This window comes from Panthera pardus, unplaced genomic scaffold (assembly GCF_024362965.1).
Source record: "Panthera pardus isolate Hobbes unplaced genomic scaffold, ASM2436296v1 HiC_scaffold_328, whole genome shotgun sequence".
NCBI lineage: Eukaryota > Metazoa > Chordata > Mammalia > Carnivora > Felidae > Panthera > Panthera pardus.
The window spans coordinates 424225-496313 of record NW_026526908.1 but is presented as its reverse complement, the minus strand read 5'-3'; the positions used below and the strand labels follow the sequence as shown (position 1 = coordinate 496313).

At 44.8% G+C, this 72089-nt stretch overlaps 2 long non-coding RNA genes across 4 annotated transcripts; one reads left to right on the top strand and one right to left on the bottom strand.

The window, feature by feature from the left end:
- Window positions 1-43699: 43699 nt before the first annotated feature.
- Window positions 43700-52583, bottom strand: LOC128774506 (uncharacterized). Of its 2 annotated transcripts, none has more exons than XR_008419039.1 (3): window positions 52515-52583; window positions 48950-49042; window positions 43700-43892 (listed from the first exon to the last, which is right to left on the bottom strand). It is a non-coding gene; the product is annotated as an uncharacterized LOC128774506 (long non-coding RNA). The 2 variants fall into 2 exon arrangements; XR_008419040.1 differs by lacking the exon at window positions 43700-43892 and adding an exon at window positions 47849-47901.
- On the top strand, window positions 44341-52529 carry LOC128774507 (uncharacterized). 2 transcript variants are annotated; one of them, XR_008419042.1, is made up of 6 exons: window positions 44341-44420; window positions 44510-44577; window positions 44701-44795; window positions 47455-47608; window positions 49838-49993; window positions 51430-52529. It is a non-coding gene; the product is annotated as an uncharacterized LOC128774507 (long non-coding RNA). The 2 variants fall into 2 exon arrangements; XR_008419041.1 differs by having other exon boundaries at window positions 44344-44577.
- Window positions 52584-72089: the final 19506 nt, after the last annotated feature.

Genomic DNA, 72089 nt, shown 5'->3' with positions numbered 1-72089 from the left:
GCTTTACTGGCAGTGCAGGGCTGCGGACCCAAGGTTCAATAGAGTGCAGTACGGCGGGCACTGTCTTCAATGGAGGCTGCAGAGCCGTGGGCACTGGGCTCATAGCAGGCTGCACTGCTGCGGGCACTGGGTTAACTGGAGGGTGCATTACCGCAGGCACTATGTTCACTGGAGGCTGAAGTGCCTTGGGCACTGGGAGCCTTGGAACCTGCAGTGCAGTCGGAAATGGGTTCACTGCAGTGTCCAGAGATGTGGGGGCTTGGTTCACTGCAGACTGAAGTGCACTGATCACTGGGATAACTGGAGGCTGGAGTGCTGTGTGCACGGGTTTCACTTGAGGCTGCAATGCCACGGGCACGCGCTTTACAGGCGGCTGCAGTGCCGCGGACCCAAGGTTCAATGGAGAGTGCAATACGGTGGGCACTTGCTTCAATGGAGGCTGCAGAGCCACGGGCACTGGGTTCATAGCAGGCTACAGTGCTGCGGGCAGTTTGTTCACTCAATGGTGTAGTGCCACGTAACTGGGTTCACTGGAGGGTGCAGTGCCAGGGACACTGGCTTCACTGGTGGGTAGACACCCTCAGGCCCTGGGTTCATTGCAGGCCCCAGTGCCGCATGTACTGGGTTCACTGGAGGGTGTATTGCAGCAGGCAATCTGTTCACTGGAGGCTGAATTGCCATGGGCACTGGGATCCATGGAACCTACAGTGCAGTCGGAACTGGGGTCACTGCAGGGTGCAGTGGTGTGGGCACTGGGTTCCCTGCACAGTGCAGTGCATGGATCACTGGGATAACTGAACGATGCAGTTTTGTGGTCCCTGGTTTCACTTCAGGCTGCAATGCCGCGGGCAGTGGCTTTACTGGCAGTGCAGTGCCTCGGACCCAAGGTTCAATGGAGAGTGCAGTACGGCGGTCACTGGCTTCAATGGAGGCTGCCGAGCCGCGGGCACTGGGTTCATAGTAGGCTGCAGTGCTGCGGGCACTGGGTTCACTGGAGGGTGCATTACCACAGGGACTTTGTTCACTGGAGGCTGAAGTGTCTTGGGCACTGGGATCCTTGAACCTGCAGTGCAGTTGGAAATGGGTTCACTGCAGGGTGCAGTGCTGTTGGGAGTTGGTTCACTGCAGACTGCAGTGCACAGATGACTGGGATCACTGGAGGCTGCAGTGCTGTGGGCACGGGTTTCCTTCAGGCTGCAATGCCGCGGGCACTGGCTCAAATGGCGGCTGCAGTTCCACAGACCCAAGTTTCAATGGAGAGTTCAGTTATGGTGGGCTCTGTCTTGAATGGAGGCTGCAGAGACACGGGCACTGGGTTCATAGCAGGCTGCAGTGCGGCAGGCACTTTGTTCACTGCATGATGTAGTACAGTGGGCACTGGGTTCACTGGAGTGTGCACTCCCAGTGACACTGGCTTCCCTGGAATATAGAGACCCTCAGGCCCTGGTTTCACTGCAGGCTGCAGTGCCGCGGTCACTGGGTTCACTGGAGAGTGCATTCCCCCGGGCACTTTGTTCACTGGAGGCTGCATTTCCATGGGCACTGGGATTCCTGGAACCTGCAGTGCAGTTGGAACTGGGTTCACTGCAGCGTGCAGTGCCATTGCCAGTGTGTTCACTGCAGACTGCAGTGCACGGATCACTGGGATAACTGGAGGCTGCAGTGCTGTGGGCACGGGTTTCACTTGTGGCTGCAATGCTGCGGGCACTTGCTTTACTGGCGGCCGCAGTGCCACAGACCCTAGGTTCACTGGAGAGTGCAGTACGGCGGGCACTGGCTTCAATGGAGGCTGCAGAGCCGCGGGCACTGGGTTCAATGGAGGCTGCAGTGCCATGGGCACTGTCTTCAATGGAAGCTGCAGTACTGTGGGCACCGGGTTCACTGGAGGCTGCATAGAAGCGGGACCTGGGTTCACTGCATGGTGCAGTGCTGCAGGCACTGGGCTCATTGCAGGCTGCACTGCCACGGGCACTTTGTTCACTGGATGGTTTAGTGCCGTGGGCACTGGGTTCACTGGAGGGTGCAGTGCCAGAGACACTGGCTTCTCTGGTGCGTAGGCACCGGCAGGCCCTGGGTTCACTGCAGGCTGCAGTGCCGCGGGCACTGCGTTCACTGGAGGGTGCATTGCCGCAGGCATTTTGTTCACTGGAGGATGAAGTTCCATTGGAACTGGGATCCTTCGAACCTGCAGTGCAGACGGAACTAGGTTCACTGCAGGGTCCAGTGCTGTGGGGACTTGGTTCACTGCAGACTGCAGTGCACGGATCACTGGGATAAGTGGAGGCTGCAGTGCTGTGGGCACGGGTTTCACTTGAGGCTGCAATGCCGCGGGCACTGGCTTAAATGGCGGCTGCAGTTCGAGGGACCCACGGTTCAATGGAGAGTTCAGTACGGCGGGCAGTGGCTTCAATGGAGGCTGCAGAGCCACGGGCACTGGGTACATAGCAGGCTGCAGTGCCGCAGTCACTTTGTTCACTGGATGGTGTAGTGTGGTGGGCACTGGGTTCACTGGAGAGTGCAGTGCCAGGGACACTGGCTTCACTGGAGGGTAGAGACCCGCAGGCCCTGGGTTCACTGCAGGCTGCAGTGCCGCAGGCGCTTTGTTCACTTGATGCTGTAGTGCCCTGGGCACTGGGTTCACTGAAGGGTGCATTGATGCAGGCACTTTGTTCACTGGAGGCTGAAGTGCCATGGGCACTGGGTTCACTGGAAGCTGCAGTACTGTGGGCACTGGGTTCACTGGAGGCTGCATAGAAGCGGGTCCTGGGTTCACTGCATGGTGCAGTGCTGCGGGACTGGGTTCACTGGAAGATGCATAGAAGCGGGCACTGGCTTCAATGGAGGCTGCAGAGCTGCGGGCACTGGGTTCATTGCAGGCTGCAGTGCCGTGGGCACTTTGTTCACTGGATGGTGTAGTGCCACGTAACTGGGTTCACTGGAGGGTGCAGTGCCAGGGACACTGGCTTCACTGGTGGGTAGACACCCACAGGCCCTGGGTTCACTGCAGGCTGCAGTGCCATGGGCACTGGGTTCACTGGAGGGTGCATTGCCACAGGCACTTTGTTCATTGGAGGCTGAAGTGCCATGGGCACTGGGATCCTTGGAACCTGTAGTGCAGTCGGAACTAGATTCACTGCAGGGTGCCGTGGTGTGGGCACTGGGTTCACTGCAGACTGCAGTGCACAGATCACTTGGAAAACTATAGGCTGCAGTACTGTGGGTACGGATTTCACTTGAGGCTGCAATGCCGCGGGCACTGGCTTTACTGGCGGCTGCAGTCGGCGGACCCAAGGTTCAATAGAGAGTGCAGTACTGCGGGTACTGGCTTCAATGGAGGCTGCAGAGCGGCGGGCACTGGGTTCATAGCAGGCTGCAGTGCTGTGGGCACTGGGTTCACTGGAGGGTGCAGTGCCACGGACACTTTGTTCACTGGAGGGGGCAGTGTCGCAGGCAGTGGGTCAATGGAGGTTGCAGTGCCGCGGGCAGAGGTTCACAGCAGGCTCCAGTACTATGGGTCCTGGGTTCACTGGATGGTGCATTGCCGCGGGAACTGGGTTCACTGCCGGCTTCAGTACCCTGGGCACTGGGTTCAATGCAAGATGCAGTGACGCGTGCGCTGGGTTCACTGGAGGCTGCAGTACCGTTGGCACCGGGTTCATTGGAGGCTGCATAGAAGCGGGACCTGGTTTCACAGCATGGTTCAGTGCTGCGGGCACTGGGTTCACTGGAAGCTGCATAGAAGCGTGAACTGGGTCACTGCATGGTGCAGTCCTGCGGGTACTGGTTTCAATGCAGAGTGCAGTGCACGGATCACAGGGATAACTGGAGGCTGCAGTGCAGTGGGCACGGGTTACATTGGAGGCTGCAATGGCGCGGGCACTGGCTTTACTGGAGGCTTCAGTGCCGCGGACCCTAGGTTCCCTGGAGAGTGCATTACAGCAGGCACTGTCTTCAATGTTGGTTGCAGAGCTGCGGGCACTGGGTTCATTGCAGGCTGCAGTGCCGCGGGCACTTTGTTCACTGGATGGTGTAGTGCCGTGGGCACTGGCTTCACTGGAGGGTGCAGTGCCATGGACACTGTGTTCACTAGAGGGGGCAGTGTCGCAGGCAGTGGGTCATTGGAGGCTGCAGTGCCGTGCGCATTGGGTTCACAGAAGGCTCCAGTGCCACGGGTACTGAGTTCACTGGATGGTGCAGTGTCGCAGGAACTGTGTTCACTTCAGGCTGCATTACCCTGGGCAGTGGGTTCAATGCAGGATGCAGTGACATGTGCACTGGGTTCAATGGAGGGTGCAGTGCCGCGGGCACTGGTTTCACTGGAGGCTGCAGTGCCGCAGTCAGTGGGTTCACAGCAGGCTCAAGTACCACGGTTCCTGGGTTCACTGGATGGTGCAGTGACGTGGTAACTGGGTTCACTGTAGGCTGCAGTACCCTAGGCACTGGGTTCAATGCAGGATGCAGTGACGCGTGCACTGGGTTCACTGGAGGCTGCAATTCCACGGGTACTAGGTTCACGGGAGGCTGCATAGAAGCGGGAACTGGGTTCAATGCATGGTGCAGTCCTGCGGGTACTGTGTTCAATGCAGGCTCACAGTGCACGGATCACAGTGATAACTGGAGGCTGCAGTGCAGTGGTCACGCGTTTCACTGGAGGCTGCCATGGAGCGGGCACTGGCTTTACTGGCAGCTGCAGTGCCGCGGACCCTAGGGTCCCTGGAGAGTGCATTACAGTGGGCACTGCCTTCAATGGTGGCTGCAGAGACGCGGGCACTGGGTTCATTGCAGGCTGCAGTGCCGTAGGCACTTCGTTCACTGGATGCTGCAGTGCAATGGGCACTGGGATCCCTGGAAACTGCAGTGCAGTCGGAACTGTGTTCACTGCAGGGTGCAGTGCTGTGGGCACTGGGTTCACTGCAGACTGTAGTGCACGGATCACTGGGATAACTGGAGGCTGCAGTGCAGTGGGCAAGTGTTTCACTGGAGGCTGAAATGCCATGGGCACTGGCTTTACTGGCGGCTGCAGTGCCGCAGACCCTAGTTTCACTGGATAGTGCAGTACGGCGGGCACTGGCTTCAATGTAAGCTGCAGAACCGCGGGCACTGGGTTCATTACTGGCTGCAGTTCTGCGGACAGTTTGTTCAGTGGATGGTGTCGTGCCGTGGGCACTGGTTTTACTGGAGGGTGCATTGCCGCTGGCACTGGCTTCACTGCAGGGTGCAGTGCCACGGACATTGTGTTCACTGGAGTGGGCAGTGTCGCAGGCAGTGGGTCACTGGAGGCTGCAGGGCCTCGGGCAGTGGGTTCACAGCAGGCTCCAGTGCCACGGGTACTGAGTTCACTGGATGGTGCAGTGCAGCGGGAACTGGGTTCAATGCAGGCTGCAGTACCCTGGGCAGTGGGTTCAATGCAGGATGCAGTGACACGTGCACTCGGTTCACTGGATGGTGCAGTGCCGCGTAACTGGGTTCACTGGAGCCTGCAGTGTCGCAGGCAGTTTGTCACTGGATGCTGCAGTGCCGCAGGCAGGTGGTTCTCTGGAGGAGGCAGTGCCGCCGGATCTGGGTTCACTGGAGGCTGCTGTGCTGCGGGCAGTGTGTTCACTGGAGGCTGCATACAAGTTGGAACTGGTTACACTGCATGCTGCAGTGCCGTGGGCAGTGGGGTCACAGGAGGCTACAGTGCGTTAGCCACTGCCTTCACTGGCGGGTGCAATGCTGCGTGAAGTGGGTTCACTGGAGGCTCCAGTGCTGCGGGATCTGTGTTCACTGGAGGCTGCAGTGCTGCGGGCACTGTGTTCACTGCAGGATGCCTAGAAGCGGGAACTGGGTTCACTGCATAGTGCAGTTCCACGAGCACTGGGTTCACTGGAGGGTGCAGTGCGGCAGTCACTGCCTTCAATGGAGGCTGCAGTGCCGCGGTCAGTGGGTTCACTGGAAGCTGCAGTGCTGCGGGCAGTTGGTTTACTTGAGGCTGCATAGAAGCGGGAACGGGGTTCACTGCATGGTGCAGTGCTGAGGGCGCTTTGTTTACTGGATGGTGTAGTGCCGTGGGCACTGGGTTCACTGGAGGGTGCAGTGCCAGGGACACTGGCTTCACTGGAGGGTAGAGACCCGCAGGCCCTGGGTTCACTGCAGGCTGCAGAGCCGCAGGTACTGGGCTCACTGCAGGGTACATTGCCGCAGGCACTTTGTTCAATGGAGGATGAAGTGCCATGGGCACTGGGATCCTTGGAACCTGCAGTGCAGTCGGAACTAGGTTCTACTGCAGGGTGCAGTGCTGTGGGCACTTGGTTCAGTGCAGACTGCAGTGCACAGATCACTGGGAAACCTGGAGCCTGCAGTGCTGTGGGCACGGGTTTCACTTGAGGCTGCAATGCCGAGGGCACTGGCTTTACTGGCAGCTGCAGTGCCGTGGACCCAAGGTTCAATGGAGAGTGTAGTACGGCAGGCACTGACTTCAGTGGAGGCTGCAGATCCGCGGGCACTGGGTTCATAGCAGGCTGCAGTGCCGCAGGCACTTTGTTCACTGGATGCTGTTGTGCCCTGGGCACTGGGTTCACTGGAGGGTGCATTGCCGCAGGCACTGGGTTCACTGGAGGGTGCAGTGCCACGGACACTGTATTACTGGAGGGGGCAGTGTCGCAGGCAGTGGGTCACTGGAGGCTGCAGTGCCGCAGGCAGTGGGTTCACTGTAGGGGGCAGTGCCACCGGATCTGGGTTCACTGGAGGCTGCAGTGCTGCGGGCAATATGTTCACTGGAGACTGCATACAAGCTGGAACTGGTTTCACTGCATGGTGCAGTGCCGCGGGCACTGGGTTCACAGGAAGCTACAGTGCGGCAGGCACTGCCTTCACTGGCGGGTGCAGTGCTGCAGGAAGTGGGTTCACTGGAAGCTCCACTGCTGCGGGATCTGGGTTCACTGGAGACTGCAGTGCTACGGGCACTGTGTTCACTACAGGCTGCATATAAGTGGGAACCTGGTTCACTGCATGGTGCAGTTCCGCGAGCACTGGTTTCACTGGAGGGTGCAGTGCGGCAGGCACTGCCTTCAATGTAGGGTGCAGTGCCTCGGTCAGTGGGTACACTGGAGGTTGTAGTGCTGTGGGCAATTGGTTTACTTGAGGCTGCATAGAAGCGGGAAGTGAATTCACTGCATGGGGCAGTGCTGAGGGCACTCTTTTCACTGGATGGTGTAGTGCCATGGGCACTGGGTTCACTGGAGGGTGCAATGCCAGGGACACTGGCTTCACGGGAGCATACAGACCCGCAGGCCCTGGGTTCACTGCCGGCTGCAGTGCCGCGGGCACTGGGTTCACTGGAGGTTGCATTGCTGCGGGCACTTTGTTCCCTGGAGGCTGAAGTGCCATGGGCACTGGGATCCTTAGAACCTGCAGTGCAGTCGGAACAGGGTTCACTGCAGGGTGCAGTGCTGTGGGGACTTGGTTCCCTGCAGACTGCAGTGCACGGATCACTGGAAAATCTGGAGGGTATAAACATTGGGGTACAAATGCCGCTATGCATCAGTACTCCTGAATCCCTTGGGTTAATTCCCAGCAGTGCTATTTCTGGGTCATAGGGTAGGTCTATTTTTAATATTTTGAGGAACCTCCACACTGTTTTCCAGAGTGGCTGCACCAATTTGTATTCCCACCAAGAGTGCAAGAGGGTTCCCGTTTCTCCACATCCTCACCAGCATCTATAGTCTCCTGATTTGTTCATTTTGGCCACTCTGACTGGCGTGAGGTCATATCTGAATGTGGTTTCGATTCGTATTTCCCTGATAAGGAGCGACGTTGAACATCTTTTCATGTTCCTGTTGGTCATCTGGATGTCTTCTTTAGAGACGTGTCTATTCATGTTTTCTGCCCATTTCTTCACTGGATTACTTGTTTTTTGGGTGTGGAGTTTGGTGAGCTCTTTATAGATTTTGGATACTAGCCCTTTGTCCAATATGTCATTTGCAAATATCTTTTCCCATTCCGTTGGTTGCCTTTTAGTTTTGTCGGTTGTTTCCTTTGCTGTGCAGAAGATTTTTATCTTCATGAGGTCCCAGTAGTTCATTTTTGCTTTTAATTCCCTTGCCTTTGGGGATGTGTCAAGTAAGAAATTGGTACGGCTGAGGTCAGAGAGGTCTTTTCCTGCTTTCTCCTCTAGGGTTTGGATGGTTTCCTGTCTCACATTCAGATCCTTTATCCATTTTGAGTTTATTTTTGTGAATGGTGTGAGAAAGTGGTCTAGTTTCAATCTTCTGCATGTTTCTGTCTGGTTCTCCCAGCACCATTTGTTAAAGAGACTGTCTTTTTTCCATTGGATAATCTTTCCTGCTTTGTCAAAGATTAGTTGGCCATACGTTTACAATAGCATCAAAAACAATAAAATTTATTGGAATAAATTGAGCCAAGAAGGTGAAAGATCTCTACAGAAAACTATAAAACCTGTGTGGAGAAATGGAAGAAATTCAATTTTCATGGAAGAAACAGAACACACAAGTCAGTGAAAAGCCACCCCATGTCCATCTGTAGGAGGAATTAATACAGATACAATGTCCATACTACTCAAAGCCCCCTAGAGATTCAGTGCTATCTCTGTCAAGACTCCGATGCAATTTTTATGCAATTAGAAACACATTTCCTCAAATGTATTTGGAACCACAAAAAGACCCTAAGTAGCCAATGCAAGAAAGGACAAAATAGGAGGCATCACACTTCTCGATTTCAAGCTACATTCTAACACAAAGAAGTCAGTTATGTCACTGGCATAAGCACACACATAAGACAATGGAACGGAAATTCAGAGCCCAATCTAAACCCAAGCATGCACAGTCAACTAGTATTTGACAAGGGAGTCAAAGATACACAGTGGAGAAGAATAGTCTCTTGCATAACTGGTGCTGCGAAAATTGGATATTCACATGTATAAGAATAAAGGTTAGCACCATATGTTACACCACTCCCTAAAGAGTGAAAGGAAGAAACATAGAGAGATGTGGTTAGAGAGAAACAGTGACAAAGAGGAAGTACAAAGAGGAAGGTAGACACCTGCTCGAGGTATGTGGATGGCGTTAGAGGCGTCAGGGGAGAGGGGATGTATGAGGTGGCTCTGAGTGCTGGGGCAGAAAGGGCTTGTATCATGGGAACCAGAGTTCCATGACCCCAAGACTCCAACATCCCTGGGTCCAAACTCTGCAGAAGCCATTGGAATTGAACAGATGGGTATCCCTCATTTCTTCTGGAACTGTGAGGCTCAGCCTCATGTTCTGTCATGGAGAGGGATGTCTTGAGGGAGATTGTGCTGCTCTTTGGCAGGTATACTCCAAGTCTGCCCTGTGGGGAGGTGTCCTGGGGCCATCTCTCTCACTGCCACCGGCCCTGTTGGATTTCCCCTCTCCCCCACCAGCTGGCCTTCCTCAAGTTCTGAACCCAGGCATCAGGCATCATGTTGTCCCCAGGTCCTGAAGTCTGTACCTGGCAGAGGTGGACTGCTGATACTGATTTAAAAAAAATTTGACAATAAGGTCCATATCCTCCCTCTGGGACTAGCGGTGTGCATCCCAATCGTGGGTTGCTATCCTCCTGTCCACAACTAATCTGAGCATTCCAGAAGGTAGGTGAACACTTTAAAACACTCTAGTCTCTTACATCAAATTCAAAGACATTTTCTTGTCCCAGCTTTCTTTTACTGCTGAAGAGATGGCAATTAGTAATTGAAGGCATAATGGTCCTATAGAATATTTACCTATATGACTGGTGGACATTATTTCATCCATCCGTGACCCTAAAGCACGTTTCATTGTAAATATTAGCCAAGGATACGTACTGTAAATTCACAACTGATTCATAGCTCCCTGTTAGTTTCATTCTGACCTTGTCACATACGTGTCATCAAAGATATTATTAGTGACTTTTCAGATAAGCTCTCCACATCAAGATGGTGATGTTAGAGAATCTGGTAGAAACGGAATTTCACAAATTCCAAATTAGGAATTATTTTTCATTTTTAATGTTTCTTTTTTTCTTTTTTTGAGAGAGCCCGAGCTGGGGAGGGGGGAGAGAGTGGGAGATACCGAATCTGAGGCAGGCTCGAGGCTCTGAGCTCTCAGGACAGAGCCTGACGCGGGGCTCAAACTCATGGACTGCAAGATCACGACTTGCGTCAAAGTCGGACGCTTAGCCGACTAAGCCACCCAAGCGCCCCAGGAATGATAGTTTATTGGCAAAGAAGGAGAAATTAAAAATAGTGTAAAGGATGTTTATTTTTAATTGAAATATTGTTCACACATTTGTTGTATGAGTTTTAGGCATACATTGTAGTCATTCCATATGTCTATAAATTATATTGTACTTAAGCACAAGTGTAGCTATCCTGTGAAAGCATGCAACAGTATTACAGGATTGACTCCATTACATTGGCTGTCCCTTGTATCCCTAGGACTCATTCATTCCATAGCTGACGCCAGTATCTCTCTCAAAGTTGTTCATTCTTTATCTAACCTAAGTATTTTGGTGGTAAACACAATTACCACTTGCTCAGCAAGTGTAAATTGGCGGTCTGTTTTTCTGTGAACATTGCTTAAAACATTACAAATGATGTCATTACGTTAATAACGTCGGTTTCATTCTTCACTCACAAGAAAGGAGAAGGAAAAGATTTCTTTGTGTCTCAGGCCCTGTCATTAAAACCTTTCCCAATGTGGAGAACAGGTTTAGTTGCCCAGGCAACTTCAGTGTCTCAGCTGAGCGACCAGGGCCTTCCACATTGCAAAAATGCCCATGATAGCCAACAGAGAGAGCTCGAGCACCACAGACCCGGAGAGGCGGGTTCCTCTGCCCAGGCAGTGATGGCCAGTAGAGGGCGCACCATGGACTTTTCTGACCCAGGGCACCTGAGAGCAGGAAGGGCTTTGATTGCTCCCAGAGGACTCAGGGCCTCTGCCGCTGCCTCAGTACAGAGAGCAGAGCTGCATTTCCAGCAGGTTGTGCCACCCGCCCCAGGGGAGATCTTGGGAGCTTTGTAGCAACTTGGCATCTCCTGAGTCGCCAGAGAGAATTTGTCTTATTGTACTGAGTGCTGAGGAGTGGGCGCTGGGTGGCTTCCCTGGGCAAACTGGTTGCTGAGCTGCACAGGCCCTTGCGTTTTCTGGGCTGTTCCCGTGTTTCATTCCTCCCCTTCCCGGACAGTATTTGAACAAGACATATTTTACTAAAGGTCTCGTGGATTGCGGAGGCCCACGACATCACCTCATTGATGCAGTCGATGGTTTGTTGTTCCAGATTCAGGCTTGTTTCCGGGAAGAAACCCTGACAGAAATTCAGAAGAACGGGAGCTGCATTCCGTTAGGACATGAATACATGAAATGCTCGTCTTGGGAACCCCTAGAAGATTGAGCTGGGACCCACTTTCCGAGTCCTGCTAGAACCAGTGACCGAGGTAAGGGCACAAACTGTCCCCCACATCATACATGCCTTTTAAAAAGTTTCATGGTTATTTTTCCAACCTAATTAAGTGATTGCAAACTACAGAAAACCTGGTAGGTACCTGTCATTAACGTACGTTATCTTGAATTTAAATTGCAGTGCATAAAGATACAGTGTAGTATTAGTTTCAGGTGTAAAATATAGAGCAACCCTTCCACACGTCATCCGGTGCTCATCCCAGGTGCACTTCTTAATCCCCAGCAGCTGTTTCACCCATTCCCCACCTTGCTCTGGAAGCCCTCAGTTTGTTTCCTAGTTAAAAGTCTGTTTGTCACTATCTCCTCCCCGCCCCCGCCCCCCCCCCCCCCGCTTTGTTTTATTTTATGTCCATGTGTTGATGAAATCATCTGGTATTTGTCTTTGTCTGAAAGGCTATTTCACCCAGGATAACATTCTCTCGCTGCATCCAGCTCATGGCAAATGACAAGATTTCATGTTTTTATGGCTAAATAATATTACATTCCATATACCACATCTCAATTTATTCATCAGTTGATGGAAGCTTGGGTAGTTTCTGTAATTTGGCTGTTGTAGAAAATGCTGCTGTAAACATCATGGTGTATGTATCCCTTTGAAGATTTTGTATTCTTTGTGGAAATATCTTGTAATGAAATTGCTGAATCGTAAGGTACTTCCATTTCCAGTTTTTTTTTTCTTTTTGAGAAATCTCCATAATGTTTTCCAGACTGGCTGCACCAGTTTGCATTCTTACCCACAGTGCAAGAGGGTTATTCTTTCCCCACATCCTTGGCAACACCTGCTGTTTCATCCTTCATTGATTTTCGTCATTGTGACAGATGTGATGTGTTAACTCATTGTACTTTTAAATTGTATTTCCCTGAAGATCAGTATTGTTGAGTATTTTTTCATGTGTCTCTTGGCCAGGTATATGTCTTCCTTCAGGAAATGTCCATTTTTGTCTTCTGCCCATTTTTAATCAGATTTTTCATTTTTTGGGTGCTGTATAACTGTATATATTTTGGGCACTAACCCTTTATCTGATGTCGTTTGCAAATATCATTCTGTAGGTGTTTTAGTTTTGTTGATTATTTCCTTGGTGATAGAAGGTTTTAATTTTTATGAAGCCTCATTATTTTTGCTTGTGTCTCCCTTACCTGTAGAGATATATCTGCAAAGACGTTTGTACAGGCAATGTCAAATAAGATACTACCCGTGTTATCCTCTGGGATTTTTATGGTTTCAGGTTTCACATATAGGTCTTTATCCATGTTGGATTTATTTTTGTGTATGTTGTAAGAAAGTGGTCCATTGTTGTTTTTGTTTTGTTTTGCAGGATGCTGTCCAGTTTTTCCAAAACCGTTTGTTGAGGAGCCTTTTTTAAGTTTATTTACTTATTTTTGAGAGAGAGAGCATGCAGAAGAGGGGCAGAGAGAAATGGAGACAGAGAATCCCACGCATGCTCTGCACTGCCCTAAGATCATAACCTGAGCTGAATTCACAATCACACGCTTTGTTGACTGAGCCACCCCTGTGTCCCAAGACTATCTTTTTTCCCATTGGATGTTCTTTCCTGCTTTGTTGAGCATTAATTGACCATATAGGTGTTAGTTCATTTCTGCGTTTCTATTCTATTGATCTATGCCTCTGTGTGTTGTTGTTGTTGTTGTTGTTGTTGTTGTTGTTGTTGTTTTGCCAGTACCATACTGTTCTGATCAGTACAACTTTGTAATATAACCTAAAGTCTGGAATTGTGATGTCTCCAACTTTGCTTTTCTTCTTCAAGTTTGTTTTGGCTGTTTGGGGACTTTTGTTATTCCATACAAATTTTGAGATTATTTGTTCTTGTTCTGTCACAAATGTTTTTGTTAGTGTGATAGGGATTTCATTATATGTGTAGATTGTTTTGAGGAGTGTAGACATTTTAACAGTATTTTGTGCTTCCCATCCATGAAAATGAAATGTATTCCATTTCTTTGTGTCCTCTTCCATTTCTTTCATCAGTGTTTCATTGACTTTAGGGTACACGTCTTTCAACTCTTTGGTGAGGTTTATTCCTGGTTTCTTGTGGTATTTGTGAGCCTGTCAGTGGGATTGATCCCTTACTTTCTTTCTGTGTTAATTCATGATTTGTGTTAGAAATGCAATACATCTATGTAGCTTGATTTCTGTATATTGTGACTTGTGGAATTCATATATCAATTCTAGCAATTTTTAAGGGAATCATTCATGTTTTTTTATAGAACACATCATGTCAGTTCCAAATAGCGAAAGTGCTACTTCTTCCTTGCCGATTTGGATGCCTCTTATTTCTTTTTGTTGTCTGAGTGCTGTGGTTAGGGTTTCCTGTACTATGTGGAATAACAGTGGTGAGAGGGGTCATCCCTGTTTTGTCCCTGACCTTGGAGGAAAAATTTTCAATTTTTCCCCATTGAGGATGAGCTGAGCTGTGGGTTTTTCCTAGATGACCTTTATTATGTGCAGGTAGGTTGACTCTCAATGTACTTTGCTGAGGGGTTTTATCATGAATGGATGTGACATTCTGTCAAATAGTTTTCCTGCATCTGTTGAAAGCATTGTATTGCTCTTATCCTTTCTTCTATTACTGTGGTGCATCATGTTGATTGATCTGTGAATGTGCAACCACCCTTGCAGCCCAGGAATATATCCCACTTGATTATGGTAAATGATTCTATTAATGTATTGTTGACTTTAATTTGAAGGTATTTTAATAAGAATTTCTGCATACACAGTCATCAGGCTATTGGGTTGCAGTTTTATTTAAAAAAATTTTTTAACATTTTTTAAATGTTTATTTCTTTCCTTTGAGTACATAAAAGTGAGGGAGGGGCTCAGAAATAGGGAGAGAGAGAATCCTGGCCATGCCCCACACTGTCATGGCAGGGTCCAACATGGGACTCGAACCCACGCACTGCAAGATAATGTCCTAATCTGAAATTAAGAGTTGGACAGTAAACAGCCCGAGCCACACAGGCGCCCCGCCAGTTTTCGGTTTTAGTGGAGGCTTTATCTGGTTTTGGTGTCAGGGTAATGATGGCCTCATAAGATGAATTTATAAGTTTTCCTTCTTTTTTATTCTTCGTAATAATTCGAGGAGAATACATATTACCTCTTTCTTAAATGGATGGTAGAATTCATCAGTTAAACCATCTGGCCCAGAACTTTTGTGTTGGGGGGAGATTTTTTTATTACTGATTTGATTTCTTTCTCTTTTCAGAATATATGTATCTTCCTGTTTCAGTTTTGGTAGTTTGTGTGTTTGTAGGAATTTGTCCATTTTTCTCAGAGTGTCCAATTTGTTGCATATAGTTGTTCATAATATTAACTTCTAACTGTGTTTTTGTGGTGTGGACTGTTATTTCTCCTTTCTTATTTGTGATTTTATTTATTTGAGTCCTTTCTCTCTTCTTACTGAAAAGTCTGCCTAGAAGGTTTTCATGTTGATTACTGTTTTCAAAGAACCAGCCCCTGGTTTCATTGATTGTTGTCTAGTGTCTTTTTGGTTTGAATATCCCTTATTTCTGTCTGAATCTCTATTACTTCCTTCCTTCTGCTGTTCTTCTTCTGATATGTGACCTAGAATATGATCAACTCTGGAGAATGTCCCATGTGCGCTTGAAAAGAATATGTACTCTCCCATTTTAGTATGGAGTGTTCTAAATATATCTGCTAAACCCATCTGGTCCAGTGTGTCATTCAAAGCCATTGTTTCCTTGTTGATTTTCTGTTTACAGCTACTGTCCATTGATGTGAGCGATGTGTTAAAGTCCTCTACTATCGTTATATTATAAAAAATGAGATCCTTTATGGTTGTTGTTAAATATTTTATATACTTGGTGATCACATGTTGGGTGCATCAAATTTTACAATCATTGGATCTTCTTGTTTCATTTTTCCCTTTAGTATGAGATAGCGTCCATCTTCATCTCTTGTTATAGCTTTATTTATTTATTTACTTATTTACTTACTTATTCATTTATTTATTTATTTTAATTTAAGTCATAGTTGACATATAGTGCATTCTCGGATTCGCGAGTAGAATTTGGTGATTCATCCCTTACATACAATACCCAGTGCTCATCCCAACAAGTGCTCTCTGTAATACTCATCCCACATCTAGCCCAGCGCTGACCCATTTCCCTTTAGCAACCTTCGGTTTTTTTCTCTAACATTAAGAGACTCATGTGGTTTGTTACCACTCTTCTCGTTTCCTGCCCCTTTCCCATGTTTTCATCTGTTTTGTTTCTTCAATTCCACATGAGTGAAATCATATATTTGTCTTTCTCTGATTGACATATCTCACTTAGCATAATACATTCTAGCTCCATCCACATCATTGCAAATGGCAAGATTTCATTCTTCTTGAAGTTGAGTTATATTTCTTTGTATATACATATGTTTGTATATATGAACGTACACATATGTATATATGCGTATACATACATACGCACACACACCACAACTTCTTTATACCTTCATCAGTTGATGGATACTTGGGCTTTCTCTATAGTTTGGCTACTCTTGATAATGCTGCTATAAATACTGGGTTCATGAAATGTCACTATTAGGTATTTACCCAAAGTGTATCAAAATAGAGTCTGGGTTTTAAAGGTTATTTTGCCTGATATAAGTATTGCTACTGGCTTTCTTTTGACATTATTGGCATAATAAATGTTTCTTCATTCCCTTACTTTAAATCTGAAGGTGACTTAAGTCCAAATAAAGCTTTGTAGGCAGCATCTAGATAGGTGTTGTTTTTGTTCGTTTGTTTGTTTGTTTTGTCCGTTCTGAAGCCCTATCCAATGTCTTATGATTGGAGCATTTAGTCCATGTACATTTAGAGTGATTATTAATAGGTGTATATTTAGTGCCATTCTACTAGTTGTTTTGCCATTGTTTCTTGATGTTTTCTCTGATCCTTTCTTGTCTGTAACACTTTTAGTCCTATATTTCCACTCAAAGAGCCCGATTTAAATATTCTTTTCTTTTGACTGGTAGTACATTTCTTTACTTCTTTTTAATATTTTTTTTAAATTTAAGCTCAAGTTAGTTACTTTATATTGGAATACAGTTTCAGCAGTAGAATTTAGTGATCCATCAAGTACAAAATATACCCAATACTCATCCTAAGTGCGCCCGTAATGCCCATCACCCATTTAGCCCATACCCCTATTCAGTAACCCTCCTGGAACCCTGAGTTTCTTCTCTGTATTTCAGAGTCTCTTATCGTTTGACTCCCTCTCTGTTTGTATCTTATTTTGCTTTCCTTTCACTACATTCATGAGGTGTATTAAATTCCACAGATGAGAGAAATCATATGATGTGTGTCTTTCTCTGACATATTTTGCTTAGTATAATCAAGTCTGGTTCCATCCATGTTGTTTCAAATAGCAAGATTTCATTATTTTTTACCACCAAGTAATATTCCATTGTATGAATATACCACATCTTCTTTATCCATTCATCTGTCAATGGTCATTTGGGCTCTTTGCATAATTTAGCTATTGTTGATAATGTTGCTATAAACATTGCAGTGCATGTGCCACTTCGACTCGGCGTTAGTGTATCCTTTGGATAAATACGTAGTAGTGCAATTGCAGGGGCCTAGTGTAGTTCTGTTTTTAGTTTTCCTGACAAATCTCCATACTATTTCCAGAGTGGCTACACCACTTTGCATGCCCACCAGCATTTCAAAAGCGTTCCCTTTCTATGCATCCTTGCCAACATCTGTCTTTTTCGGAGATGTTAATTTTAGCCATTCTGATAGGTGTGAGGGGATATCTCATTGTGGTTTCGATTTGTATTTCATTGATGACAAGTGAGATTGAGCATCTTTTCATGTGTGACCAATCTGGATGTCATCTTTGTTAAAGTGTCTCTTCATGTCTTCTGCCCATTTCTTCATTGGATTATTTGGTTTTTAGGTGTTGAGTGTGATAATTTTTTATAGATTTTGGATACTAACCCTTTATCTGATATGTCACCTGCAAATATCTTCTCCCATTTCATTCAGTGGCCTTTCAGTTTTGCTGATTGTGTCCTCTGCTGTGCAGAAGCTTTTTATCTTGCGGTCCCAATAGTTCGTTTTGGTTTTTATTGCCCTTGCTTTGGAGATATGACAAGCAAGAAGTTGTTGTGGCCAGGATCAAGGAGGTAGATTGCCTGTTTTCTCCTCTAGGATTTTGATGGTCCCTTTCTTACATTTATATCTTTCATCCATTTTGAGGTGTGTGTGTGTGTGTGTGTGTGTGTGTGTGTGTGTGTGTGTGGTTTAAGAACATAGTCCAGGTCCAATCTTCTCACTGTCCAGTTTTCCCGGTACCATTTGCTGAAGAGACTTTTGTTTTTCCACTGGATATTCTTTCCAGTGTTATCAAAGATTACTCGGCCATATGTTTGAGGATCCATTTATGGGTTCCCCATTCCATTCCATTGATGTCTGTGTCCGTTTTTGTGCCCGTACCACACTGTCTTGATGATTGCGGTTTTCTAATACACCATAACGTCCAGATTTTAATGTCTCCAGCTTTGTTTTCTTTTTCAACATGTCTTTGGCGATTTGGGGTCTTTTCTGGCTCCCTACAAATTTTAGGGTTGTTTGTTCTAGTTCTGTGAGGGATGCTGGTGTTATTTTGATAGGGATTGCATTGAATGTGTCGATTGCTTTGGGGAGTATTGACATTTTAATAATATTTGTTCTTCTCATCCATGAGCATGGAATGTTTTTCCGTTTCTTTGTGTTTCTTCCATTTCTTTCATAGATGTTGTATGGTTTGTTCCTTTATTTTTTTTTATCTTTGTTCATTTTTGAGAGAAAGAGAGAGCACATGAGCAGGGGAGGGGCAGAAAGAGAGAGTGCTTTTTTTTCCATCAAGAACGGATGCTGCATTGTGTCAAATGCTCTTTCGGCATCTATTGAGAGGATCATATGTTTTTATCCTTTCTTTTATCAATGTGCTGTATCACATCAGTTGATTTGCAGATATTGAATTCGTGGTGCATCCCAGGAATAAATCCAATTCATTGTGGTGAATAATTATTTGTATGTATTGTTGGATCCGGTTCGTTACTTTTTGTTGAGAATTTTTGCATCCAGTTTCATCAGGGAAATTGGTCTGTAGTTTTCCTTTCTGGTGGGGTCTTTGTCCAGTTTGGACTCAAGGCCAAGCTGGCCTCATAGAATGAGTTTGGAAGTGTTCCTTCCGTTTCTCTGGCCATGACCTTATCTTGTTCATTCATTTGGGATGCCTTCCTCTTGTCTTGGCATTTTGGCTGAGTTTTTGCCTTCTCTGTGTTACAAACACTCATTATGTTATCTTCCTGTGAGATGAATGTCTTTATAAAATGGAGGTCATCTAGTGTCCAGGGCCTGACACATCAGGGAGTGTCTGTGGTGTGTGTTGCGTACACTGTTTTGTGTTCTGGCTGCACTGTCCTTCAGGCCAGTTGTATGGACAATGTATGGTCCTTGGCCAGAATGTGCTGAGTTTTGTCTAGGCCAGCTCCGATCTGCTTCTTAAATGAGACTTGAAATGACTGCCACTCGAAGTGAAGCTCTGCAGGACTGTCTGGTCAAGAGAGGTGGTGTGGTCCTGGGCTTCCGCTGGTCTCCTGGGGAAGGGGACACCTCCATTGGGACTGAGGCAAGCCTGATTGACCTAGAAGGCCAGTCTCACCAGAGCACAGGCATGTGGGGTTGGTGTAAGCATCTTAGGCAGCCAGTGTGGGATGACATTTTTTCCAGCAGATGGCTCTGTGTTTATGCTTTGGAGAAGAGGAGGAAAATGGTCCCACACACATCCTCTGTCCTAGCTCCTTTGTCCCCTTGTTGTGAACACTGCCTCTCAGGGGTGCTCTCCATGATGAGTGTATAATCGCCCCACTGTGTGCACCAGGCGATGTACAGGTCACTGTTTCCATACCATCTGCCTGTAAGTAGTTTGCTGCCTTCTCTCAAGGATTAGGCCAGTGCCCTCAGGGCTGTATCCCAGTCAAGCCTGCTAACCTTTGAAACTCCACATTTTTGGGGTCTTGATCGCTTGGTTAAGTGTCCGAGTCTTGATCCTGGCTCATATCATGACCTCGTGGTCATGGGCTTCTCTCTCTCCCTCTATTCCTGCCCCTCCCTTGCATGTGCTCTTTCTCTCTCTCTCTCTCTCTCTCTCTCTCTCTCTCTCTCTCAAAATAAATAAACTTAAAACAAATTTAGTGACATGGAATACCTTATTTAGGTGAGATTTCCTCCCTGAAGAAATGGCAGGGGTCTATCAGTTAAATTTCCAGCAATGACCAGGAATTTCATTGCTGACTGGTTAAAGGTTACATTCCTACAGGAATGAATTTAGTGTTAGTGACATGAGGCCTTAACGTAAGTAACTCCATGATGGTCCTGTGAGTTTTCTTTACATTCCAAACCCATATTTTTGCACATCAATTTTTTTATTAAAATCATAGCCCTAAATAATATTTTAGTCATCTACTGCCGGCCCAATGATCATATCCTGTAAAACTGTGACCATCTCCTAATCATAGATGAAGATCAACTCTGTGGCTATAAGGTTTTTGTGACTCTAAATTACATTGATGTATGTTACTAAGATCTTTGTGAGTCTAGGTTACTGCTGGCCTCCTGAAATCTTTGACCCAGGGACACCCAGCCAGGTTTCTGAGCCATCACTTAGCCACAGAAGGACCCTTTCCAAGTCACCTCTTCCTAAAGCGTGTCTTTCACTCTGGTACTTCTGGGTCTTACCCTTTTGCAGATCACATGCTGTGATGGACATCCCCTCATGAAAACCTGTCAAAGTGGACGAGAGAAACCTGCTTGCCTGTGACTGCCACTTCATGGTCACATATTTTCCTCTGAAACCCCTTGAACACCATATCATTCTTCCAGCCTTTGAACATCTCTTCGATTTGGAAATATTTCATTCTCTTGTATTCCTGCTAAAAATATGCGTGAAAATATTAAAGCAAGGATTCTTTACAATAAGTGAGCTAGTCACAATGATCCATCTGGCCGTGTGTACGTATGTTTTCTTTTTTGGACACTCTTCAGGCATGATGTGAAGTACATCCTGTAAAATCTGAGTATCATTCATTATCTAGGATAACCGCCTCTATGGAAAGCCATTTAATGACATGTTCATTCAAGATCCGAAAAACGCTTAATTTACATACCACATAATACAGTGGTGTATACATACGTTATTATCTTAAAATATGTAAAGTGGATGTTTCTATGAAGTGTATATCATGCATTCAGTTTTCTGTACCATGAATGCTATTATTTAAATTACACAATAGTAAGAACAACAAGAATAGGTACATGGCCATCACTAGTAACTAACACTAGAACTAGTCATATAATATTAGGTGTTGAAAAAATAAAACCATGATTACTAATAATCTTTTCAATCGTGGTGGGTTTCTAGTTACTAGAAAAATTGGGAAGATATTATTGAGTCTCCACATACATCAGAGTGTTTTCTGACTATTGATGTCCTCTAAGTTGATACATGATCACAATCAATATCCCAAAGAGATATGGTAGTATTAATTACTTTATATTTGTATTCAGATTGCTTCGGTTTTAACCTCTTCTATCCCAGACTCATCCCAGCTGGCACATTACAGTCATCCCGTCTCCTTCAGCTTCAATTGGCCATGGCGATTTTTAGATTTTTCCATATTTTTCCTAATCTGCAAAGTTTTGAGGGTACGTTTGTAGAATGTATTTTGTAGAATGATCCTTGGTTGGGATATGTCTAACGTTTGTTCAAATGCTTAGGCTGACTACTGTGTTTTGGAGCAGAAGATCCAGAGGCATAGTTCCATCCATAATTATCACTTCACATAAAGGTTGTTTACTCTGAAGATTTGGGTCTTTTGTGGTTCTGTACAAATTTTAGGACCGTTCTAGTTCTATGAAAAATGTTGTTGCTATTTTGATGGCAATTGCATTAATTGTGTCTGTTGCTTTGGGAAGTATAGACATTTCCATGAAATTTGTACTTCCGATCCATGAGTATAGAATATCCTTCCATTTTTTGGTGTCATCTTGTATTTCTTTCATCATTGTTTTATAATTTTCAGAGTATAGGTCGCTCACCACCTTGGATAGATTTATTCATAGATACCTTATTATTTGGTGTACAACTGTAAATGGGACTGTTTTCTTAATTTCTCTCTCTACTGCTTCGTTATTGTCTAGAAATGCAACAGATTTCTGTACAATGATTTTTGTATCCGGTGACATTGCTGTATTCATTCATCACTTCTAGCAGTTATTGTGTGGACTCTTTAGGGTTTTCTATATATAGTGTCATGTAATCTGCAAAGTGTGAAAGATTCACTTCTTCCAGATTTGGATTAGTTTTTCTTGTTTCTTTTCTTTTCTTTTCTTTTCTTTTCTTTTCTTTTCTTTTCTTTTCTTTTCTTTTCTCTTTTCTTTTCTTCTTTTCTTTTCTTTTACTTTAACTTACTTTATGTTGTTTTGTTTCGTTTTGTTTTGTTTGATTTATCTGCTGGCTGTAGCTTGGACTTCCAGTGCTATGGTTATTAAAAGTGGTAAGAGTAAACATCCTTGTGTTTTCCCTGACCTTATAGGAAAAGCTCTCAGATTTTCTCCATTAAGGTTGATTATAGCTTCAGGGTTTTCATAGAAAACATTTATTGCATTGATGTATGTTCCCTGTAAACCTACTTTAGGGGGTTATAATCATGAATGGATGTTGTAGTATGTCAAATGTTTTTTCTTCATGTATTGAAATGATCGTATGATTCATTTCTTTTAACATTTATTAATTTTGAGAGACACAGAGTGTGAGCAAGGAAGGGGCAGAAAGAGAGTGGGAGACACAGAGTTCGATGGAGGCTCTTGGCTCTGAGCTTTCAGCACAGAGTCCGATGTGGGACTTGAACTCGCGAATCATGGGGTCATGACCTGAGCTGATGTCGGACTGCTAAAGGATCGGTGCCCCGATCATATGGTTCTTGTCCTTTCTCCTGTTGATATATTGTATCACATTGATTGATTTGCAAATACTGAACCACCCTTGCAGCTTGGGAATAGATCCCACTTAATTGTGGGATATATTTACATTTCTTATATCTCCTTTTGGACTGTACCCTTTACTGTTATATAACGTCCTCCTCTGTCTCTTGTTATGTACTTTGTTTTAAGTGTATTTTTTCTGATACAAGTATTGCTACTCTAGTTTTTTTTTTTTTTTCATCCGTTCTTACACCCTATGTCTCTAGATTGGAGCGTTCATTCCATTTACCTTCAAAGAAATGATTGCTATGTATGTATGTATGTATGTATGTATGTATGTATGTATCTATTGCCATTATATTACCTGTTTTCTTGTGGTTTCTAATGATTTTCTCCGATCCTTTCTTGTCTGTCTTTCATGTTTTGCTTATTTTCTTTAGTGAAGTATTTTAATTTATTTATCTTTATTCTTAGCATATTTGTGACTGGTTTCTGATATATGGTTACTGCTGGATTATTTATATAACCTCTTCTGCGTTTAGCAGTTTGTATTAAGGTGATGGTCATTTACCTTGGAACCCATTATTTTCTCCTCCCTAGGTTTTTGGTAAATGTTATTATATTTCAAATCCATATCTCTGAGTTCCTTAACTATTTTTTACAAAAATATTCATGTTTTACTTGATTTGTGTCTTTTACGTCTATAGTGTCACTTTTGGTCTCTCCTTTCCACTCAAAGAGTCCCTCTTCAGATTTCTTGCAGGACTGGTTTAGTGGTACAAACACCTTTAGTTTTTCTTTGGGAAAGTCTGTGTCTCCTTCCATTCTGAATGATAGACTTGCTGGATAGAGTATTCTTGGCTGCTGATTTTTCCATTCAGCACTTTGAATATGTGATGTCACTTGCTTCTCGCCTGCCAAGTATCTGTTCAGAAATCTGGTAGCTAGCCTTATGGGTCTTCCCTTCTAAGTGAAGGTCTCTTTGTGTTGCTGCATTTAAGAGTTTTTCTTTATTGTCACTGTAATTTGCAAGTTTGCTTACAATATGTCTGCATGTTGGCCTGATTTTGTTCATTTCGATGTGAATTCTCTAGCCTCCCGGATGTGGATGTTTGTTTCCTCCCCCAATTAGGACATTTTTCAGCTATTGTTTCCACAAATAAATTTTCTGCCCCATTTTCTCTTTCTTCTGAGACTCCTACAATATCAATATTGTTATCTTTGCTGTAGTCACTGAGTTCCCTTAGTCTCATCTCACATTGCAGAATTCTGTTCTCTCTCTTTGGTTCAGTGTGATTAATTTCCATCACTCAGTCTTCGAGGTCACTGGTTTGCTCCCCTGCTTCTTCTGTCCCTCTGTTAGTTCCAGCAAGCGTGTCTCTCCTTTATTGTGTCCTCAATGTCTACTGTACTATTTCTTATCTCTAGTCAGGGGTCTCACTCTTCTACTCATTTCACAACTCTAATGAGTATCCTTATGATCATTGCTTTCAAATCTGTATCAGGTATGTTACCTACATCTCTTTGGCTTATATCTCTGGCTGTGACTTTGACTAGGTCTTTCACTGTGGAAAAACATCTCTGTGTGTCCATTTTGTCTGTCTCTCTGTCTCTATTTGTCTGTGTTAAGAAAGTCAGCTGTACCTTCTGCTCTTGAAACTAATAACGTTATGAAGAAGAGGTCCTGGAGAACTCAGCAGTGCACATCTCTGTTTATAGGACCTGAACCTTCAGGAGGCTATCGTATGGGTACTGTTCACAGCCTGCTGTTGTGTCTGGGTTACTTTTCCTTTTAGTGCAGGTGTCTGCACTGATTGCGTGCTGTTGTGGGCTGTGCTTCGTCTCAGTGGTGTTAGTGGGACCCAGGCAGGCCAGCTGTGGGGTGGTACGCCCGCTGGATAACTTGGGCACAGGGCAGGAGTGTTAGCAAAATTTCACAGGGCTACAAGTCCTATGCCAGATTTCCCGATGTCCTTTGGTGGCTGGGGGGTGTGGCCCAGCGGTGGAAGCTAGGGGCTTGAGGATATGCACAGAGCATGTCTGTGCCTGGGGACATGTGGCTTAGTGAGACAGATGAGGGTGCCTGGATATCTACAGCTGGGTGAGGTGCAGATGTGCACAGCATGTTGTGGCAGCTATGCATGCAGCTTGTCAGACAGGGTGCCCTTGTGGTTTGAAAAATGTTTGGCCTGAGACCAGCAGGCTTGGTTTGGTGAGTCCCCTAGTGAACCCTTGGGACTGGCGCACTGCTAATGGGTTAGTTAGCAAGTGTCTGTGCAGCCTCACCCTCTTGTGAGTGCTTCTATGCTTATTCTGGGAGGCTGGGGGAGAGGAGTGGTGCCTGTGAGCTCCCTCATTGTTGGAGAAGTCCTCCAACACACTCCAGAATCAGCATGAATACATCTGTCTCCTGTTCCCTCGGCATTGTGCAAAATGCCATGTTTACATTGCCTCTCTACACACGCAGGGATCTGGCTATCACTCATCCTCCTGGATCTCCCAGTGCTGGGTCAGCTGACCTCCAAAGCTCCTGGATCTGAACACAAAGGCATTCAGCCCCTCTAAGTTTTAATGCCCATTGTTATGGAGATTAGTCTTCCCCCTATGACCTCCCTGGTGTGGGGCAGCGCACCTTTTCTGCCCCTTCTGCAGGCAGATGGCCTCCACCTTTCTGACATTCCTAACCTTTCTGATGCAGCTTCTCTCTACTTCGGTGTGGAGTTTGTTCTGCCAGTCTTTAGATCGCTCTTTGGTTCATGGACTTGGATGTGGAAGTTATGCAGTTGAAAACATGGGACAGGGTGAGCTCAAGGTCCTCTTACTTTGCTATTATTAATTTTTTTAATGTCTTATTATTTTGGATTTTTGAGACATGGGAAGACAGACTCATATCACACATGCACTTCAGGATTAGAAAGGAACTTTCCCACATTTGCTTCTATTATTTTATGTTTTGAAACTCTCTTTAATGAGGTACAATTACATATAACCTCAAGTTAAAGGGTATACTTTGATGAGATTGAGGGTACAGGACCATGGGTGCAGCACCATGAAATCATATGGTTTCTCCCTAAACCTTCCATCATGATCCCTTTTTGTCTAATGCCTATGCTGCTTTTGAAGTAAGGACTACTTTTTTCCCCCCATGTTTTCACATATTGCCCAGGTGTCTGAAAGCTGGCATTGGGGTATCTCTTTTTCCGATAGTCTATGTTCCCATAAGTTTTGCAGTCGGTTTACCTTTGGACTTTTGCTTCTATTGTATTTCTCTGTATGTTCACATACTCTCGTTGCAATACCTTAATGATGAGGTCTTCATCATCGCTTTAATTTTCACTAAATGGTATGAGCTGCAGTTCCACTTATGACAGAAGGCACAGGCTTCCTGTGATATGTATTCAAGAGCAAGGCAGATATCCTGAGCACTTGAGCTGAGAATGTCACCCTGTCTTTTTGCCAGCCCTCTTCCCTTCCCTGTGAGACAAGAATCTCCTTTTGTTCACACAGAAATGTGGGTGAAGTCAGTAGAAAACATTGCCTTCTCTCCTCTTCCCTTTATATCTCAAAATCCTTGCCACTATCTTCTGCCTTTCCCTTTCTCTGACTCAATCTCCCAGGCCCACTGTTCCACTCCAGCCATGATCAGGGTGTCCTCCAGCTGCTGGCCTCTGCCCTGTCCATCCCTCAGTGAGAAATCTGGAGTAGGATTATGCATTTCACAGGACTGATCAAGAAATATGTGATCCTCAGAGCCCTCCTGCACAAGGTTGCTGTCCGTGGAGACATGGCATCCTGAGGGAGGATCTGACTCCATGTGTGGCCTCCTCACTCATCTCCCACAGTCACCGCTGGTCACTGATCCTTACCCACCATTACAAACCAGCCATATGCTAGGGTCATGTACCTGTCTATCTGACCCCAAGACAGGAGTCAGCGAATATTTCTGAAATAAATGAACACAAGCACCCCATGCATCTAGATATAGGAAGTTACCATCAACCCAGAAAACTCTCTTGGGCTCCTCTGCAAAAAGGGCAATCTTGCTACTATCCTCCATCACTGCAATTTCTGCTAGTTTGTTACCTGTGTGTATAGGAACCGCACTGTGTGCATTCGATGGGGGGTGAGAGTAGGTCCTCCTAGAAGCAAACACTGAAACAGAGACAGAACAGTGAAAGTACTATTAAGGGATACTAAGAAAAACAAAGTGGAGAGCGCAGGGTGAGCAGAGAAAGCATGCGGGCAGATCTGACACATTTTTAAGATATATAATCACCATACTCTGTCACCTGACACAGTCCTAGTCAAATTTCAAAATCGTTGTCGTATAAGGCAGTGAGATTTACGAGATTTGGGGTTATTTCCCTATGGTCTTATGTTTTGCTACGTGCATTCCCTCTTCGGTACTTAATCTGTGGCCTCAGATGAACACTTTAGTGTGTGGATGCATCTGCGAGTCTATATGTAATGGAATATGATTGTCTTCAGATCTCAGATGTAGAACTCTGATATACACATTCTCGTAATTATCTTTTTCTTTCTTTGTCTGGTAGGGCCTGAATCTTAATAGAATAAGTGTGCCGTTGTCTTCTTTAAAGTGGCAATCCCCAATCCCTGGGCAGAGGCGTTAACCATCTGGTTTAATGAACTTCTGTGACCATATTTTTTTGATGATCATTTGTGTGGAGATATCTTAATTGAAACAGTGAGAAGGGTGAGTGGATATTTCCCAGACATTTTGCAGATGCATTCTGTATTCAATGTCTTCTTTTCATTATGTCCTTAGAAACAAATATTACCCCTCTTTCACAGATAACCCATCTCAGGCTCTGTGTAGGTCCCACTGAGAATTGGTGTTCTGGCTGAGATAGCAGGAACACAGGGAAACCCTCGGGATATTGTGATAGAAGTTTAAGGAGATAGATGCAATGCCGTTGTCAGGTTATGTCAGGGGTCCAGCAGGGGTGGCATCTGGGCATCCCTGAATTGTAGGTCTACCCAGGCTAAAGGCCAATGCAGGCACTCAGCTGATCTAGATCCTGTCTTCACTTTTAGTCTCACTGAAGGATATGAACTTAGGCAGACAAGCATTTCCTTAAGACCAAGTTAAATTTCCTATATATCCAGGGCATTTTTTTCACCCATAAATATCCAGAACCTTCAGACAACGCAGGGAGACAACAACCTTTTTAGATGATCACCTGGGTGCACTTTGACAAATATGACATTTTGGAGAGGAAGCTTGCATTGTGCACTGAGAGTGATCCCACATAGCAGCTCCGTGTGGAACTCATGCTCCCTGCTCAGGCTGTGGTCAGGAATGGCCTGCAACTGCATCTCACTGAACCCAGTACCCTCCCCTCTGCACTTCCTCAAACTCTGCTTACTGTCCTCAAATTTCTCAAATTTCTATTCCTGTGTGATTCAAGTTTCCCCCATTCCTTCACTGGTGCTTCCATTATGGTGACCACAAGGTCTGTGTCATATAATGCATGTGCCCCATTTCACACAGGACACCTAAGGCACCTACACTTAGGGGTGCATCTCATCCTTCACAGAACTCAAAACATTGTGTCTGTAAAATATGCACCAGTACGCCCGATACATCTGTCTTTGTGTAAAAATCCTCTTTCTTTTTGACAGGAGAAACCTAAAGCTGACCTCATTACGGGGAAATGATACAGTCCATTGAACATATGTCCTGAGAAACTTGAGATATGTTACAAAGTCCTCAGGCAGTTTTGCAGTTGAATTGCCAAGCCCTAACAACCATCTCTACATTTTTCCCACAAAGTGTTTCACGAAGTAGATGAATATGCTTTAGAAATCCCTAACCACTTCAGTTTATCTACCCAAATAGAGGAGGCGGGGGATGGGGGGGGGTGGTTCATAGCCCATGACTGGTGATGAAAGACTTTCCATGGGGTTAGGGTTAGGGGTTAGGGTTAGCGGTTCGGGGTTAGGGTTAGGTTTAGGGTTAGGGTTAGATTAGATGGTTAGATTTAAAGGGTTAGGATTACGGTGAAGGTTAGGTTTAGGGTTTATGGGCTAGGGTTGGGGTGATGGTTAGGGTAGGGCTTAGGTGTTAGTGTTAGTATCAGCATTAGCTTCAGGGTTAGGTTCACGGTCAGGGTAGTGTCAGGGTCAGGGGATAGGGGTTAGGATTTAGGTTTTATTGTTTAGAGTTTAGGTTTTAGGTTTTGGGGTAGGTTTTAGGTTTTCGTGGTTATGTGTTAGTGGTTAGGTTTTAGGGTTATGGTCAGGGTCAGTGTTTGGTTTAGGGTTAGTGTGTAGGATTTATGGTTTAGGGATTAGGGTTAGAGTTTAAAGTTCAGGTCTAGGGTTTAAGTTTATGGTTGTAGTTAGGATTTGGGGTCTAGGGTTCAGCGTTTGGGTGTAGAGTTTTGGGTTAGTATTATTGTTGCTGATGGTGTTAGGGTAGGTTAGTGCCATGGTTTCGGTTAGGGATAGGATTTAGGGCTAGGATTTAGGTTTGGGTTTGGGTTTGGGTTAGGTTTAGGGTTCGTAGTTAGGATTCGGCCCTTGGACATTGCAGGGGCTGAACCACAGCATTGCAATTGTGTCTCCAAATGCCTGAGGTGAGGTTCGTAGGTCGTTTGCCTTTCAGGATTAGTCTTTTGCTTTCAATACAGACAATGTATGGGAGAGTGGTTTGGTAGGCCTCAGGGAATAATCTTGGGCAGCTGCAACCAGGTTTTGGAAATGACATGGTGATGTTCCAGGTTCTAAGCTGAGTGATCCTGCACCACTTCTGGACCCCAGGGCGTGTTGTTGTCAGACTTTGTTAGTGGGTCCGCATGGATAGAAAGCCTTAACTAGGGTTATGGTTTGTTACAGGGATGTCACCAGGGCTTAAGCGACTCTAGTTTCGTGATCTCCCTCTAGGACTGAATTGAGGACCCATGGGACGGTGCTTTTCAACTGTAGCGTTAGGGTTGAGATAGTGTTAGGATTCGGTTCAGGGTTCTGTTTAGGTTTAGGCATAGGTTTAGTGTTATGTTCCAGGAGACACTAGGCGCTGAAACCAGAGCAGTGTAGTTGTTTCCCGGAAAGCCTAATTTGAAGGAACAATGGATGGTGCCGATTAGGATTAGTCTTTGAGTTCCAAGGCTAGACGACTGTATGGGCCACTAGTCGGGTAGGCCTCTGGAAATCTCTCTGGAGCTTCAACCGGTCCTTCAAAAGGACATAGTAGGTTACATGTCCTATGCGGAGTTATGCTGCACCGCTTTTGTTCTCCAGGCATGTGGTGTTGTCATACGTTGTTATTGGGTCTAATAGCGAGAGAGCCTTATCTAGGGTTAGGGTTCTGTCCAGTGACATTTCCAGCTCCAAGCGAAACCAGTCGCGTCATCTCCCTCGAGGTCTGTAGTGAGGGCCAATATGACGATGCAGAGCAATTGTAGGGTTTGGGTCTAGTTAGGTTCGGTTTCAGTTGAGGTTTCTGATGAGGGTTAGAAGTAATGTTCGGGGTTTGTTCCCAGGACGTTCAAGGCGCTAAACACATAGCAGTGCACTTGTCTCCCCGAAGGGCTGAGTTGAGGGCACAAGGGAGGGTGCCAGTCAGGGTTTGTCTTTGGGTTCCAAGGCCAGACAACTCTATGGGCCACTGGTCGGTTAGGCCTCAGGAATACTTTTGAGCACCTGAAGCCCAACCTTGGAAACAACATGGTGATGTCCCAGCTTCTATGTGGAGTGATCCTGCACCGCTTCTGGACCCCAGGCGCGTGGTGATGTCAGATTTTGGTATTCGGTTCCATGGGAAGAGAGCCTTAGCTAGGCTTAGGGTTTGGTCCAGGGACGTCACCAGAGCTGAAGCCACTCCCGTCTCGTGATCTTCCTCGAGGGCTGAAGTGAAGGCCTGGGTGATGGTAAGGGTCAAGTGTACAGTTAGGTTTCGAGACTGGGTTAGGTTTTAGTTGGCGGTTCTGGTTGGGGTTAGGGTTACGGTTAGGTCCCAAGAGGCTCCAGGCACTGAACCTACAGCAGTGTGGTTGTCTACCCAACGGGGTGAGTTGAGGGCTCAAGGGAGGGTGCTAGTCAGGATTAGTCTTTGGGTTCCTATGCCAGATATCTCTATGGGCCACTTGTTGTGTAGGCGTCAGGATTCCTCTCAGATTGCTGCAGCCGGGTTTTGGAAACGACATGGTGAGGATCCAGATTATATGTTGAGTGATCCTGCACCATTTCTGCACCCCAGGCGCTTGGTGTTGTCAGACTTTGGTATGGGGTCCCCATTCGGAAAGGATGTTAGCTTGTGATAGGTTTCGGTCAAGGGACGTCGCCAGGGCCAAAGCCACTCCAGTCTTTTGATCTCCCTCGAGGGCTGAAGTAAGGGCCCATGCAACGGTGCGGCTCAACTGTAGGGTTAGTTTTTGAGATAGGGTTAGGTTTTGGTTGAGAGTTCTGGCTAGCGTTAGGTCCCAACAGGCTCCAGGTGCTGAAGCCACAGCAGTGCAGTTGACTCCCCGAAGGGCTGAGTTGAGGGCACAAGGGAGGGTGCCCTCAGGATGAGTCTTTGGATTTCAAGGCCAGACAACGCTGTTGGCCAATGTTCGGGTAGGCCTCAGGAATACTCTTGGACAGCTGCCACCAGGCCTTGGAAATGACATGGTGATGTTCCAGATTCTATGCTGAGTGATCCTGCACCACTTCTGGACCATAGGCTCGTGGTGTTGTCAGTTTGGTATTGGGTCCTTATGGGGAGAGAGCCTTAACTAGGGATAAGTTTCGGTTCAGAGACAACCCCAGGGCCGAAGCGACTCCAGTCTCATGATCTTTCTTGAGGGCTGAATTGAGGGTCCATGCAACGGTGTGAGTCATGGGTTTCGGTTTGAGATACGGTTAGGTTTCTGTTGAGGGTTCTGGTTAGGGTTAGGGTTAGTGTTAAGTCCCAGGATTCTCCCTGCGCTGAACCCACAGCAGTGCAGTTGTCTCCCTGAAAGGCTGAGTTGAGGGCACAAGGGAGGGTGCCGCTCAGGGTTAGTCTTTGGGTCCCAGGCCATACAATTCTATGGATCACTCGTCAGTTAGGACTCAGGAATTCTCTTGTGCACCTGTACTCAGGCCTTGGAAATGAGTTGGTGATGTTCCAGTTTCTATGCTGAATGATCCTACATCAATTCTGGACCCCAAGCACGTGGTGTTGTGAGACTTTGGTGGGTCCCAATGGGGAGAGAGCCCTAGCTAGGGTTAGGGTTCGGTCCAGGGATGTCCCCAGATGCAAAGTGACTCAAGACTCGTGATCTCCCTCGAGGGCTGAAGTGAGGTCCTATGTGACGGTGCGGGTCAAGTGTAGCATTAGGTTTCAGTTGAGGTTTCTGGTTAGGGGTAGGGTTAGGTCCCAGGAAGCTCCTGGCACTGAGTCCACAGCAGTGCAGTTATCTCCCCGAAGGGCTGAGTTGAGGGCACATGGGAGGATGCCGGTCATTTTTAGTATTTCCGTTCCAATTCCAGACAACTGTATGGGCCATTGGTTGTGTAGGCCTCAGCAGTCATTTCAGAAAGCTGCAGCCGGGCCTGAGAAATGACATGCTGAGGCTCAAGGTTCTATCTGGAATGATCCTGCACTGCTTCTGGACCCCAGTCTTGTGGTGTTGTCAGACTTTGGTTTTGGGTGTCCATGGGTAAGAGCCTTAGCTAGAGTATGGTTCCATCTAGGGTTGTCGCCAGGCTGAAACAACACCACTGTTGTGAATTCAATGGAGGGCTGATGTGTGGCTGTGAGTCTGCTATAGAGTTAGTGTGCTAGGTACGGTTAGGCTTAGGGTGAGGGTTATGTTTCAGTTCACCGTTAGTGTTAGGTCCCAGGTGAGTGAAGGCAGTGACTCTACAGCAAAACAGTTGTCTTCCTGAAGGCCTGAGTGCAGTACAGAAGGGAGGGTTTTTGTTAGCATTAATCTTTGGGTCCAAAGCCAGACAAACATATGGCCCACCCTTCGGGTAGGCCTCAGGATTCTTCTCGTGCAGCTGCTGTCATGCCTTGCATGTGAAATGGTGATGTTCCACGTTTCATGCCTAGTATTTATGCACCGATTCTCGATCCCATGTATGTGCTGATGTCAGACTTTGTAAATGAGTCCCCATGGGGATAGACAATTAGCTAGGGTCAGGGTTCAGTATAGGGAAGTCGCCAAGTCCCAAGTGACAAGTGTTTTGGATTCCATGGAGCGCTGAAGTGAGGGCACATGCGCGGCTGTGAATCTGGTTTAGAGTTAGTGTGCTAGATAGGGTTAGGTGTAGGGTGAAGGTTATGGTTCGGGTTATGATTAGGGTCAGGGTCAGGTCTCAGGAGGCTCTAGGCACTGAACCCACAACAGTGGTGTTATCTCCACAAAGGGGTGAGTGGTGTCCCCAAGGGAGGGTGTCAGTCAGGACTAGTCTTTGGGTTCCAAGGCCAGACAAATGTAAGGGTCACCATTCGGGTAGGCCTCAGGATTCGTCTCATGCAGCTGCAGTGGCGCTTTTGAAATGAGATAGTGATGTTCCACAGTCCATGTCGAGTATTTCTGTACAGATTCTTGAAACCGTGTGCATGCTGTTGTCAGACTTGGAATTGGGTCCCGATGGGAAGAGAGCCTTACCTAGGGTTTGTGTTAGGTCCAGGGAAGTCAGCAGGAGCGAATCGACTCCAGTTTCGTGATCTCCCTCGAAGACTGAATTGAGGGCCCATGGGACAGTTCGGGTCAAGTGTAGGATTTGGGTTAATGTTAGGGTTAGGTGTAGGGTGAGGGTTATGTTTAGGGTTACGTCAGGGCTAGGCTTAGGTCCCAGGAGTCTCTAGGCACTGACCCCATGCAGAGCAGTTGTCTCCCCGATGGGATGAGTGGAGTACATAAAGGAAGGTGCCAGTTAGGATTAGTCTTTGGTTTCCAATACCAAACAAATATTGGGCAAGCTTCATATAGGCCTCAGGAATCCTCTCGTTCAGCTGCAGTTCCTCTTTGAAAATGACATAGTGATGTTCCACGTTCCATGTTGAGTATTTCTGTACCGATATTCGAACCCATGTGCGTGCTCTTGTCAGACTTTGGAATTGGGTCCCCATGGGGAAAGAGCCTCAGTTAGGGTTAGGTTTCGGTCCATGGGCATCACCATGGCAGAAGCCATAGCAGTGTTGTGAATTCCATGGGGGGCTGAAGTGAGGGTATGTGCGTGGCTATGGGTCTGGTGTAGCTTATCGAGGTTGATAGGGTTAGGTGTAGGGTAAGAATTATGTTTAGGATTAGGATTAGGTTTAGTTCCCAGAAGACTCCGGACACTGATCCCAGAGCAGAGCTGGTGTTAACCTGAGGGATTGAGTGGAGTACACAAGAGAGGGTGCCGGTCAGGATTAGCCTTTGACTTCCAAGGCCAGAGAAATGTATGTGTCACCCTTCCTGTAGGATTTAGGAAGCCTCTGGTGCAGCTGCAGTCGTGCTTTGGAAATGACATGGTAATGTTCCGCGTTCCATGCCAAGTATTTCTGTACTGATTCTCGAGCCCGCATGCGTACTGTTGTCAGACTTTGGAATTGGGTCCCTGAGCCTTAGCTAGTGTTAGGGTTTGGTCCAAGGAAGTCGCCAGGCCTGAAGCAACTCCTGTTTTGTGATCTCCCTCGAGGGCTGAATTGAGGGCACATGCGAGGGTGTGGTTCAATGTAGTGTATGGTTAGAGATAGGGGTAGGTGTAGGGTGAGGGTAATTGTTAGGGGTACGGTTAGGGTTATGGTTTGGAAATAACGTGGTGATGATATATATTCCATGCCAAGTATTTCTACACCTGTTTACGAACCCTTGTGTGTGCTATTGTCAGATTTTGGACTTGTTTCCCCATGGGAGAGACACTTAGATAGGTTTAGGGTTTGGTCCAGGAATGTCACCAGGACCAAAGCAACTCCAGTGTTGTGAATTCCATGGAGCTCTGAAGTCAGGGCACATGCGCAGCTGTGGGTCTGGTGTAGACTTAATGAGATAGATAGGGTTCAGTGTAGGGTGATATTTAGGGTTAGGATTACTGTTACGTTTAGGTTTAGGTCCCATGACCCTCCAGACACTGACCCCAAACAGAGCAGGTGTCAACCTGAAGAGCTGAGTGTAGTACACAAGGGAGGGTGCCCGTCAGTATTCGTATTTGGGTTCCAAGACCAAACAAATGTATGGGCCACCCTTTGGGTAGGCCTCAGGATTCCTCCCGTGCAGCTGCAGTCACGCTTTGGAAGTGACATGTTGATGTTCCAAGTTCCATGCCAACTATTTCTGGACCAGTTCTTGAACCAGTGTGAGAGCTGTTGTCAGACATTGGAATTGGGTCCCAATGCATACAGAGCCATAGCTAGGGTTAGAGTTCATTCCAGCGGTGTGGCTATGGCCGAAGAGACTCCAGTGTCGTGATCTTGCTGCAGGGCTGAATTGAGTGCCCATGCGAGTGTGCGGGTCAAGTGTAGTGTTTGGGTTAGAGATAGGGTTAGGTGTAGGTTGAAGTTTATGATTAGGGTTATGATTAGGGTTAAGGTTAGGTCCTAACCCAGCAAGCTCCAGGCACTGAATGCAGAGCAGAACAATTGTCTCCCCTAAGGGCTGAGTGTAGGATACAATGGAGGGTGACTGTCCGGATTAGTCTTTGGGTTCCAAGGACAGGCAAATGTATGGGCAACCCTTCGGGTTGGCCTCAGGAATCCTCTTGTGCAACTGCAGTTGTGCTTTTGAAATGACATGGTTATGTTCCACGTTCCATGCTGAGTATTATTGCACCGATATTCGAACCCTTGTGGGTGCTGTTGTCAGGTTTTAGAATTGGGTCCCCATGGAGAGAAAGCCTTAGCTAGGGTTAGGGTTCAGTCCAAGGAAGTCGACAGGGCTGAAGCGACTCCAGTCTCATGATCTCCCTGAGGGCTGTGTTGAGGGCCCTAGAGAAGGTGGGGGTCAAGTATAGGGTTCAATTAGAGATAGGGTTAGGTGTAAGTTGAAGGTTATGTTTAGGGTTTCGTTTAGGGTTAGTTTTAGGTCCCAGGAGGCTCCAGGCACTGAACCCACAACAGTGCAGTTGTCTCTCCGAAGGGATGAATGGAGTACATAAGGGAGCGTGCCAGTCAGTGTCAGTTCATAGGATCCAAAGCCAGAGAGATGTTTGGGCCACCCTTGGAATAGGCCTCAGGAATCCTGTCGTGCAGCTGCAATCACACTCTGCAAAAGACATGGTGATGATCCATGTTCCATGCCGAGTATTGTTGCACCGATTCTCGAACCCGTGTGCGTGCTGTTGTCAGACTTTTGAATTGGGTCCCCGTGGGGATAGACACTTAGCTAGGGTAAGAGTTCGGTACAGGGAATTGCTAAGCCCGAAGCGACACCAATGTTATTAATTCCATGGAGGGCTGAAGTGAGGGCACATGTGTGGCTGTGGATCTGGTTTACTTTTCATGTGCTAGTAGTGTAGGTTGAGGGTTATGGTTAGGGTTATGTTTATGGTTAGTGTTAGGTCCCAGGAGCCTCTCCATCCGTATAGTTTCAAATGGCAAGATTTTATTCTTTTTGATGGCTAAGTAATATTCCATGGTGTGTGTATGTATGTGTATACACACACACGCACACACACACATGTAGATACTATGTATGTATGTATGTATATATACCATGTCTTTATCCATTCCTCCATCGATGGACATTTGGGCTTTTTTCCATACTTTAGCTATTGTTGATAGTACTGCTATAAACTTTGGGGTTCACGTGTCCCTTCGAAGTAGCATATCTGTATCCCTTGCATAAATACCTACTAGTGCACCTGTTGGGTTGTAGAACAGTCTTCTTTTTCGTTTTTTGAGGAACCTACCTACTGTTTTCCAGAGTGGCTGCACCAGCAGTGCAAGCCAGTGCACCAGCAGTGCAAGAGTTCCTCTTTCTCCATTTCCTCGCCAACATCTGTTGTTGCCTGCGTTGTTAATGTTAGCCATTTTCACAGGGGTGAGGGGGTGTTTCATTGTGGTTTTAATTTGTATTTTCCTGATGAGTGATTTTGAGCATTTTTACATGTGTCGGTTGGCCATCTGGATGTCTTCCTTGGAGGAGTGTTTGCTCATGTCTTTGCCCATTTCTTCACTGGATTACTTGTTTTTTGGGTGTTGAGTTTGGTATGTTCTTTATAGATTTTGAATACTAATCCTTTATCTCATATGTCATTTGCAAATATCTTCTCCCATTCTGTTGGTTGCCTTTTAGTTTTGCTGATTGTTTCCTTCTCTGTGCAGGTTTTTATTTTGATGAGGTCCTAATACTTCAGTTTTGCTTTTGTTTCCCTTGCCTCTGGAGATGTATTGGGTAAGAAGATGTGGACGCCAACATTAAGAGGTTTTTGCCTGCTTTCCCCTTGAGGATTTTGATGGCTGCCTATCTTACATTTAGGTCTTACATCCGTTTAGAGTGTCTTTTTGTGTGAGAAAGTGGTCCAGGCTCGTTCTTCTGCATATCACTGTCCAGTTTTCCCAGCACACTTGCTGAGGAGACTGTCTTTATTCCATTGGATCTTCTTTCTTTTGGTCAAAGACTAGTTTGCCATACATCTGTGGGTCCAATTCTGTGTTTCTGTTCTGTTCCATTGATCTGAGTGTCTGTTCTTGTGCCAGTACCATACTGTCTTGATGATTACAGCTTTGTAATACAGCTGGAAGTCCAGGATTGTGATACCTCCTACTTAGGTTTTCTTTTTCAAGATTGCTTTGGCTATTCGGGGTCTTTTCTGGTTCCATACAAATTGAAGGATTGTTTGTGTAACTCTGTGGAGAATGCTGGTGTTATTTCGATAGGCATTGCATTGAATATGTAGATTGCTTTGGGTACTATTGACATTTTAACAATATTTGTTCTCCCTATCCAGGCTCATGGAATGTTTTTTGTTTTTCTGTGTTTGTCATCTTCAATTTCTTTCATAATCTTTCTATAGATTTAAGTGCATAGATTTTTCACCTCTTTGGTTAGATTTATTCCTAGGTATTTTATGGGTTTTGGTGCAATTGTAAACGGGATGGATTCTGTGATTTCTCTTTCTGTTGCTTTTTTGTTTGTGTATAAGAATGCAACTAATTTCTGTGCATTAATTTTATACCCTGCCACTTTGCTGAATTCATGGATCATTTAACAGTTTTTTGGTGGAATCCTTTTATCAAGAAAGGATGCTGTATTTTGTCAAATGGTTTCTCTGCATCTATTGAGTGCGTCATGTGGTTCTTGTCTTTATTTTATTGATGTGATGAATCACATTGATTATTTTGTGGATATCAATCCAGCCAGGTTAAATCCCACTTGGTCATGGTGAATAAAGTTTAAATGTATCATTGGATCTGGTTGGCTAATATCTTGTGGAAGATTTTTGCATCCATGTTCATCATGAAAATTGGTCTATACTTCTACTTTTTAGCGGGATCTTTGTCTAGTTTTGGAATCCAGGTAATGCCAACTCATAGGAAGAGTTTGGATGTTTCCTTCCATTTCTATTTTTGGGACAGCTTCAAGAGAATAGGTGTTAACTCTTCCTTAAATGTTTGGTAGAATTCCCCTGGAGAGCCATCTGGCCCTGGGCTCTTGTTTTTTTGGGAGATTTTTGATTACTAATTCAATTCTTTACTGGTTATGGGTCTGTTCAAAATTTCTATTTCTTCCTCTTTCAGTTTTCATAGTTTGCATATTTCTAGGAATTTGTCCATTTCTTCCAGATTGTCCATTTTATTGGTATATAATTGCTGATAATATTCTCTTATTCTTTTTTGTATTTCTGCTGTTTTGGTAGTGATCTCTCCTCTTTCATTCTTGATTTTATTTATTTGGGTCCTTTCCTTATTCTTTTTGATCCAACTGGTTGGTGGTTTATCAATTTTATTTATTTCAAAGAACTAGCTTCTGGTTACATTGATCTCTTCTACTGTTTGTGTGGGTGGGGGGGGGGTTGTTGTTTGTTTTTGTTTTCAGTTTTGAAAGCATTGATTTTTGCTGTAATCTTTATCATTTCTTGTCTTCTGCTGGATTTGGATTTTATTTGATGATCTTTTTTCCATTACTTTAAGGTATAAGCTTACGTCATGTATCTAAGACTTTTCTTCCCTCTTTAGGAAGGCCTGGATTGCTAAACTTCCTCTTATGACTATCTTTGCTGCATCCCAGAGGTTTTGGACTGTGGTGTTATCAGTTTTATTGGCTTCCATGTACTTTTTAATTTTCCCTTTAACTTCTTGGTTCACCCATTCATTCTTTTTTTTAATTTTAGTTTTTATTATTTACAATTTATATCCAAATTAGTTACCGTACAGTGCAACAGTTATTTCATGAGTAGATTCCTTAGTGCCCCTTACCCATTTAGTCCATCCGCCCCACAACCCCTCCAGTAACCCACTGTTTGTTCTCCATATTTATGTGTGCACTTCTTTTGTACACCTCCCTGTTTTTATTTTTGTTTCCCTTCCATTATATGTTCATCTGTTTTGTGTCTCAAAGACCTCCTATGAGTGAAGTCATATGATATTTGTCTTTCTCTGACTACTAATTTCACTTAGCATAATACCCTCTAGTTCCACCCATGTAGTTGCAAATGGCAAGATTTCATTCTTTTTGATTGCTGAGTAATACTCCATCACACACACACACACACACACACACACACACACACACACACCATATCTTCTTTGTCCATTCGTCCATCAATGGACATTTGGGCTTTTTCCATACTTTGGCTATTGTTGATCTGGTGCTATAATCCTGGGGGTGCACGTGTCCCTTCAAAACAGCACACCTGTATCCCTTAGATAAATGCCTAGTATTGCAATTGCTGTGTCGTAGGATAGTTCTCTTTTTAGCTTTTTGAGGAGCCTCCGTACTGTTTTCCAGAGTGACTGCAGCAGCTTGCATTCCACTATTCATTGTTCCGTAGGATGTTCTTCAGTCTACAAGTATTTGTTATCTTTCCAATTTTTTTCTTGTGGTTGATTTAGAGTTTCATAGCATTGGGGTCTGAAACTGTGCACGGTATGATCTCTATATTTTTGTACTTGTTGAGTACAAGTAAACATAAAATTATTTATGTTTATTTATTTTAGAGAGAGAGAGAGAGAGAGACAGGGGCAGAAAGAGAGGGAGACACAGAATCCAAAGCAGGCCTCAGGCTCTGAGCTGTCAGCACAGAGTCCGACACAGGGCTCAAACTCACAAACCATGAGATGACGACCTGAGCTGAAATCAGATGCTTAACTGAATGAGCCTCCCAGGCACCAACTTTAATGAAATTTTAAATGACACCATTCAAAGTACACTTGATACCTTGCAAACTCAGAGAGAGAGAAAGCAATGTGAAGAATCAGGAAGTGGTAAGAGTTGGCTGCTGAGTTTTACTGTATTTTGGCTTTGGAGGGTGTTTGTTCATTGGGTGAAGTGAGCACAGCATATTTGCCTGCCCTTTACCATAGTACACAGTGGACCTCTGGGAGCCAAAACTCTTTCTGACCAATGAGCTGGAATTTTACTAGGACCGCCAAGATGAGATTTGCTATTTCAAGGACCAGGAGTTATCTTTTATTTTCACAACTCGGTAATTATCAATCATTCAACTCTGCCCTCCAAGATATGTAGAAAATACCCAAATATGGTTGAGAGAGAAAGGGTGATAGCCAAAGTGTATAATCCTTTCCCTTTAAAAAATATGTTTAAATTATGGTTTATGATTTTTTTTTAATTTTAGTGAGGGGAAATGCAAGTGGGGGAGAGGGGCAGAGGGAAAGAGAGAGAATCTTAAGCAGGATTCACACTCAGTGTGGAGCCCAACACAGGTCTGGATCACATGATCCTACAATCATGACCTGACCCAAAATCAAGAATCTGATGCTCAACTGACTGGGCCACCCAGGTGCTCAATAGTCTCTTTCTCTCTGAATGCTGAATAGTAAATTTTCAACGTGAATGGGGGATAAACAGGCATACATACATACATATATACATACATACCTACATACATACATACATATGTATACCACTAAGAAAGCCATGAGTTGTTAGACATGAACTATTTTCCATCATCTTTGTCTTCTAGTTATATTCATGCCTCAAAGTGTTTGTTGATTGCAATGCAAGATCTTGCTGTGTGAGGTACAAATTGTTGTGTGATCAGTTTTCCGTGAAAGTCTTTCCTCATATCTGTCTTAACCACAGATGCAAATGTTGAATTCGAGGATGTAGAGCTAAGAGCCTTGAGGTCCAATAACTGTCAACTAGAAGTTATATTTTCTGTTGGGGAGAAATCCCCATATGATGGCAATGACTTTGCATTGGTAAGGGAAAGAATACTTTCATGCCTTCATGGTTCTTGCCTTTTTCTGTCTCACCAAAATCAAGACTAAGGTCATGTGCCCGTTTATCAAGAAAACACCTTTTTTTTTTTCCAGAAAATAAAAACGTCCTGGAAGACAAGCATAATGCATTGAGGTCTGTGAAAGCCACAAAGGAAGCAAAAGTCAAGCAGCTGAAAGAGAAAGCACATAACCTGGAAGAATTCTATGAACAAAGAAAAGTGCCTTCAAAAAAGTAAGATGGGGCGCTTGGGTGGCTCAGTCGGTTGAACGTCCAAATTCGGCTCAGGTCATGATCTCAGGGTCCATGAGTTCAAGCCCTATGTCAGGCTCTGTGTTGACAGTTCAGTGCCTGGAGCTTGCTTTGGATTCTATATCTTCCTCTAGCCCTACCCAACTCGCACTCTGTCTCTATCAAAAAATGAATAAACGTTAAAAAATATTTAGAAAAGTAAGATGTTCACGTGACAACTGTCACAAGGACCGGATTGTATGGGAGAACATGGCAGCCAGTAGAGATAATTGTATTTCTTTTGGAACTGGGTCCAGAGTATTTTTGCCCAATGCATTCAGTAGAATTGGACCTTCCCTTCCTACCTTGCTTTCTGTAACGTAACCGACATTTTCCTTTCTGTCCTAAGTGCTTGCCACACATTGTGTCATGTTTTGGGGGCGGAAGAGGGAAGGTACCATCATTAATAACTTTAATACCTGGATCCACTCTGGAATCACCTACACTGTCCTGTAGGTTTCAATCGCATCACACTGTTTTGTCGCCCAGCAATTAGGTCATTTTTGTTCAGGACCAGACATGGGTCAAAAATGTGTGGGGAAAAAAATGAATTATCTTGCTGCAGAAACAATGGAAGTTGCTTTCTGGAAAGTGGGTAGGGGTACCAGCAGTACTGGATCCCTGCATCCATTCTGCCAGTGAGATTGTTCACTGCAGGCCCAATCCGTAAGAAAGTCAAGTTGTTTCCTGTCCCCCGATTTTTCAAGTGTAACTCTTCTGAGTCTTGGCCAAAGCCTGCAGCTTCACTAGGGCTCATCTTTGCTGGCCGCCCCTGAACTACACTTGTTTACTTCTAACTCTGTGCCCATAAAGTTCTTCAGCTTCTTTGCCATTCAAGTGTATGCCCCCCACATCAATGATGAGTCCTAGGGAGTTTGGGTCCAACTGCCAGGCTGGCTTTGTCCTGGGCTTCCTTCTTCTCCATCTTGGTCTTGTGTGTCTTCGTGGGGTTGTCAGATACTTGGTGCATTCAGTCACATGTCTCCTCCTTTGTACAGTATTTCCTTTTGTTCTCAGGAGGAGATGGGGGACTTGAGACCCTCACTCGTGTTGGAAAGTGAAGTCTTCTCTTCCCTGGAGACTCACTTTATGTTCATCCTTCCCATAGCTGGGGTTAGGGCTTGCTCTGTCTCACTGGCATCTTGTTTTTGTTAACTCGTAAGCTCTTCCTGTGAGTGGGTACAACACCCTGATCACCTGTCTATCTTCAACCCCTTACAACAGAGCCACTACATTACAACCACTCCAGCAAGCATTTGCCGAAGGACTGCCTGAGAGGCCAGAAGGAAATGCATGTGCCTTTCTCTGTCTAGTGCTTTTGTGTCATTTTCTAAGAGATTTTCAATTTTTCATGTGATTCTTGAGTACATCAAGTGTTAAGTTGAAACCATCTCAGTCAACACCACAAAGAAAATAGTCTGAGGGCAACACAGCAACCCAGCCTTGCCAAGCATTGCCTTTGGCTGCCTTCACTATCAACGGAATGAGTCTTGTTAAAGTAGATTTGGCTCCATGAAGTTGAGAGTTTTCCACCTGAAATCTCTTTCCTGGAAGTAAACCCAGACTGTGTGACAGTTCATATCAGGTTGTACGTCAGGAGATGATGTTGTTCTAAGATTGGCCTTTTGAAGGTGGAGGCAGGGGTTGCAGTCCTGAACTCTAGCGATGTGTGGGAGTGAGCTGCAATGTTAGTGAAACCATAATCTGGAAGGTCGTCTTTCAGGTGATTGCCTGTGTCATGGTACAACTTTTGGACTGAGAATCAGGGCTCCCCACGGAGATGTAAGACTAGTGATGATCCCCTGCTTCATCCTAATGGGTACAGTTGGTCAGATATGGTTTTTCACTCACTGATGAAATGAGTCTTCGCCATCTCAAACAAAAGACCAACTCTGGGAAGGCACAAAATACAATGTTATTTGATGACTTTATGATAAAGGAGATGAAACAAGAGAACTAGAAAGACAGTTCCAATAGTAGAGACGTGGCAGCAGACAGAAGTTGAATTTTCTTGAACTTAAATGGGGTGTTCACTTCATTTCTCTGATTGGGTTGTCTGTGCATTTATGGGAGAAGTGGGGGAAGGGATATTTGCATAGGCCTTCAAGAGTGCTGGGAGGTAAAAAGGGAGAACTTCTGGACCTTGGTCCTGACTGTGTATGTATTTTTCCCATCTTAGGAAGCTGAAAATGACACTGTGAACTGGCGGCAAAGAAGAATCATCTGGCAGCTGCGGGTAAAATTTGAAAATAGCTACAGAAAGGGCGCCTGGGTGGCTCAGTCGTTTAAGTGTCCAACTTCAGCTCAGGTCATAATTTCACAGTCCGGGAGCTCGAGCCCCATGTCAGGCTCTGTGCTGACAGGTCAGAGCCTGGAGCCTGTTTCAGATTCTGTTACATCTCTCTCTGTCCCTCCCCCGCTCATGCATGTGCTCACTCTCTCTCTGTCTCAAAAATAAACATTAGGAAAAAAAAAGAAAATAGCTACAGAAGAAATAAACAAGTACAAGTGAGTTCAGCTAGTAATTACCAGAAGCTCATGAAACCGCTGTTCATTTTTTGGTTTTTAATCTTTTTGCAATGTTTAAAGTCAACATATACATAGAGTGTTAACAGATAAAAAAGGTAAATTTAGAAAGAATAAAACAATTAAGTTTATAAACATTTGCAGATCTCAAGTAGTGGCCAGACTGTGTGGAAACTTTGTCCATGCTAACATTCCTCGGGGGTGGTGTCAATTGTCATCATCTGTAGGAAAGCAGTGTGTCGTACAATGAATCATACCCATCAACGTGGTAGTGCCATTTCATGGCCCTCGTCTTTGCAACCCTGGGAAACATGGTGAGGATATAAGTTATAGAAGAATAGATCTTTATGATAAAAGACACTTGTCACATGATGAGTTAGAGAAAGATTGAAAATGGGAAGGAATTCTATGAACTCTGAACCCTACAGGCATGGAATAATGAGTAAGGAAAGGATGTAACAAGAGCTTTGATCCTACTGTACATTGATAATCATGGGCAAAGTGTTTCATGTGTAAGAATAAATTGTATCAGGGGACAGATATGAGGTTGTTGGGAACGTGGGCAGCTTATTTAAAATCATACCCAATATTGGGCCTTATCTGACAAGAGCAATTGTAACTCACAGGCAACAAATTGAACAAACATGGGAACAGCTGCAGCAGGCAGAGCTCCCCTTTAGATACGAGGTAACCTGAGTTCTGCCTGACATACTGAACCCTTAGCACCTCACGCGGGTGAGTGTAGTGGCCCTTGGAATCCCTGACCACAGGCTTTTCATTGTTGGCTTTTTCAGCTTGCAGTTCATGAGAAGAATGCTCAGGACAACTAGGTAAGTGTTTTCTTGTTTCCTCCTCTTTCTTTGGTGCACAGTGTGGCACCACCTTCCGACTGAAGGTGGATGTGTTTTTTCTCCCCCAGATCAAGACTCAGATCTGGGACAGGGAGATGGTGGAGCAGGGCAGGGAGGTCGCTTACTTGAAATACAGGTGTGGTCATTTGACTTGCGTTTTTATGGGTGTTTCCAGGGATGACGCCTGCACTGTTAGTTGTCTAGTAGACGACGTGGTATTACAACTCTTATAGAAGTCCATTATTTTTCTGTATCCAAGACTGGACGGGATGGAAGCAAAGAGGCTGCCTGAGGGATACACGAGGCAGAAACCAATGGCTGCAAGACCAGAGACGCAGAACCCTCCGAGGAGAGGTAAGAGGCACGTTGTGATGTGCCGCAATCTAACTTCTGCTGTGCAGCTTGTTCCTGTGGATGATCATTGTGTGGTCTGGAAAGAATCACAAGCACTAAGGACAGCAGGTGGTCTGAAGGGGTGACAGAAGGGTGTTCTCCTCTGCTGCCACAGTCAGTGAGGCACTTGTCCCTGAGACTGGTGGAGCTCATGCCCCTCCTCTACCGGTGACCCTCCCACCTCCTCTAGCATCCCCCTGTCTGAAGAGCCTGGAAAGGATGACAGGACATGGGCCTCATCCTTCTTCCCACCCGGACTCAATGTGAAGACTTTAGTTTATTTGAGGAGAAGGTCATTTATTCACTAGTTTTAACGGTCTTTCTTTTTGTTTGTTTTTGGGAACTGTACTCCTACATCCCTCAATTGAAGTTCCATAAAGCTTAGCTTAGTCCCCTGATGGTATCAGTGTAACTCTGCAGCTTCACTGCTAACTTCTCACAGTTTTCCATTTCTCAATAGTGTCAAATTAGTCTTTCCTTATATACTAACTGCTCTCATGTGGAAGGCAGCTTGTAGATAAGCTGAGAGATTGAACAATTTGCCTGAAGTCGGAAGAAATGCACGCTTCTTGAGGACTCATTGAGGATATATGCCACACCAGTAATCTGTTTTTTTTAAGTTTATTTATTTTGAGAGAGGCAGAGACAGAATGCCAAGCAGGTTCCACACTGTCAGTGAGGAACCCAATGCTGGGCTTGAATTCACAAGCTGTGAGATCGTGACCTGAGCCAAAATTAAGAGACGGATGATGAATCCAAGCATCCTCATATTAATTCTTTATCTGTAATGAAATCGTGATTTCCCATGATGTATACTGAGAAAACTGTTTTACTGATGAATTCTAAATTGCTAGTTGTGCCTGACCTGTCCACAGTTATGTGATTAATTATGAAACAACATGAACTAGAGCACCGAAAGTCTTTATCAAGGTGAGGGGATGGTTCTCTCCCTTATCCTTGGGGGTCACCTGAGGCATGTGGGATACCCTCTGCCTCTGGTCACGGACCTGACTGAAGGGAAAAGTTTAAGATATTTGAGGAATGAGTTGAGGGATTGTTTTCATTATGCCCAGTCCTCTGAAAGCAGAATAAACCTCTGTCCCTTCTAGGGTCTTTAGTAGATTGAGAAACTGCTGAAACCTCTGTGAGTTACAGCGACTCTGGCTGTACCAAGAATGCAGACAAGGACAAGGTAAATGCCGGGGCCATTCTCAGTTGTAACTCTTTTGGGAAACCCTCATCTTTATGTACAGCACGCTCACCCAGCCTTGTCTTGTTTTGCGTGTTGTGGGCTATGTCTATTTCTTCTTTGTTTTCGAAACGCATACTCATAACCCAGGAGCCCACAGGCTTCTCAATTTTTAGTCTGTCAGCTTTCTGTGGTAAGTTTAGAAGCCAAAAGCGCTTAGAGACTGAGTACCTTTAGGTTTTTCCGTGAGTTTCAAGAAATAACGAGAGGAGGATGACTGCACACTCCAAACAGAAGTCTCCTGGCCTGGGTGACCCCTTGCAGACCTCACCTCGGTGGGAAGAGTGTGGTTGCTGTGTCTTTCTTTCTTGATTCTGGCTAGGAGATGAACCGGTTAGAAACGACCTCATGACTCCAACTTTATATGTTGTGCCCTGTGCCATTTAGAGTGGTCCTAGATAAAGCCAGTGTCATCAGTCATCACCTTCCTGTCTTTGTTGGTAAATGACTTGCCTGGAATCCTCCACCTATACCTTAGGTAAAAATAGTTTGAACACTGTGTCCTTCAATTGTGTTTCTATGAGCAGTTTTTGGTTGTGTCCCCAGTCACTGTTAGAGCTCATACAGTCTCATGACACATACCAGGAGTTTTGTACCAAAACACTTGCATGAAATCTGTTATGTGAATTTCTCCTTCTTTTTTTCTGTTGCACATAATTACTCTGTGTCCTGTAGTATGCTTAAAGTCAGAATTCCCTATGAATTAAGATGAACACATCTGAGCTTTGTAGACATTCACCACAAGTAACTTGTTCTTCACAGAGGTCTCTCATTCCCCTGCAGGATTCCAGGCATCCTCCACTCCCCAGAGGTCTCAGAGGCCTTTGACAACACTTCATGAGGGAAGACTCCTTTCTCAGGGAGAAGAGCAAAGGAAGCATAGAGAGGGTCCGGCTGCAGAACGTTTTGCCAGGAGTGGCTGTGATTCCATGAGCAGAATATGAGCCGTGTATTCCCACTTATTTTTTTTTGTGTGTGTGTGTTCTTAATATACCAAAAGCAGAGCATCTGGAGTTGCTGTAGAGGAGGGATGCAGGGTGAACCTGGACATCGATGGCTGCCTGTCTGGAGAATGCTACTTCATTAATCTGTAATTACTTCTGTTAACCCTCTAGGACAGGACCCTTGCCATTTTCTTCCACAGACATGGGCAGTGATGTGTGGTGGCAGTAGGTTAACCTCTTGCATCTACTACCCCAAGCTGTAGGTGGTATCCAGTGGCAGGGACAGAGTTTTCAGGTACTGATGCTACTCTCTTGGATCCTGGTGGTAGAGAAGGTGGCAGGTGCTGACACATTCTTCTCTGGGTTACAGCTGCTTTTGGTATTGGTTCTCTTGTCTGGCATATGGATGTAGCTGTCAATTCTGCAGGGCAGTCTGGATCCTGGGGACCTCCTCTGTTAACTGGACGATTCTGCATGCCCTACCCTGGAGACGCCCCGCCCCCATGGACTATTACGCACGTCCACCTCCTGAACCTTAGTGGCCCTGAGGCCACTCAGAACCCCTCCACCTGCAACACTTGGTAAGATGATCTGAGCACTAGGAGTTGACTTGTAAAACACACTCACCTTATTTTGTTGCTGTTAGGTCTTGGGCCAAGGTGTAGAGGCGGTACCACAGATATTGTGATGCAAGGGGAATGTGTCTGCTGCCATTACCACATTCCTCAAAAGTTTCTCAGGATCTCATCTTTGTCCTTTCCCCCACAATGGGTTGGTACAGGCATCTCTTGTGGAAAAGGAATGGGGCCGTATGCAGAAAATCAGACGTAGCGCTTCAGCAGAAATGCCCTGTACACAGTCCACGTGCTGGGATCTGTGAGGCATGAGGCACAATGTAACGTACGTCCATCTAGTTGTGCCCCCAGCCATCCATAGTTGTTCGCTGAGTGAATACATCTGAGTCAGGGCTTTTAGGAGTCTTCATCAAGTTACAAGGGATGGTTCTTCGAGTTCTTTTTGGGTATCACCGGAGGCATGTGAGACACCCTGTGCATGTAATTTGGGATCTCACTGGGACAAAGAGTTTAAGTTGTTCGAAGTATGAGGGGAGGGTTTTTTGTTTTGTTTTTGACCTCCAAAGAGTCTACTCAAGTCAGAATAAACCTCCATCCCTTCTAGAGCTTTTTGTAGGTCCAGAAGTAGGAGTCACAACCAAGAGTGACATCGACACTGGCTCTGCCAAAACTGCCGTGAAGCACAAAGTAAATGCTGTGGCCATTTTCAGTTCTAATTCTTTACAGACCGCCACATCTTTCTGTACAGGACACCCTCCTGCCATTTTCTCTGGTTTGTGTGAAGTATGGCCTGTCTGCTGTTTTTGTTTTTTTTTTTCCCCAAATGCAAAACCTTTACCGCCGAGTCTACAGGCTTCCCTCTTTCCCAGCTGGCATCTGTTTGTGGTAACTTGAGCAGCTAAGCATGCCTAAAGGTGGAGGCCATAGGGCTTTTCTAATGTGTTCCTGGAATAAATCAAGGAGGATGACACCACACTCCACTTGGAAGTCTCCTACCTTGCCTCATTCTTTGTGGATCTCCTCAATGTGGAATCATTGCTCTTGCTGTTTCCTCCTCTCCTGTTTCCTTCTATTGAGGGTTTTAACGTGCTCAGAATAATCTGTGGGTATCCTTACAACTTGAAAATGCGAACTGCCTTCACTCCAACTTATATTTTTGCATGTGTCATTTACAATGGTCTTAGACAAAGTAAATTTCATACCTATCAGCATTTTGGTAAACATGCTGTCCAGAATCCCTTCAGGTGTGCCCTGGGCACACACACTCTGAACTATAAGAGGTGGCATATTTGTCATAGAAAACATGCACTGGAACTTAGTTTGTGAAGAGAAAAAATCCAAAATTACCTGTGTGGCAAGTCCCCACGGTGTCCTTCGCTTGTGTTCACCTGAGCACGTTCTCTCGTGTCCTGTGTCACAGGTACAGCTAAAACATGGAAACTTACACCAGACATCAAAGTGCATTTGTGTTAATTTTGTCTTTTAGAATTTCAGCTCATTTTTCCAGAGAACACAATTACCCTGCAAAATGTACTGTACTTAAGCTGAGAAGTACCTCTGAATTCAAATAAATTAGCTGAACCTAACTAACATGTATAGGCCAACTAACATGTATAGGCCACCTGTTTCTCTAAGAGCATGCTTTCCCAGTTCCTCTACAGGCCCTCAGGATCCCCATCTCCCCATATGTCTCTGTGCCCATGGATAGCACTTCCAGAGAGGAGGAGACCCCATTGTCGGGACAGTAGTTTGGGCACAGGCAGGGGCTTAGAGGCAGAACTTTGAGCCACGAGGGCTATGATTCCATGTGTGGACACTGGCTTTGTCATTCCTTCTCATTCTGTAGTTCTTCACATGCACAATAAACAGCCTCTGTGGTGGAGGGGATGAAGGGTGGAGTGTGATCCTGGACATAGTTGCCTTCCTATCTGGAATATGCTACTGTGTTATTTTAGTATTCAGCCTATAAATCTTCTAGGAAAAGGGCCCTTGCTGTTTCTACGTTTCCAGACACGTGGGGACATTAGTTTACCCCAATCACATCCTCTTCCCACCCCAAAGCTGTAAGTGGAACCCAAAGTATGGGTAGAGATTTTGGCACTGATGCTGCCCTCTTGGAATCTGGTGGTGGGGAAACTAGTAGGATATGAGCACTGCTGCTTTGGGTTTCTGCTTTTTGCTGGTGTTGGTGCTCTGTTCTGTCCTATGAACATACCTCTCATTTCTTTTCCGCAGGCTATTTTGTATGCAAGAGTCCTGGTCCTTTCCCAGGATTGCCTTGCAGGCTGTACCCGGTGGACCACCCTTCACCACCAGTCATGGGCTATAGGCCACATCCCCCTCCTCCACCTACTCTATTTGTTAAGATGACCTGAATTGGATGAGTGGCTGGTAAAGTATATTCATCTTCTTCATGATTGACTGTGGCAATGATGTAGAGATGGTTGTGAGTCTTGGCAATCCAACTACAAACTGCCTGAGGACACCGTAGCATATCTCAAGTTTCTCAGGACATACATACAATGGGCAGTGTCATGTCCCTGTAATACAGTGAGCTATACGTTTTTCTTGTCAAATGAAAGAGGAGTTTTTACACAAAAGCAGACGTATCAGCAGTACTGGTGCGTATGTTGGAGACACAATGTGTTGGGTTCTCTAACTTTTAGAGCATCAGGTGTCCCGTGTGAAAGAGGGACATTCATTAAATGATTCAGACCTTGTAATCACCAAAATGGAAACACCAGTGAAGGATCCAGGGCAAAAACGGGGGAACCTTGAATCATACAGGAATAGAAGGGAAGTTGAGCACAGTAAGCAGAGTTTGAGGAGGTGCAGAGGGGAGGGTGTTGGGGTCAGTGAGATGCAGTGGGAGGTCATTCCTGGCCGCAGCCTGAGCAGGGAGTGTGAGGTCCATACGGAGGTGCTGTGTGGGATTACTATCAGTGCACAATGCACCGTTCATTTCCAAAATATCAGTGTGTTGCCAAAGTGCACGCAGGTAATCATGTAAAAAGATTCTTGTCTCTCTGGATTTTCCTGAAGGTTCTGGTATTTGTGGGGGGAAAAGAGCCCTGGAGATATGGGGAATTTAACTTGGTCTTATGAAAATGCTGTATGCCCAAGTTCATATCCCTCAGTGAGACTAAAAGTGGAGACAGAGTCTAGATCAGCTGAGTCATCCTACAATTCAGGGCTGGATGCCACCACTACTGGACCCCTGTCATCATCGTGACTACAGCTTTGCATCTCCTCAAACTTCTCTCACAATATACTGAGGTTTTGCCTGTGTTCCTGCTGTCTCAGCCCTAATACCAGTTCTCAGTGGGACCTACACAGAGCCTCAGCTGTGTTATCTGTGAAAACAGGGATAACATTTGTTTCCAAGAACAAGAGAAAAAGAAGACATTCAGTGCAGAAATCATCTGCAAAATCTCTGGGAATTGTCCCCTCACGCTTCTCACAGTTTCAATTAAGATATCCACACAATGATCCTCCAAAAAAGATGGTCACGGGAGTTCATTAAACTAAGACTGTTAACAACTCAGCCCAGGGAGTGGGAATCACTGTTTTAAAAAATAAGACAATGTCCTTCATTTTTCTATTAGAATTCGGGCCCTGTCACACAATGAAAGAAAAGATAAGTATGAGAATATGTACATTCAGAGACCTCGATCTGAAGATAATCATTTTCTATTACACATAATCTCACAGAGGCAGCCACACACTAAAATGTTCATCTGAGGCCACAGATAAACTACAGAAGACAGAATGCATGTAGGAAAACATAAGATCACAGGGGAATAAACCAAAATCTCTTTGCCTTATAGGACAACTCTTTTGAAATTTGAAGAGGACTGCATGGTGACAGACAATCGTGTTTGTATATACATTTTAAGAAGGTGTCAGATCTACCTGAATGCTTTCCCTGCCCATCATGTCCCCTCCACTTTGTCCTTCTTACTGTCCCCTAATCTACCTTTCATCGTTTTGTCTCTGTGTCAGCGTCTGCTTCTAGGGCCATCTACTCTCGCTCCCCATTGAGTGCACACAGTGGGGTTCCTGTACACACAGGTAACAAAGTGCCAGAAATGGTGGTGATGGAGGATAGAAGCAAGATCACCCTTTGTGCAGGGGAACCTGAGGGAGTTTTCCGGGGTGATGGGAACTACCTATATCTAGATTGATGGGGTGCTTATGCTCAATTATTTTGGGAATATTCCCTGACTCCATGGTGCCTTGGGGTCAGACAGGTATCTGTCCTTAGGAAATGGCTGAGATCTAATGGTGGAGAAGGATGAGGAACCAGCTGTAGAGAGGAGTGAGGGTCAGACCCACGCCCAGGATGCCAGGTCTCCACAGACAGCACCACGTGTAGGAGGACCCTGAGGAGCAGAGATTTCTTGATCAGACCCATGAACTACATAATCCTCCTGTAGTTTCCTCACTGAGTGATGGCAGAGCAGAGACCAGCAGCTGGAGGACACCCTTATCATGGCTGGAATGGAGCAGTGGGCCTGGGGGAGTGAGTCAGGGAAAGGGACAGGCAGAAGGTAGTGACAGGGAGTTTGAGAGACAAACGGAAGAGAGGAGAAGGGACCCTTCTCTGCTGACTTCACCTACATTTCTGTGTGACCAAAACGAGACCCTTGTCTCCCACGGAAGGGAAGAGGGCTGGCAAAACACCGAGTGACATACTCAGCTCAAGTGCCCAGGGTATCTGCCTTGCTCTTGAGTACCTAACACAGGAAGCATGTGCTTTCTGTCACGATTGGAACTGCAGCCTGTACCATTTAGTGAAAATCAATCCAATTATGCATCCCTCAGCATTAAAGTACTGCAACAAAATTAAGTGAACAGACTGAAAGATACAACGCAGGATAAAGTCCAAAGGTAGAGCGATGGCAAAACTTACGGGAATACAGTCTATCCGAAAAGGAGGTAGGTACCCTAGTGCAGGCATTCAGACACCTGGCCAATATCCGAAACCGTTAAAAAAAAAAAAAAGTCCTTACTTCAAAAGCAACATTAGCTCTAGACACAAAGGGATTATGATTTAAGGTTTAGAGAGCAACCATATGACTTCATGGTGCTGTATCCATGAGATCAAGTCTCATCAAATTATACCCTTTAAATTGAGGCTCTTTGTTATATGTAAATTATACCTCATTAAAGAGAGTTTCAAAGCACAATATACTAGAAGCAAATGTGGGAACGTTCCTTTCTAATCCTGAAGTGCACGGGTGATATGAGTCAGCCCATGTCTCAAAAATCCAAAATAATAAGACATTTAAATAATTAATAATAGCAGAGTAAGCAGACCCTGAGCTCAAGCTGTCCCATGTTTTCAACTGCATAACATCCACATCCAAGTCCATGAACCAGAGAGCATTCCAAAGACTGGCAGAAGAAACTCCACACCTAAATAGAGAGAAGCTGCATCAGAAAGGTTAGGAAGGTCAGAAAGGTGGAGGCTGTCTGCCTGCAGAAGGGGCAGAAAAAGTGAGCCCTCACACCAGGTAGCAACACAGGGAAGACTAATCTCCACAACATTGGGCATTAAAACCCAGGGGGGCTGAATTCCCTTGAGTTTAGATCCTGGTATTTGGAGGTCAGCTGACCCAGCACTGGGTTATCCAGGAGGATGAGTGATAGCCAGGTCCCTGCCTGTGTAGAGAGGCAACGTATACATGGCATTTCACACAATGCTTAGGCCACAGGAGACACATGTATTCATGCTGATTCTTGACTCAGCTGGCCTGCCTGAGTCCCACTGACACCACTGAGAGCAAGCACAGCCCACAACAGGCACGCATTCAGTGCAGACCCCTGCACTGAAAGGAAAAGTAACCCAGACACAACAGCAGGGAGTGAGCAATACCCATACGATATCCTCCTGAAGGTTCAGGTCCTATAAACGGAGACGTGCACTGCTGAGGACTCCAGGACCTCTTTTTAATAACGGCATTCATTTCAAGATCGGAAGGCACAGCTGACTTTCTTAACACAGAGAAATAGAGCCAGAGGGACAGACAAAATGGACACACAGAGATATTTATCTACAATGAAAGACCTAGTCAAAGCCACAGCCAGAGAACTAAGCCAAAGAGATGTAGGTAACATACCTGATACAGATTTGAAAGCAATGATCATAAGGATACTCACTGGAGTTGTGGAATGAGTAGAAGAGTGAGACCCCTGACAGAGGTAAGATATAACATAGTTAGACACTGAGGACACAATCAAGGAGAAACATGCTTGCTGGAATGAACAGAGGGATGGGAGAAGCAGCCGAACAAACTAGTGACCTCGAAGACTGAGTGATGGAAATTAATCACACTGAACCAAAGAGAGAGAACAGAATTCTGCAACATGAGATGAGACTAAGCGAACTCAGTAACTACAGGAAAGATAATAGTATTCATATTGTAGGAGTCCAGAAGGAAGAGAAAATGGGGTAGAAAATTTATTTGAGGAAACAATAGCTGAAAACTTCCCTAATTGGGGGAGGGAAACAAACATCCACATCCAAGAGACTAGAGAACTCCCATCAAAATCAGGCCAACACACAAACCTATTGTAAGCAAACTTACAAATTAGGGTGAGAATAAAGAAAAACTTGTAAAAGCAGCAAAACAGTCCTTAACTTAGAAGGGAAGACCCATAAGGCTTGCTACATATTTCTGAACAGAAACTTGGCAAGCCAGAAGTGAGTGACATCACATATTCAAAGTGCTGAATGGAAAAATCAGCAGCCAAGAATACTCTATTCAGCAAGGCTATCTTTCAGGATGAAGGAGACACAGACTTCCCCAAACAAAAACTAAAGGAGTTTGTACCACTAAACCAGTCCTGCAAGAAATATTAAGAGGGATTCTTTGAGTGGAAAGGAGAGACCAACAGTGACAGTATACAGGTAGAAGACAAATTCAAGTAAAAAATGAACATTTCTGGAAAAAAATCAGTTAAAGTACTCAGAGAAATGGATTTGAAATATAATAACATTTACCAAAAACCTAGGGAGGAGAAAGTAATGGGTTCAAAGGTAAATGACCATCAATACAAACTGCTCAATGCAGAAGAGGTTATATAAACACCTAACAGTAGCCATATCCTAAAACCAGTCATAAATATGCTAAGAATAGGGATAAAGAAATCAAAATATATCACTAAAGAAAATAAGCAATACATGAAAGAAAGGCAAGAAAGGATCAGAGAAAATCATTAGAAACCACAACAAAACAGGCAATAAAATGGCAATACATATATACATAACAATCAATTTTGAAGGGAAATGGAGTGAATGCTCCAATCTAGAGAGGTAAGGTCTAAGAATGGATGAAAAAACAAAACAGATTCAGATGCCTACAAGTGACCCACTTTACAGCTCAACAATGATAGGATAGAGAAATATCACACAAATGAATGTCAAAAGAAAGCTGGGGTAGCAATACTTGTATCAGAAAAAATACACTCAAAAAAGTACATAACAAGACACAGAGGAGGATAGTATATACCAGTAAATGGTACAATCCAAAAAGAAGATAAACCAACTGTAAATATATCCCACAATTAAGTGGGATTTATTCCCAAGCTACAAAGGTGGTTCAATATTCGCAGATCAATCAATGTGATACAATACATCAACAGGAGAAAGGATAAGAACCAGATGATCGGGGCATCTGGGTGGCTCATCCTTTAACAGTCTGAAATCAGCTCAGGTCATGACTTCATGATTCCTGAGTTCAAGTCCCGCTTCAGACTCTGTGCTGAAAGCTCAGATCCAAGAGCCTCCTTCAAATTCTATGTCTCCCTCTCTCTCTGCCCCTCCCCTGCTCACGCTCTGTCTCTCTCAAAATTAATAAACGTTAAAAGAAAAGAAGCATACAGTCATTTCAATACATGCAGAAAGAAACATTTGACAAAGTACAACATCCGTTCATGCATGTAACCCCTTAAAGTAGGTTTACAGGAAACATACATTAACGTAATAAATGTTATCTATGAAAACCCTGCAGTTATAATCAACCTTATGGGGAAAATCTGAGAGCTTTTCCTGTAAGGTCATGAAGAAGACAAGGATGTTTACTCATACCACTTTTAGTAAACAAATTACTGGAAGTCCTAGCCACAGCCAGCAGACAAACGAAACGAAACCATCTGCAGATTACATGAAACTATATATAGAAAACCCTAAAGAGTCCACCTAATAACTGCTAGAACTGATAAATGAATTCAGCAATGTCACAGGATACAAAATCATTGTACAGAAATCTGTTGCATTTGTAGACAATACAGAAGCAGTAGAAAGAGACATTAAGAAAACAGTCCCATTTACAGTCATACACCAAAAATAAGATATCTATGAATAAATCTAACCTAAGTATTGAGCGACCTATACTCAGAAAGTATAAAACAGTGATGAAAGAAATTCAAGATGACACAAAGAAATGGAAGGACATTCCATACTCACGGATCAGAAGTACAAATATAGTGAAAAAGTCTATACTTCCCAAAGCAATTGACAGAATTAATGGAATTTCTATCAAATTACCGACAGCAGTTTTCACAGAACAACAGTCTTAAAATTTGTATGGAACCAAAAAAGACCCCAATCTTCAAAATAAACAATCTTTATGTGAAGTGATAATTATGGATGGCACTATGCCTCTGGATCTTCTGCTCCAAAACACAATAACTCTGGCTTAAGCATTTGAACAAACGTTAGACATATCCCAACCAAGGATCATTCTACAAAATACATTCTACAAACGTACCCTCAAAACTTTGCACCTTATGAAAAATATGGAAAAATCTAAAAATTGTCATGGCCTAGTAGAGCGTAAGGAGACAGGATGACTGTAACGTGCCAGCTGGGATGAGTCTGGGCTAGGAGAGGTTAAAACCGAAGCAATCTGAATACAAATATAAACTTTACTTCATACTACCATATCTCTTTGATACATTGATTGTGATCATGTACCAACCATTATGACATCAATAGTGAGAAAACAGTCTGATGTATGTGGATACTCAGTATTATGTTCCCAATTTTTTTTGGTAAATAGAAACCCATCATGATAGAATAGATTATTAGTAATCATGGTTTTTCTACACATAAGATTATATAACCAGTTCCAGTATTAGTTACTCGTGATGTACATGTACCTATTCTTGTTGTTCTTACTATTGTTTAATTTAAATACTAGCTTTCATGGTACAGAAAACTGAATGCATGATAAACACTTCATAGAAACATCTACTTTACATATTTTAAGATAATAACGTACATATATACCACTCTATTATGTGGTATGTAAATTAAGTGTTTTTCTGATCTTGAACGATCATGTCATTGAATGGCTTTCCATAAAGGTGGTCATGCTAGATAATGAATGATACTCAGAGTTTACAGGATGTACTTCACATCATGCCTGAACATCGTCAAAAATAAAAGCATACACGCGGCCAGATGAAGCATTGTGACTGGCTCACTTATTGTAAAGAACCCTTGCTTTAATATTTTCACGTATATTTTTAGCAGGAATACAAGAGAATCAAATATTTCCAAATCAAAGAGACATCCAAAGACTGGACGAACGATAGGGAGTTCAAAGGGTTTCAGAAGGATAAGAGTTGACCATGAAGGGGGAGTCACAGGCAAGGAGCTTTCTCTGGTCCACACTGACATGTTTGCATCAGGATATGTGACTTGCCAAAGGGTAAGCCCCAGAAGTACCAGAGGGAAAGACAACGCTTTAGGGCGGGGTGACTTGTAAAGGGTACTTCTGTGCCTAAGTGATGGGTCAGCAACCTGGCCGGGGGTCCCTGCGTCAAAGACTTCAAAAGGCCAGCAGTAACCCATACTCACAAAGATCTTAGTAACATAGATCAAAGTAAATTAGAGCCACAAAGATCTTAGAGCCACAGAGTCGATCTTTACCTATGATTAGGAGATGGTCACAGTTTCACAGGATATGATCTTTGGGCCGGCAGTAGATGCCTAAAGTATTATTTAGGGCTATACATTTAATGAAAAAAATGTATGTGTAAAAATTTGGGTTTGGAATGTTAAGAAAAATCACAGGCCCATCATGGAGTTACTTACGGTAAGGCCACATGTCACTAAACCTAATTTCATTCCTTTAGGAATGTAACCTTTAACCAGTCAGCAAAGAATTCCCTAGTCAGTGCTGGAAATTTAACTGATAGATCCCTGCCATTCCCCTCAGAGAGGCAGTCTTGCCTAAATTAGGTATTCCATGCCACTATTTCTTTTTTAAGTTTATTCAAGTTAGAGACAGAGAGCACATGCAAAGGAGGGGCAAGACAACAGGGAAAGAGAGAATCCCACAACCAAGAGGTCATGATCTGAGCCAGTATCAAATGTCAGAAACTTAACCAAGCCATCTAGGCACCCCGAGAATGTGTAGTTTCAAAGGTTAGCATGCTTGGCTGGGATACAGCCATGAGGGCACTGGCCTACTCCTGAAGAGAAGGCAGCCAACAACTTGCAGGCAGATGGCATTGAATCAGTGATCTGTACAACTCCTGGTGCACACCGTGGGGGAGATTATACACTCATCGTGGAGAGCATCCCTGAGAAGCAGTGTTCACAATGAGGGGACAAAGAGCTCGGACAGAGGAGCTGCGTGGCGCCATTACCCTGCTCTGCACACCCCCCAGGCAAAAAAAACCACAGAGCCATCTGCTGGAACCAAGGCAATCCCCACACTGGGTGCCTAAGCTGCTTACGACAACCCCAAATTCCTGTGTTCTGGCGAGACTGGCCTTCAAGGTCATTCAATCTTGCTTCAGTCACAATGGAGCTGGCCCATTCCCCAGAAGACCAGGGGAAGCCCATGACCATAACACCTCTCCTGACCAGACAGTTATGCAGGGCTTCACTTCTAGTGGCAATCATTTCAAGTCTCACTTAACAAGCAGATCGGAGCAGACCTAGAAAAGTCTCACAACATTCTGGTCAAGGATCATACATTGCTCATACAACTGGCTTGAAGGATAGTGCAGCCAGAACACAAAACAGTGCATGCAACACACACCGCAGACACTCCGTGATGTGCCAGGCCCTGGACACTAGATGATCTCCTCTTCATATAGCCATTCATCCCAGAGGCAGGTAACATAATGAGCTTTGGTAACAGAGAAGGCAAATACTCAACCAAAATGCCAAGACAAGAGGAATGCATCCCAAGTGAAAGGACAAGATAAGGTCATGGCCAAAGACATGGAAGGAACACTTCCAAACTCATTCTATGAGGCCGGCATGGCCTTGAGTCCAAACTGGACAAAGACCCCACCAGAAAGGAAAACTACAGACCAATTTCCCTGATGAACCTGGATGCAAAAATTCTCAACAAAAAGTAGCAAACCGGATCCAACAATACATAAAAAGGATTATTCAGGACAATGAGGTGGATTTTATTCCTAGAATGCACAATAGATTCAATATCTGCAAATCAACTAATGTGATACATCACATTGATAAAAGAAAGGATAACAACCACATGATCCTCTCAATAGATGCAGAATAAACGTTTGACAAAATGCAGCAGCATCCTTTCTTGATGAAAAAAAACCTCATGAAAGGAGGGATAGAAGTATCATGCCTCAACATGAGAATATCCAGATATGAAAGTCCCACAGCTAATATCATCTTCAATGGTGAAAAACTGAGCTTTCCCCCTAAGGTCAGGAACACGACGGGGATGTCCACTCTCAGCACTGTTATTCACCATGCTGTTGGAAGTCTTAGCCTCAGCAATCAGACATCAAAAAGAATACAAGGTGTCCAAGTTGGCAAGGACGAATCAATCTTTCCCTGCTCACAGACACGATACTCTCCGTGGAAAATCCGAACGACTCCACCAAAAAACTTCTAGGATTGATACAGGAATTCAGGAAAGTATCAGAATATACAATCAATATGCAGAAGTTGATTGCATTTCTATACACCAGTAATGAATCAACAGAGAAATCAAGGAATTGATGTCATTTACAACTGCACTGAAAACCATAAAATACCCAGGGATAAACCCAACCAAAGAGGGAAAAGATCAGTACAGTTAAAACAATAGAGGGTCTCCTGGGTGGCTCAGTCGGTTAAGTGCCGTCTTCGGTTCTGGGCATGGTCCTGCATTTGTGGGATTGAGTCCCTTGACGGGCTCTGTGCTGACAGCTCAGAGCCTGGAGCCTGCCTCAGAGTCTGTGTCTCCCTCTCTCTCTCTCTGCCCCCACCCCCCCGCTCATGCGCTCTCACTTGCTCGCTCACTGTCTCAAATATAAACATTAAAAAAATTAAAAGAACAAACCATACAACGTCTATAAAAGAAGTTGTAGAAGACACAAAGAAATGAAAAAAAAAACATCCCATGCACATGGATTAGAAGAACAAATATTGTTAAAATGTCAATACTATCCAAAGCAATCGACAAATTCAATGTAATTCCTATCAAAACAACACCAGCATTTTTCACAGAGCTAGAGACAACAATCTTAAAATTGTATGGAACCAGAAAAGACCCCAAAGAGCCAAAGTAATGTTGAAAAGGAAAAACAAAGATGGAGACATTACAACTCTGGACTTCATGGTGCATTAGAAAGCCGCAATCATCAAGACAGTATGGTACGGGCACATGAACGGACACATAGATCAAAGGACCAGAATAGGGAACCCAAAAATGGAGCCTAAAACATATGGCTGAATAATCTTTCACAAAGCAGGAAAGAATATCCAAAGGAAAAAGAAGAGTCTCTTCAACAAATGGTACTGGGAAACCTGGACAGTGAGAAGTATGAACCTGGACTATGTTCTTAAACTTCTCTCTCTCTCTCTCTCTCTCTCTCTCTCTCTCTCTCTCTCTCTCACACACACACACACACACAACACACCTCAAAATGGATGAAAGATCTAAATGTAAGACAGGAAACCATCAAAATCCTAGAGGAGAAAACAGGCAACCTACCTCTTTGATCCTGACCGCAACAACTTCTTGCTTGTCATTTCTCCAGAAGCAAGGGCAATAAAACCAAAATAAACTATTGGGCCCTCAAGATAAAAAGCTTCTGCACAGCAGAGGACACAATCAGGAAAACTAAAAGGAAACTTAATGGAATGGGAGAAGATATTTGCAGGTGACATATCAGATAAAAGGTTAGTATCCACAATCTATCAAGAACTTATCACACTCAGCACTCAAAAGCCAAATAATCCAGAGAATAAATGGGAAAAAGACATGAAGAGACACTTTAACACACAGGACATCCAGATTGGTCACACGTGAAAAGATGCTCAAACCCATTCCTCATAAGTGAAATACACATCAAAACCACAATGAGATATCCCCTCACACCTATCAGAATGGCTAAAATTAACATCTCAGGAAATGACAGATGTTGGCAAGGATGCAAAGGGAAAGCTTTTGCAATGCTGGTGGGAATGCAAAATGGTGTAGCCACTCTGGAAAATAGTATGGAGATTCGCTACAAAAACCAAAAATAGAACTGCACTAGGACCCAGCAATTGCACTACTAGGTATTTACACAAAGGATACATTAATGCTAACTCCAAGTGGCACATGCACTCCAATGTTTATAGCAGCATTATCAACAATAGCTACATTATGCAAAGATGCCAAATGACCATTGACAGACGAATGGATAAAGAAGATGTATATTCATACAATGGAATATTACACGGCGATCAAAAGGAGTGAAATCTTGCTATTTTCAACAACGTGGAGTGAACTGGACTTTATTATGATAAGCAAAATATGTCAGAGAAAGACACATCATATTAAATTCCACAGATGAGAAAATTCATAACAGTGAAGAACGTAGTGAAAGGAAAGCAAAAATAAGATACAAACAGAGATGGAGTCAAACGATAAGACACCGTTAAATAGAGGGAAGAAGCTAAGGGTTCCTGGAGGGTTACTGAATAGGGGTATGGGCTAAATGGGTGATGGGCATTAGAGACAGCACTTAGGATGAGTACTGGATATATTTTGTAATTGACGGATCACTAAATTCTAATCCTGAAACTGTATTCCACTATAAGGTAACTAACTTGGACTTAAATTTTAAAAAAGAAAAAATATTAAAAATAAGTAAAGAAATATACTACCAGTCAAAAGAAAAGAATATATAAATCGGGCTCTTTTAGCGGAAATGAAAGACCAAAATTGTTACAGACAAGAAAGGATCAGAGAAAACATCAAGATACAATGGTAAAACAACTAGTAGGGCACTAAATATATACCTATCAATATTTACTCTAATGTAGATCGACTAAATTCTCCAATCAAAAGACATTGGATAGGGGGACAGAATGGACAAAAAAAACAAACAAACAAACAAACAAACAAAAAAAACAAGGCCTATCTAGGTGCTGCCTACAAAGCCTTATTTGGACTTAAGTCACCTGCAGATTTAAATTGAGGGAATGAAAAAACATTTATCATGCTAATAGTATCAAAAGAAACTCAGTACCAATACTTATATCGGGCAAAAAAACTTTAAAATCGAGACTGTAGTTTGGTACCCTTTAGGTCAATACCTAGTAGTAAAATTGCATGCACCCAATATTTATAGCAGTTTTATCAACAGTAGCTAAATTATGGAGAAAGCCCAAGTATCCATCGTTTGATGAAGGTATAAAGAAGTTGTGGGGTCTGTGTATCTGTGTGTCTGTGTATTCATGTATACGCATGTGTGTGTGTGTTATGTGCATATATTCATATAATACATACATACATATGTATATACAATCAAATATGTCTCAGCTTCAAAAAGAATGAAATCCTGCCATTTGCAATGATGTGGATGGATCTAGAATGTGTTATGCTAAGTGAAATATGTCAATCAGAGAAAGACAAATATATGATTTCACTCATGTGGAATTGAAGAAACAAAACAGATGAAAACATGGGAAGGGGGCAGGAAAAGAGAAGAGTGGTAACAAACCACATGTGTCTCTTAATGATAGAGAAAAAAAAAAGTGAAGTTTCATGGAGGGAGATGGGTCAGCTCTGGGCTAGATGGGGGACCTGTATTAAGAAGAGCACTTGTTGCGATGAGCACTGGGTGTTGTATGTAAGGGATGAATCACTGAATTCTACTCACGAATCCGAGAATGCACTGTATGTCAACTAAGACTTAAATTTAAAAAATAAATAAAGCTGTAACAAGAGATGAAGACGAACACTGTCTCATACTAAAGGGGACAACCAAACAAGAAGATCCAATGATTTTAAATTTTGATGCCCCAAACATGCAACCAGCAAGTATATAAAACATTTAACAACAACCATAAAAGAACTCATTTATAATAATATAACGATGTTAGAGGACTTTAACACATAACTCACATCGATGGACAGAACCTGTAAATAGAAAATCAACAAGGAAACAATGGCTTTGAATGACACACTGGACCAGGTGGGTTTAACAGATATATTCAGAACACTCCATACTAAAATGACAGAGTACACATTCTTTTCAAGTGCACATGGGGCATTCTCCGTAACTGATCATATTCTAGGTCACAAAGCAGGCCTCAACAGGTATCCAAAGACAGAGATCAGACCAAGCATTTTTTTCTGACCACGAAGCTAAGAAACTTGAAGTTAACCACATGAGCGTGCGCACACACACACACACACACACACACACACACACACTAAGGGGGAAAGGCCACAAATAAAGGGAGGTTAAATAACATGCTACCAAATGAATGGGTCAAACAGGAAATCAATGAGAAAATACACTGAATCTAATGAAAATGAAAATACACTGGTAAAAATATTTGGAATGCGGCAGAAGCAGTCTATGATGGAAGTATATAGCAGTACAAGCCTACCATAAAGAGCAAGAAAAATCCCAAACAATCCTAACTTATAACTAAAGGAATGAGAAGAACAGCCGAAGGAAGGAAATAATAGAGATTACGGCAGAAATAAGGAATATAGAAACCAAAAAGACACTAGACCAAATCAATGAAACCAGGGGCTGGTTCCTTGAAAACAGTAATCAACATGAAAACCTCCCAGGCAGAGTTTTCACAAAGAAGAAGGAAAGGACTCAAGTAAATAAAATCACAAATAACACAGGAGAAATAACAGTCAACACCACAAAAATACAGTTAGAAGATAATATTATGAAAATCTATATGCAACAAATTGGACACTCTGAGAAAAATGGAACAATTCCTAGAAACACACAAACTACCAAAACTGAAATGGGAAGATACATAAAATCTGAAAACAGAAAGAAATCAAATCAGTAATAAAAAAAAATTTCCCACCAACACAAGAGTTCAGGGCCAGATGGCTTCACTAATGAATTCTACCATCCATTTAAGGAAGAGATAATATGTATTCTTCTTGAATTATTACAAAAAATAAAAATAAAAAAAGAAGGAAAACTTACAAATTCATCTTATGAGGCCATCATTACGCTGATACCAAAACCAGTTAAAGCCTCCACTAAAAATGAAAACTGCCGGGGCTCCTGTGTGGCTTAGTGGGTTTAGTGTCCAAATCTTAATTTTGGATTAGGACATTATCTTGCAGCGCATGGGTTCGAGTCCAACGTTGGACCCTGTGCTGACAGTGTGGAGCATGGCCAGGATTCTCCCTCTCCCTGTCTCTCTGCCCCTCCCTCACTTTTATGTACTCTATGTCTCTAAGTAAATAAATACTTTGAATATGTTAAAAAAAATTTAAATAAAACTACAGACCTATATCCTGATGAATATGTATGCATAAATCCACATCAAAATACCTTCAAATTAAAGTCAATAATACATTAATAGAATCATTTACCATAATCAAGTGGGATATATTCCCGGACTGCAAGTGTGGTTCCACATTCAGAGATCAATCAACATGATGCACCACAGTAATGATAAGAACAATATGATGCTTTCAAGACATGCAGGAAAACGATTTGACAAAATGTCACGTCCATTCACGATAAAACCCCCTAGCAAGTATATTGGTACTCAACCTACCTGCACATAATAAAGGCCATCTATGAAAAACCCACAGCTCATCTCATCCTAAATGGGGAAATATTGAAATTTTTCTTCCAAGGTCAGGGACAAGACAGGGATGATCCCTCTCACCACTGTTATTCCACATAGTACTGTAAGTTATAGCCACAGCAATCAGACAACAAAAAGAAATAAGAAGCATCCAAACTGGCAAGGAAGAAATAGAACTTTCACTATTTGGAAATGACATGATGCTCTCTATAGAAAACATGAAAGATTCCCCTCAAAATTGTTAGAATTGATACATGAATTCAACAAATCAAAATATACAGAAATCAATGTACATAAATCTATTGCATTTCTGTAGACAAATAATGAATTAACAGAAAGAGAAAGTAAGGGGTCAATCCCATTGACAGGTGCACCAAATACCCCAAGATACCTGGAATAAACCTAACCAAAGAGGTAAAAGATCTGTACTCTAAAGGCTTTGAAACACTGATGAAAGAAATGGAAGAGGACGCAAAGAAAAGGAAATACATTTCATGTTCCCGGATAGGAAGAACAAAATACTGTTAAAAGGTCTACACTCCACAAAACAATCTACACATGTAATGAAATCCCTATCACACAAACAAAACATTTGTCACAGAACTAGAACAAATAGTCCCAAAATATGTATGGAGTGACAAAGACCCCAAACAGCCAAAAGAAATCGAAGACCAAAACTAAAGCTGGAGACATCACGCTTCTAGACTTTAGGTTATATTACAAAGCTGTACTGAACAGAACAGTATGGTACTGGCAACCAACAACAACAACAAAAACATAGACGCAGAGACCAATAGAATGGAAACCCAGGCATGAACTCATACATATATGGTCAATTAATTCTCAACAAAGCAGGAAAGGATATCCAATGGGTAAAAAAAGATACTCTTGGGACACATGTGTGTCTCCACAGCGTGTGACTGTGGATTCAGCTCCAACCATGATCTAAGGGCAGTGCAGAGCATGCGTGGGATTCTCTCTCTCCATTTCTCTCTGACCCTCTTCTGCATGTTCTCTCTCTCTCTCTCTCTCTCTCTCAAAAATAAATACATAAACTTAAAAAAAGTCTCCTCAACATGTGGTTTTGGAAAAACTAGACAGCAACCTGCAAAACAAAACAAAAACACAAACGGACCACTTTCTTACAACATACACAAAAATAAATCCAACATGAATAAAGAACTATGTGTGAAACCTGAAACCATAAAAATCCCAGAGGATACCTAACACAGGCAGTATCTTATTTGACATTGGCTGTACAAATATCTTTGTAGATATATCTCCTGAGGTAAGGGAAACACAAGCAAAAATAATGGGACTTCATAAAAATAAAAAGCTTCTGTCACAAAGGAAATAATCAACAAAACTAAAACACCTACAGAATAATATTTGTAAACGACATCTGATAAAGGTTTACTGTCCAAAATATATAAAGTTATACAGCACCCAAAAAATGAGAAATCCAATTAAAAATGGGCAAATGACACGAATGGACATTTTCCCAAGGTGACATAAACATAGCCAAGAGACACATGAAAAGATGCTCAGCATTACTCGTCTTCAGGGAAATACAATTCAAAAGTACAATGAGATAACACGTCACATCTGTGAAAATGACTAAAATCAATGAATGATGAGACAGCAGGTGTTGGCAAGGATGTGGGGAAAGAGGAACCCTCTTGCATTGTGGGAAGGAATGCAAACTGGTGCAGCCACTCTGGAAAACAACATGGAGATTCGTCAAAAAAAAAAAAAATGGAAATAGAACTATGTTACGATCCAGCAATTTCACTACGAGGTATTTACAGAAAGAATACAAAAATAATTCTTCAAAGGGATACATGCACAATGAGTTTACAGCAGCATTTTCTACAAAAGCCAAATTACGGAAACTGACCAAGCATCCATCAACTGATGAATAAACTGAGATGTAGTATATGGAATGTAATATTATTTAGCCATAAAAACATGAAATCTTGTCATTTTCCACGAGGTGGATGGAGAGAATGTTATGCTGGGTGAAATAAGCCTGTCAGAGAAACACAAATACCAGATGATTTCACTAACACATGGAAATGAAACAAAACAAATGGGGGGGGGGGGGAGGAGGAGACAGTGACAAACACTCTTAACTAGAAAACAAACTGAGGGGTTCCACAATGAGGTGGGGGAATGGATGAAACAGCTTCTGGGGATTACGAAGTGCACCTGGGATGAGCACCAGGTGACGCATGGAAGTGTTGCTCTACATTGTACACCTGAAACTAATATTACACTGTATGTTTACTAAGTGCAATTTAAAGTAATAGATATCAGAAGGTTAAGACACCTACCTACGGGGTTTTCTGTAGTTTTCAATCACTTCATTAGGTTGGAAAAATAACCATAAATTTTTTAAAAAAGCATGTATGTTGTGGGGGACAGTTTGTGCCCTTACCTCGGTCACTGGTTCCAGCAGGACTCGGAAAGTGGGTCACAGCTCATTCTTCTAGAAGGTCCTGAGACAAACATTTCGTGTATTCAAGTCCTAATGGAATGCAGCTCCCGTTCTTCTGAATTTCTGTCAGGGTTTCTTCCCGGAAACAAGCCTGAATCTGGAACAAACCATCGACTGTATCTATGAGGTGATGTCGTGGAACCCTGCAATCCACAAGTCCTTTAGTAAAATACGACTTGTTCAAATACTGTCCAGGAAGTTGAGGAATGAAACACGGGAACAACCCAGAAAATGCAAGGGCCTATGCTGTTTTGCAACCATCATGCCCAGGGAAGCCACCCAGCGCCCCCTCCTCAGCACTCAGTACAACAAGGCAGCTTCTCTCTGGCGACTCAGGAGATGCCAAGTTGCTGCAAAGCTCCCAAGGTCTCCCCTGGGGCGGGCGGCAGAACCCGCTGGAAACACAGCTCTGCTCTCTGTCCTGAGACAATGGTAGAGGCCCTGTGTCCTCTGGGAGCAGCAGCAGCCCTTCCTGCTCTGAAGTGCCCTGGGTCAGAAAAGCTGATGGTGCGCCCTCTGCTGGCCATCACTGCCTAGGCAGAGGAGGCCGCCCCTCCGGGTCTGTGGTGCTTGAGCTCTCTCTGCTGGCTACCATGGGAATTCCTGCAAAGTTGAAGGCCTTGGTCGCTCAGCTGAGGGACTGAAGGTGCTCTGGGCAACTCCGCCTGTTCTCCACAATGGGAAGGGTCTTAGTGACAGGGCCTGGGACACAAAGAAACCTTTTCCTTCTTGTTTTTGAGTGAAGAATGAAACAGAATTTATTAACATAATGACATCATTTGTAATGTTTTAAGCAATGTCCACAGAAAAATAGACGGCCAATTTACACATGCTGAGCAAGTAATTGTGTTTACCACCAGAGTATTTAGGTTAGATAAAGAATTGACACCTTTGAGAGAGAGATAACTGCTTCCAGCTATGGAACGAATGAGTCCTAGGGATACAAGAGATAGCCAATCGAATAGAGTTAATCCTGTAATAATACTGTTGCATGCTTTCACTTGTGCTGAAGGACAACATAATTTATAGACATATGGAATGACTACAATATATGCCTAAAACTAATACAACAAATGTGTGAAGAATATTTCAATGAAAAGTTGACATCCTTTTACATTTAAAAATAAAACTCTAAGAAGAGGGAAAGAAGGAAATTATAATGATAAAAGGTATAATCCAACGAAAGATACAATTGTAAACATACATGTGCTCAACCTGAGAGAATTCAATACACAAAACACTGAAAACCTACAGTAAACAATTGATACTCATACATACATAGAAGAGCACTTTAACACTGCAAAGACATCAAGGGAGATATCATTCCACCAGAAAATATACATTTGTACATTTTCTAATAACAGCATGCACATGGGTTCCAGAATTGATGAAGAAATACTCGACATGGAACGTGGAATATCACCATGTCATTTCCAAAGCGAGACGGCAGCTGCACGAGAGGATTCCTGAAGCCTACAGTAAGGGTGGCACATACATATGTCTAGCCTTGGAACCCATAGAATAATCTTGACCGGCACACACCCTTGTGACTCCACTCAGCCCTTTGGGGATACACGTGCTCTGCTCTGGGGTAACAACCTGGAGCCTCCAGGGAGCTAACCCTAAACCTAATGGTAACCCTAACCAGAATACTCACCCTAAACCTAACCCTATATATCACACTAACTTTACGACAGATCCATGTCGGAACATGTGCCCTCATTTCAGCCTTCCATGGAATTCAAAACACTGATGTTGCTTCGACACTGGCGACTTTCCTGGACCGAACCATAAACTTCTGACAACATCACGTGGCTGGGGTCCAGAAGCAGTAAAGGGTCACTCGGAATGGAACGTGGAACCTCACCATATCATTTCCCAGGCCCGGCTGCAGCTGCCCGAGAGGATTCCTGAGGCTTAACCTACAGGGGGCCAATATTTGTGTGAAAATGGAAGCCAAAGACTGGTCTTGATTGGCACCCTCCCTGTACCCTCTACACAGACCTTCGGGGAGACCACTGCACAACTGTGGGTTCAACGCCTGGAGCCTCCTGGAACCTAAACCTAACCCTAACCGTACCCCGAACCGGGACCCTCCACCGCAACGTAAGCCTGCCTCGAACCCTAACCCTGCAATGGAGCCGCCTTCTGGCATGGGCCCTCACTTCAGCCCTCGAGGGAGATCACGAGACTGGAGTCGATTCAGCCCTGGCGACGTCCCTGGACCAAACCCTAACCCTAGCTAAGGCTCGCTCCCCATGGGGACCCCATGCCAAAGTCTGACAAGACCACGCGCCTGGGGTCCAGAGGCGGTGCAGGCTGACTCGGCATGGTAGCTGCAAGCTCACCATGTGGTTTCCCAGGCCCGTGTGCAGCTGACCGAGAGGATTCTGGAGGCCTCCTCGAACAGGGGCCGATCGACGTCTGTGACCTTGGCAGCCAAAGACGGATCCTGACCGGCACGGTCCCTTGTGCCCTCAACTCAGGCCTTCGGGAAGACCTCTGCCATGCTGTGGGTTCGGCGCCTGGAGCCTCCTGGGACCTAACCCTAACCCTAACCCCACACCGAACGGGGACCCTCCACCGAAACCTAAGCCGGCCTCGACACCTAACCCTGCACTTGAGGCGCCTTGCTGCATGGGCCCTCACTTCAGCCCTCGAGGGAGATCACGAGACCGGAGTCGCTTCGGCCCTGGCCACGTCCCTGGACCGAACCCTAACCCTAGCTAAGGCTCTCTCCCCAAGAGGACCCAATGCCAACGTCTGACAACACCACGCGCCTGGGGTCCGGAAGAGGTGCAGGCTGACTCGGCATGGAACCTGGAAGCTCACCATGTCGTTTCCCAGGCCCGGCTGCAGCTGCCCAGAGGATTCCGGAGGCCTCCTCCACCAGGGGCCCAATCACGTGTGTGGCCTTGGCAGCCAAAGACGGATCCTGACCGGCACGGTCCCTTGTGCCCTCAACTCAGCCCTTCGGGGAGAACACTGCCCTGCTGTGGGTTGGGCGCCTGGAGCCTCCTGGGACCTAACCCTAACCGTAACCGTACCCCGAACCGGGACCCTCCACCGCAACGTAAGCCTGCCTCGAACCCTAACCCTGCAATGGAGCCGCCTTCTGGCATGGGCCCTCACTTCAGCCCTTGAGGGAGATCACGAGACTGGAGTCGATTCAGCCCTGGCGACGTCCCTGGACCAAACCCTAACCCTAGCTAAGGCTCGCTCCCCATGGGGACCCCATGCCAAAGTCTGACAAGACCACGCGCCTGGGGTCCAGAGGCGGTGCAGGCTGACTCGGCATGGAAGCTGCAAGCTCACCATGTGGTTTCCCAGGCCCGTGTGCAGCTGACCGAGAGGATTCCGGAGGCCTCCTCGAACAGGGGCCGATCGACGTCTGTGGCCTTGGCAGCCAAAGACGGATCCTGACCGGCACGGTCTCTTGTGCCCTCAACTCAGGCCTTCGGGAAAACCACTGCCCTGCTGTGGGTTCGGCGCCTGGAGCCTCCTGGGACCTAACCCTAACCCTAACCCTAACCCCACACCGAACGGGGACCCTCCACCGAAACCTAAGCCGGCCTCGACCCCTAACCCTGCACTTGAGCCGCCTTGCTGCATGGGCCCTCACTTCAGCCCTCGAGGGAGATCACGAGACCGGAGTCGCTTCGGCCCTGGCCACGTCCCTGGACCGAACCCTAACCCTAGCTAAGGCTCTCTCCCCAAGAGGACCCAATGCCAACGTCTGACCACACCACGCGCCTGGGGTCCGGAAGAGGTGCAGGCTGACTCGGCATGGAACCTGGAAGCTCACCATGTCGTTTCCCAGGCCCGGCTGCAGCTGCCCAGAGGATTCCGGAGGCCTCCTCGACCAGGGGCCCAATCACGTGTGTGGCCTTGGCAGCCAAAGACGGATCCTGACCGGCACGGTCCCTTGTGCCCTCCACTCAGCCCTTCGGGGAGAACACTGCCCTGCTGTGGGTTGGGCGCCTGGAGCCTCCTGGGACCTAACCCTAACCGTAACCGTACCCCGAACCGGGACCCTCCACCGCAACGTAAGCCTGCCTCGAACCCTAACCCTGCAATGGAGCCGCCTTCTGGCATGGGCCCTCACTTCAGCCCTCGAGGGATATCACGAGACTGGAGTCGATTCAGCCCTGGCGACGTCCCTGGACCAAACCCTAACCCTAGCTAAGGCTCGCTCCCCATGGGGACCCCATGCCAAAGTCTGACAAGACCACGCGCCTGGGGTCCAGAGGCGGTGCAGGCTGACTCGGCATGGAACCTGCAAGCTCACCATCTGGTTTCCCAGGCCCGTGTGCAGCTGACCGAGAGGATTCCGGAGGCCTCCTCGAACAGGGGCCGATCGACGTCAGTGGCCTTGGCAGCCAAAGACGGATCCTGACCGGCACGGTCCCTTGTGCCCTCAACTCAGGCCTTCGGGAAGACCACTGCCCTGCTGTGGGTTCGGCGCCTGGAGCCTCCTGGGACCTAACCCTAACCCTAACCCCACACCGAACGGGGACCCTCCACCGAAACCTAAGCCGGCCTCGACCCCTCACCCTGCACTTGAGCCGCCTTGCTGCATGGGCCCTCACTTCAGCCCTCGAGGGAGATCACGAGACCGGAGTCGCTTCGGCCCTGGCCACGTCCCTGGACCGAACCCTAACCCTAGCTAAGGCTCTCTCCCCAAGAGGACCCAATGCCAACGTCTGACAACACCACGCGCCTGGGGTCCGGAAGAGGTGCAGGCTGACTCGGCATGGAACCTGGAAGCTCACCATGTCGTTTCCCAGGCCCGGCTGCAGCTGCCCAGAGGTTTCCGGAGGCCTCCTCGACCAGGGGCCCAATCACGTGTGTGGCCTTGGCAGCCAAAGACGGATCCTGACCGGCACGGTCCCTTGTGCCCTCAACTCAGCCCTTCGGGGAGAACACTG